General features: G+C 41.5%; 1 long non-coding RNA gene across 1 annotated transcript; it reads right to left on the bottom strand.

Annotated features, from left to right (window-relative positions):
• Nucleotides 1–17905: 17905 nt before the first annotated feature.
• LOC118016862 lies at nucleotides 17906–52649 on the bottom strand. The gene is made up of 3 exons (XR_004680948.1): nucleotides 52234–52649; nucleotides 30779–30896; nucleotides 17906–18371 (listed from the first exon to the last, which is right to left on the bottom strand). It is a non-coding gene; the product is annotated as an uncharacterized LOC118016862 (long non-coding RNA).
• Nucleotides 52650–72089: the final 19440 nt, after the last annotated feature.

The following is a 72089-nucleotide window of genomic DNA, read 5'->3' as shown; positions in this document are numbered from 1 at the left end:
GGGAAATGTAAGGGGTGGGTGGCTGAGCAAAGGAGGGGGTGGTGTACTGGTAGCCTGGACCATTGGAATTGGTCAGGGCAAATGATGGTGGGGTGTTTCTCATGGATCAGATAGAGTTCAATAGGAGAGCACGTTTGTGTAGGGTCATCACAAGATTTGTTTAAGAGAACTACCTTGATGGGTCAAAGAACCCAACAGGAGTAAACTGTCAGATATCCAGAAAGTGAGGAAGGAGGAACTCAATGACCAGTTGGACTGGCATTACTCCAGGGAACTCCAAGTGGGAAATCTGGTAGTGAGGGAGGGCTGCACAAAACCACAAATGTGCCTTTGAGAGACGGTCAGTCTTTAACCCCTGTCGCTAGTTAGGCAAGACGTTTCTTGCCACTATAGCTCTTCTCCCCTCTTTTGGCCCTTGGAAGGCATGGGTCAGAAACCACAGCTAGCTAGCAAGATAGGGGAGGCAGAATAAGGGGCGAGTTTGGGAAGGGGGAAGAAGGTTAGACTTCTCTTCCCCACCACCCTAAAAGCTGCTAACCTGTATCAGGCCTGCTTAGGGAAAAGAAAACCGTGGTTAATGAAGTTTCAATTTCAGCTGATGCACTGGACTGGAGGTGCGTATTACTGATAGCAGGAACTTACGCCCAGGAGCCCTGCTTGTCTGATGTAATTGTGATGTGACATAATATGGCAGGCACTATACCGTAGAGGCTAGATACTGGCCTGGAAGCTAGACTGCTGAATTTTAGCTTTGTCATTCAGCAGATGTCCAACCTTTCTCTTGCAGTTTTCTCCTTTGTAAAGCATGTAATTGTATGGTTACGAGCATTAAATAAGTTAATATATTCAGAAGTGCCTAAAGCAGTGTCTGCCCTTTACTAAGTGCATAACATTTACTGTAAGCAGGCAGTAAATGTTAGCGAACATGAATACAATAGCTTTATTTATAATTAGTTGTAAAAGTCCTCTGCTAACACATGCAGTCAAGTTCATGTTTGAGAGACACAATACACTTACAAAAGGTATTTGATAATTTGTGAGCAGTTTTAAAAAATGTAACCAGTTATTTTCAGTGTAACGGTTTACCTGCCTGGCAGCAGATTTCAAAATATTTTTCAAAGATGAGAACACATTTTCCCCTCTCTAAAAATGAACACTCAGCCCTTCCATGGAGATGGTGCTGAAAGCAAACGCGGAAGGCTGGCCGTGCAATGCCCCTGCTCCTCCCAAAGCCGAAGCCAAAGCAAAGGCTTTGAAGGCCCAGAAGCCAGCACTGGAAGGGGTCCGCAGCAACACCACCAACAGAAGTCCACATGTCACTCACCTTCTGGCAGGCCAAGGCACTGCTGCCCAAAGATCCCTGAAAGAACGCTCTAGGGAGAAACAGGCTCGATTACTAAGACCAGAGATTCCCCTTGACCCTAGAGTGGCCACAGAGACAGAAGGCAGTACCCTTGTGTTCACTGTGGCTGTCCAAGCTAAGGAGCACCCAGTCATGCAGCCTGTCAAGAGGTTCTAGGACACTGACATGGCCAAGGTCAACACTCTGAATGGGCCTGACAGAGAGAAGAAGGCATATGTTCCACTGGTTCCTGACTAGGATGCTTCCTATGTAGCCAACAAAACTGGGATCATGTCAGTCCAGCTGGCTAATTTTAAATATAATAAATTTTTCACCATAGAAAACAAAGGCTGATTATACCTTTAGCTGAATACCACTAACATTATTGAAAGATTCACAAAAGCAGGCAGGGTAGGCTCTACAAAAACTCATGTTCAGATGCTGTAGCTTTGCTATTTAGCAAAACTTTTTTTAATTCCCTGCCTCTTATCAAGTGTCTACTGACTTCCTGTACAACTATTCCCAAACTCTCTGTTCTACTCAAATCCTAGTTGTTCCATCAAATCCCCATCTTAATCTCAAGACTTTCCACTAACAACCCAGAGAAGATCGTCTGGTAAGTGGTGCTCCCAATTCCCTGACAGTTCCCCCAACCCTTTTCCTATTCCTTTGGTCCCATTTCCATAGTAATATAGTGTCCTTTCTTCTTTCCAAATTGAACTTCCCATTCCAAGCACTAATTTTTACCTACTACTCCCTGCTCCATTAACTATCCTCTTTCAATTTCATCTTCAAATTTTCCTCTTAAATTTTTTTACCCCCATAGTATCAGAATTCCCACACTAAAGGAAGATGAAGAAAAAAAATATTAGCTGAAATCCCTAACAATGAACAAAATTCCCCCAGTTAAATAATAATTCCTTTTAACCAATAAGAGGGGCTAGGCGCAGGAGGTGAGAGGAAGAGGTAAAGTTGGTCGAGAGACATGTAACTTATGCAAAATAAACACACTGTGAATTTTTTAAAGATTTTATTTATTTATTTGAGACAGAGAGAATGAGACAGAGAGCACGAGAGGGGAGAGGGTCAGAAGCAGACCCCCCTGCTGAGCAGGGAGCCCGACGTGGGACTCGATCCCGGGACTCCAGGATCATGACCTGAGCCGAAGGCAGTCGCTTAACCAACTGAGCCACCCAGGCACCCCACACTGTGATTTTTTTCAAAATCTTTTATGTCAGTTAACCATGTAGTGTCTCCTTAATCAACTCAGGTAGAGTTGGGGTATCTTGGCCAACCTTGTCTCCTTTGCATTCTTCCATACGCTCTCCAGTTTTGTGTTTTTACGCATCTATTGAGCTATACTTAAAATGCAATAAACAGCACCTATGTCACAATACATAACTTGCAAAGTTTTGCTATGCATGTCCACCTGTGAAATCACACCACAACGAAGTTAATCAATTGTCTCCTTGTGCTCCCACACAAATGATTAGCTTGGTCACTTGTGATCACTTTTGTCTGGCTTCTTTCCATCCACGCAATGATGTTGAGATTCCTATACGTTATTGCACTGTATCAACAGCTCATTCTTTTTACTGCCAAGTGGTGTTCCATTGCATGGACATACCACAATATGCTTATCCATTCACCTGTGAATGGAAATACGGGTCTTTGAGGTGTTTATAATCCTAGATAAAGCTGCTATAAACAGTCTTGTGTGAGTTTTTGTATGGACATACACTTTGATTTCTCTTGGATAAACACGTAGGAAAAGAATGGCTGAGTTAGCATGGTTGGTGTACATTCAAGTTTTTAAGGAACCGACACATGGTTTTCCCAAGTGGTGTCCCACTCTGAACATTTAAAAATCTCAAACACTTTTTAAAAAAAAAATTATGTGACTGCAAAAAACAGTGGGTTAAATGCTGTGAATAAGGTTAAGAAAAATGATGTTCGCTAGTTAGGTCTTTGGTCAAGTCCTAGGAATATAATCCTCCTCGTCTGCTTTGCTAAACAAGACAGTTCGAGTATTCAACAACGTGAGGACACATGCCAAACAGAATGCATTCACCGACCAAATAACAGCTGTCCTCGGAGGGCTGCTGATTAACCAGCAGGGCTTTGATAGCACTGCAGCCTAAGCAAGGTGGCCCCGTGCCAGGAGCATAACTATCTCATTCATTTTAATGGTTTTGGCAACATGCAACTACTCATGTCATCTTGTTTTGATGAAGCTTCCAATTTTCATTACTCCTTTGGGAAATCAATTTCAAATAAGCTGCTGATGGCACTGTGTGTGTGTATGTGAATATACATGTCTATATACACACACATATATTTGCACACAGTTACATATATAAACCTAGATATCTTCTCTTGCTCTATTAAGACTGAGGTCATAGTTGTGATTCAATCTGTGTTACAACAATCTGAGAAATTTCTCACTTTTAAATTACCAAACCTCATGAGAAACCTGTGGCATTGACTCAGCAAGCTTCCAGAGCTAGGACAAGGACAAGCAGGTCAGTGTGGATTGGTGGGAGGAGCCAGGTACCTTTGGCCTCAAGTAGACGGGTAAGGGTGGGGGGTGGGGACAGATCCTGACGAAGCAAAAAGGTGCCAGGGAGGCAGCTGCATGGAGAAGGTTCTTTCCTGGGCACTTCTGCTGAATATTCTGGTAACTTTCTGCAGCTATCACCACTCATCCAAACTAAAAAGAAATTCTCCTTAAAGGAGACGGCACTTTTGGGGAGTCACTGACTTCCTCCATTTTATTCCGCTGCATTCCTGTCCAAGATACTGTTTAATAAGTTGGAGCACGTCACATCAAATTATGATAGAACACTTCAGGGCATCCAAGCTACAAAGACATTTGTTAAGCTGTAGTTTAGCACCATTTCAACTACTAACTGTTTTTGTTTGTTTCTTTGTTTTTGTCCAAAACCTCCCTATTTTCCTTCCCTCCGGAGCCTGGTTCTTTCTCTAGACTTGACTTCTAAGACTCAATTTTCAACCCAAACCAACGCAGGGATCCAACTTAGGGGATCACAGTCTTTTTTCCTCTGGCTCTTTGAGCTCCATTTACTTTCAGGGTGAAAATGTCTCCCTGCACTGACTTCAACCCAATCCCTGAAACCAAAGGGCAGCTTTGCTGACTTTCCCCTTGTCCTTTCTGGGCACCCAAGGGCATCGTACCACCTTGAGTGACTATTCACAGGTAACAACTGTCATTTTTCCCCAACCCCAGTTCTTTTTAAATTCCATACCTACCTCCTTTGGAGAAATCCTTAATTCCCATTCACTTATGCACGTCTCCCCTTTCAGGAAGCCGCCTCCAGGCTGTGCCTCCTCAAAGAGCATCATCATCATGATTTCAGGGGCTGTATGCAAACCTGGCATGCTTCATTTGGATGAGTGCTGCCCTCAACTTATGTTCCGCAAAGGACCTTGGCTTTAATTAAGTTCAGGAGGCTGAATTCATTTACTAAATGGCTAACTTTGGCCAAGTTACCTTGAACCACAGTTTCCTTATCTGCAACATGGGGTAACAACAACTACCTTTTGGGGTTGTATATGAAGATCAGGTGGGACCATGTGTGCAAAATTACTCTAAGACAGAAATTCCTTTTAATACATGTGGTCGGGGAGGAGCACTGGTCACAGAAGTGTCAGGCTTGACTTAAATCCGGACTCTGGTAAGAGTCATGACCCTGAGCCACTTGCTTCATTCTTAGACTTTCAGTTTCTTCATCTGTATAATTAGGATGGTATACAAGTCCTGTAAGGAATAAATGACACTGTGCATATGTAAATGCCTAGAGCCTAGTGGGCTTGCATAGAAATAACATATGCTCAAAGATTAGTGTAATCAGAGCATCTGAAATATCAAGATTTTCTAGAATCCTCACTCTGTAAGCAGAGAATCTAGTTCTTTCTGTCTTACCTTTCTGGTACTTTTCAGATCCAGACTCCAGGAAAAACAATCTGGACAAAGGCTACTTTCTAACTAATCCTGAACTAGCAACATTGAACAGGAATGTGAAAATGACTCTTATCTTCGAATTCAAAACAGCCACTGAAGAAAATGCTAGATGTTGTCTGACATGAACTTGAAGGGGCCAGTGGCCCTAAAGCCTGACTTTTCTGTGACTCATGCCTGAGTGGCTCCCTTTCCAATTGGAAGGGACCTTCATCCCTTCTTCTATTTCCACACTTGGAACCTTGCTACCCTATCACTGGAAAGAACAGAGATCATCTAGCAGGAGCCCCTCCAGTTCCCTACCTTCCTCCTTGTCTTGTCCATCCGCACCCATCCCGCCTTCCTTCCTTTTGTCTGTATATGGCTGGCTTCTCCAACTGTGGGCCCACCATCAGTCTCATCCTTTCATATATGACTTCCTACTAAGTTCTCTTCAATCTTAAATTCCTTTCTACTACTGACCCCTCCTCCCTTCTTCCCCCACGCACAGCCATTGTCTGATTTCTCTCCACTGACACCACATCTCCTTCAAACTGCACCTTCCCTGTCATGGCTTCCTTGAATCTGCTCTACACACCAGCTCTACTTCTTGATCTCCTCCTCACCCTTGGGCTCCATCTGGCCTCTGCAGTACCATTTCCCACTTTCTGACCCCTCAAAAGACAAAGTTCTCATTTGGGTTTTCAGCTGCCTGGAGCCTTTTACAACTGGTGACGCTGCAGATCTGGCCTTCACTCTGGGAACTCCTCTCCCCTCCTCCAGCACATACCTCCCCAGTGGCTTCCTTCCTACTTTTCTCATCATCCTTTCACTGTCCTCTTCATGGCCAACTCTACTTCTGCCAACACTTCCAGGTCGGGTTTGTCTGACTCTGTCCCTTGCCCTACTGTTATTCCTAGTTTATTCACATCTTTTAGCGAGCTCATCTACTCGGGGCTAGCTAACTACATAATGTGTGAGGCCTAGCATATCCTGAGAATGCAGGGTTCTTTGCTCAACAGTTATTCAAGACAGCAAGAGCAGAGCATGAAGGCAAGTGTGGACCCTTTGCAACTGCACAAATCACAAGTCAACTCCAGAACTTCCAAGTGCATAGTATTTCCCAAAACTATTTTTTTCCAGCTAAGACCCCTTTTCTCAGCTTTAGGCTTCAACAGTATTCTCCATGGACACCACTCCCTCCTGCACCAGGTCCATTTTGTTTCAATCCTGGTGCTTTTACGTACCAGCTGTGTAATTCTGGTAAAGACATTCTCTCTGAGCTTCAGTGTCTCAATGTAAAATCTGCAAGGTTATGCGAAAGCGAGTGCAGCTATCAAGCTAATTCAATAATAGAGGTTAATAATATATCTTATAAACAGCTATAAATTGTCCACATTCATAAAATGTAGAAAGCCCCGAAGCAGGAAAATTGCTGGCTGTTTATCCAGTTGTTGGAAATTGTGTGAATTAGGACAAACAGGTAGTAGCCCTGCAAAGAGCTTGGGAATAATTTTGTTTTTTGTTTTTTTTTTTTTTTAATAAGAACAATCCCGTAGCATTTATTTTCATCTGGTAATAACATAAAGGTAACCAAAACAATATGAACAAGTGTTTCAGAACTATACTCCCAACAAAGGACACCTAAAAAAACAAACTATATTGCCTTCTCAAGAATTTCTCACTTTATTGATCGTTTTGAGTTGGAGACCCCTTGGAGCAGAGTCATATCTCCTTTTAGCATGATTTCACCCAGTTATTTTATTGACTTTTACAATCAATCCCTTCTATATCATCTACTAGGTTTATACACTCATCGAAATGAGTAATACAGCCCTTTAGCCACCTATTCACTTGCTCATAAAGCCACACCTGAATCCGAGATCTATTTCTCAACCATCTGAATAGGACACCCTTCTGCCCTTACTGGCCCTGGCCACAGTGCACCATAGCAGCAGCTGACAAAGACCCCATGAACATGCACACTACCTTAGAAAGCAAACTGAGCTTGGGAAGAATTTTTGCCCAAAAGGATTATTTTAAAAACAAATGCAATATTGTCAATCAATGATAGCACAGGACTCTGAGAATGAGTTCATCTAGTGAAGATCTACTCAGTCTGGTTCTAGGAACTTGACATCATGTTCTCTGAGCTGATGGCCAGGCTCCAACCTCATAAGCAAAGAACACAGACCTACACAGAAACTAGAACAGGTCAGCCTTGAGGAGCAGACACCCACAGTGAGATTGTTTGTTTAGTGAGTGATGCATTTCTTACTTACTGCTGGTCATCACAACCAAGAAGTTTGGTTGGAATTTAAAATTCAATATGCCCCATACAGAACTCAACAATCTCTTTCCCTCTCAATGCTGTTTTTTCTCAAACCTATATGTCAGTTACTGGTACCACTGACCACCAAGTTGCTGCAGCTGAAAATCCTGACCAAGTTTTGCTCTGCTTTCTCTCCTTCATCCCAGCTACCACTCCCCACAGACATCCAGAAACAATATGAACAGTAAGTGCAATGGACCTCACAGAGATGATGATGGTCAGATTTGACTAGATGAAAACAGACAACAGCTCTATATGACAATAGGCATATAAATAAACAGACCAAATAAAATATTGTTTACAAAAGTGATTTCATATTGAGAACCCCAATCATACTATTATGTGATTACTGGTTTTCCTCTTACTTTCTCATTATTTTGTAGGTAGACTTACCATCCAGACTATTCTAAATGTCTATAAATCAATAAGAAAAAACACAAGCAGATCAATAGAAGAGTAGAAAAGGACATGAGTAGTCAATTCACAGAAATAACAGAGATAACCAGTACACGTCTCAAAACAATATCTAGTCAAAATTAGGGAAATGCAGATTAAAATAAGATAATTTCCACTCATCAAGATGGTTTTTAAAAAAGGGTAATATTTAGTTTTTATCAGGTGGTGATAAAAGTCTACTGTCTGAGACAAGTAATATTTGAAATGTGCATACCTTTTGACTCATAAATTCTACTTCCAGGTGGCTATCCCTAACAAATTCTTGCATGTATACATAAGAAAGCATACATAAAGCTATTTCACTGACACTTTCTGTGGTAGCCAAAAAAAGGGGGAGGGATAACCTAAATGTAGATCCTTTGGAAAATATTAAGCAAATTATGTCCTACCTATACTAAAATATTCAAGAACAGACGAAAAAAATGAAATGTGCTTATTAATTCTAACTTGGAAATTCTCTACACATTAAGTGGGGGAAAAAACCTAGTTTCTGTCAAATTAAAACAAAGTAAAATTTAGCTGTATCACATTTATGGTTATGTAATTGTATAGAGACAGGTCCTGGAAGGATCTTCACTCTGTAAGTAAGAGTGGTGAATGTCATGGTGGGAAGAGGATGAAGGGGAGAATGGCACTGTTTACATAATTTCCTATTTGAATCTGCTTAAGAATGAATGGCCATATTAATTATATAACTATAATACGGTAGTCATTTAAAAAAAACATGACTGATATATTTTATCATCACTCTTGGATCAAAATACCTGACTGCATCTGACTAGTATGTACATGTTTGTATAATCTAAGGCAGTGCTCCTCAAAGTGAGGTTTATAAGCTACCTCTACCAGGATCCTTTGGGGTGCCTGAAAAAAAGGGGGGGAAATACAGATCATCTGGGCCCCATTCCTATTTAGTTCTATAGATGTGGGATGGTCCCAGGAATTTGCCTTTAACAAACTCATGCTCAGAGTGGGAGAACCACTGGAGCAGAGAATTAACTTCATTTGGGTTTCACTGCCTGTTGAATGGTTTTAGATTCCTGGTTCTCTTTAAAGAGAAGAGAAAATAAGGCCATATTAACATGGGGGTAGGAACAGGAGACTAATTTAGTAGCTAAATTTTCAAAAATGCTGCCCAACCACCTGTGTTACGGATGCAGGTGCTGACCTGTGTCTACCTGAAGGGGTTACTTGCACGCAAATCCACACCTGCCAGATTTGCAGCAACTCAGAGTAGGTAAAAGAATGTGTTTTCTCTTCTCTTCTGTTTCCTATTTCCAGGAATTGGGCTTCTGTTCCTAATTACGAATTTTTTTTTTTTTGTATTCTCCAAGGAGATTTCTCCCTGCTAGCCAATACAGATTCAAGAAAAAACAGCCCCCTGTGCTTTAGCTCTGAAAGCAGTTAAACATTATGGTTTGCTATTTACCTGTGTCTTTCTCAAGACTGTGAGCTACTCAAGAAGAGAGCTAATAAGCATGGTTTCTCCAGCAGTCAGCAGAATTTCTGCTGACCCACATCAGGTGCTATGCTGTTCATATATTCTTTCTACCACAAGATATTTATTCCCCCCCCCCAAATCCAATCTAGAAATTAGTCTGTCAAATGAAAACTCCCTCCACCCTCAATTTCTCTCTCCTACTTTTCATCATTCAAAGCACCTATTTTTGTCTTCTTGATTTGGATAAATGCAATGAATGATTTACTAATACCATGCTTTAGAAATAGGCCTACAAGGGGGCCCCTGAGTGGTGCAGTCAGTTGAAAACTGACTCTTGATTTCAGCTCAGGTGGTGATCTCATGGTCGTTGAGATCGAGCACAGAGTCTGGTTGGGATTCTCTCCCTCTCCCTCTCCCTCTGCCCATCCTACTCATGCTTTCTTTCCCTAAAAAAAAAAAAAAAAATCAATCAAAAAAAGGAAATATGCCTATAAAATCTTCTAGATTACACTAATATCTATTCTTTCAGGATGTTTTACTTTTAATTCTTTTCACATTATTTACATACCTTTAACACCATCTTTTGTTAAAATTATTAAGTATTTAGGTGTCTGTTTCCCTTCCTTGGACCTGTCTGTTCCTTTAGGCCCAGTGCCTCATACCTAGAAGGGGTTCTAAGAATTTTACACAATTTAGGAATTTCTCACTTTTAATTTTTGTGCTTCTTCCTGACATGACAACACCTTAAGAACACACCACAGTTTAAGGTATACAGCATACTTTTTGGGGGAAAAAACTCAGTTGACTTCTTTTATAAAGATGGACTCTCAAAGAAACCCTGAAAATAATCAGTGGAGTAGCTCCAGAAGAACACGTATTTAAGAATTAAGTACTAAATTTATTTCAAATGATGCTTTCACTTCAGCAGATCACTTGTTTCTAGGTCTAGAAAGTAAGCAGGTTAGGTTAAGGGCATTTTAGTTTGCCCACCTGATTCTAAAATTCTGATTTCCCTAACTAAAATTTGGTTTCTTCATCACAATGACTTGAGAAAACTAACTCAGGCTTGTGCTCTTGTTCTTTTCTGTTGTTCTTAACTTTCAATAGATTTTCTCCCTTTTCTCTGGCCCTTTAACATTTGAAGACAGAGGGAAGAGAGGGAAAAAATCGATTGTCCAAATATTGAGCCACTTTACAATGCTAGTGCCACCTGCCTCTTTAGCAGCCTGAAAGCTGATAATCCTTCTCGCCCCCAGCGATTACCGCATTGTCCCGAGCTGAAGGCTAGTGATTACATCGAACGCAGTGCTCGATTTCATAAAAAAGCAGTTCAGTCACCTCACAGGTGAGTCTTCCAGTTAGAACAGCTGACTCCAATTTCAGTTTGTCTTTGGTTCTTGGTTTTGAGTACCAGACGTGCTAAGCATAATACAACATGTTATATTTATTAGTTTCTGAAAGAATTATTTTTAGCTGATACCAAGCTCTCCACAGTTTATAGGGTCTCTCAAGTTTTGCTCTCACCTGCCATTCAGGATTTCATCTATTTTTCATGCCGGTCACTAATAATTTGCCAGACATTCCCTTTTAATGCTGTGAAGAGGGCTACTTCTACCTACCTCTGAAATGCCATTAGTTCAACTAGGACCATGCCACATCAGAAAAATCGTATTTCAGTCCATTATTAGTTGTAACTAACTTCTATCATTTAGGAAAAAAGGTGTGTGTGTGTCTATTTTTTTGTTTGTTTGCTCAAGTGAAGATTACATTTAGGTTGTAGCCTTCAAGAATATTAAAGTGCATTTCAGACCATCTTTGAAAACTCTACCTTGGTCAACTAATTATTCTAGCTTCTCAACCACTACCTTAAATGTTTAGCACATGCACTGAAATATTCAATTGAAATTCAGACAATGAAGTTTTGTAGATTCACACCAAAGTCCCCTGTACTGGTGAATAATTCAGGGGTAAGATAACCTTTGCTTCACTCAGTTATTGTGTCCAGAGACAAAAGGGACTCTGTGGAAAATGCTGTCGTTTCTTTGAGCTCTCATTCATGAGGCTATCAAGTGCACAGGTGAAGCCACTGATTCTCACTGGATTCATCTGGGCACTTAAAATATTGATCCTGAACCCACGTCAGACCTACACATTCAGAATCGTTAGGCGTTATCCACGGATATATTTTTAATCAATCCCAAGGTGATCCCAACCTGATTCATTAGGGAAGAATTAACTCAAGTCAGTGGTTCCTAACTAGTATGCTTAACAGTCACAGAGAGGGCTCATTAAAATGCAGATCCTAGAGCTTCAAGCCTAGTGATTCAAATTCAGTAGGAATGTCTCAAGGACCCAGGAATTTGCACTTTTCACAAGCATCCCAGGTGCAAGTATTGTTGGTAGACCAAAGAAACACACTTGGAGATACCCGGGTATAGCAGTTTACCAGGCTCTTGCATACACTGAGAATTACTGAGCTGGCCATCTGATTAATGCTGGTTATTAGAAGGAATATTTCAGCAGCCAAGTGCAATATTCATAATTATTGGAATAATGCAAAAAGCTATCTTTCTGTAGTGAAATATTAGCTTTAGCTTTCATACTGAAGACAGAGCAAGTGTATAAAGAAATAAGTACAAAAAGGTACAAATTGCTATCTAGCAGGTATCACTTCTATGAATACAAAACCCAGGGAAAACTTGAGAGGCCCTTAGTTTTAACTTTTCTCCCTCCCCCTCTCCCCCAGTCACTGCATGATAACTAGAGAAGTTAAACAAAAAGATACAAGAATTTAGAATCTTTCCTCATCAGATACTACTGTTAATGTTACCCAGATGTAGCCACATCATCTTTTTAAAAAAGATTTACTTATTTTTTTGAGAGAGACAGCGAGAGAGAACATGAGCAGGGGGAAGGGCAGAGGGAGGGGGAGAAAGAGAGAGAGAGAGAGAATCCTCAAGCAGACTACCCCCTGAGGGTGGAGCCCAGTGCAGGGCTCCATCCCAGGACCCCAAGATGACCTGAGCTGAAATCAAGAGATGGTTGCTCAGCCGACTGAGCCACCCAGGTGCCCCTAGCCAGATCTTCTTAAAAGCAATCAGACCAGGTCAACCTCCTTCAAATATTCCCAGTTCTCAGGATCTAGTCCAAACTCCTCAGGACTGCTGAGAATAGGCTCGCAATCTGGTCCCTTCACACGGCTCTACCTGATGCCTCTTGCCCTGGTTTAGCTGTAGGTCAACAAACCCAGCCAGAAAACGGATTATCCCAAAGATACCCCAAATACTCATTTTCAAAACAAGAAAAATGTGTATTCTTTTCAAAAACCATTAAGTTTATGGCAGTTTATATTGGATGGGATTTTAAAATAGCTTCTGATGATTTTTTCATTTGTTTTCAAAGACGCCTTTGAAACACTGAAATCAATTCCACAATTTCCGACGCATCAACTCCTGCCTTTAACACTACGGCACAGTATGGACAGAAGCAACTTTTTTGCAGGTGTGTAGGGTGGCCTGGTGGGGTGGGGTGGTCTGGGAGGACATCCCTAAGTTTCAGATAACAAGAGGGAGCCAGCCGTGAAATGATTTAAGGAAAGAGCCTTCCAAACTCTTTCATAACAAAATATAAGCTTTCTTTAATGTTTATGGCACTTTATAAATTTTACACCAAATCATGTTGCCCTGCCCTAGCTGCCTGCCCTGCTTGGGAATTGGGTAGCTGGTATATTTAGCTTCCCTACTAGGGGGGAGTTTCCACCATGTTAGGGAACCATTACCATTGAAAAAGGATTCAAACCTGGGTTGCCAAAAAGAATGGTAAATGTTATTGGTAGCACTTGGGAGGAATACCGAGAACAAAAAGGTAGAACAATTTAAAACCATATATAAATAAAGTTTTCCTTTACTTTGCAGTTAATCTCACCCAAGTCATTTAACTTCTTTTTTAGTTACCAGCTAAAGTTTTTGTACTTTAGGTACTCTGGATTTATGATTTGGGGAATGAGAAAATTCTTGTGAACTTCAAGTTGCCTTTACTAAAGAAAAAAACCTAAAGGGTGAGAAACACCCTTAAAGGCTGTTGCAACCATTTATGAAAAATGATTTACCATAACATCTGGACACAGTCAAAGTAAGTTTTTGATGAACTAAAAAACGGACCCCTTGGTCATTCACTGAATTGGTAATACTGAGACACAAACTTTGGTAAATCCCGCAAGTTAGTCTCTGTGCCATAGTCCCACTGCTTTTTTTCCCTTTTTTTCCAGTAAAAAACAATCTCTGGCTCCCTCCTGACGTTCGCACGTTGAATTTCTCTCAACCCAACTCTGCAGACCACAGGACTCCCAACTCTGACCCCCTCCCAGGTGTCAAGGTTTTTACAAGGTCACACATTCTCCACCCTGTAGGCCAAGTGCACTCACTTTTCCTCTGCAAAGTGGACAAACCTAATAATCCCCAAACATCTGAGATGAAACAAGAAAATGATTCTGTTTAACTAAAAGGACGGAGGGAGTAAATAGGCATAGCATACGTGCCAAGGAGCAGGGGATCCCATCTTGTGGTGGTCCTAGAGAGGCTGTCCCGTCTCGGCGGCCTGTGGCCTGTCTTCGAAGCCCGACTAAAAAGGTCCTCAGAGGCAGCGGCTCTGAGGCTGTTCCTGCCACCCCCACAGCTCGATTCCCAACCCCCGCTGCCGGCGCTTTTTCCGGCAGATGGTCTCGGTATCCAACCATGTGATACAATGTTCCTCCAATCGCCAGCCTGCAGAGGGCGGGTGGGGAAGTCAGCTATTGGCTAGACACAGGCAGCAGACCGGCTGCCATTGGCTGTCGCCGTTGCTACCCTGGGGAGCCCCCACGGCCCTAGAATTAGGATTTCAGCCTGAGTCTCCTGTAATGCATCCCCCCGCCCCCCCCCCCCCCGTCTCCCTAAACTCTGGTAATTGTCTTTAAATGTTATTTGCGATGCAAAAGCACTATTCCAGAGGGCGCAGAGTTTGTCTTTAAATAGAAAAAGAGAATCCTATAGAGAAGGGGCTTACAGTCATAAATGTGTGTGTGTGTGTGTGTGTATATATATATATATATGTCCATATATACATAGGCAGGTATCCCCCGCTTTCTGAGAAAGTTTGCCATATGCCACTTCCCTTTTACGGAAGACCTACATTAGCCTGATAAAGGCTTTTTTCCTGAAACTGAGAATCCTCTTTGTTTTGGTTAGTGAAAACAGGTACTAATGTAGGTCTGTCATAAAGCTGAGTGGCTTAAGAGCAAACTTTCAGAAAGCAGAGGATACTCTACTTTGTGCCATTTCTGCTTACTAAAAGTTTCATAGGAATGCTCTACTTTTGAATGGGAGGTGAAATCTGTATAAATGTATACTTACATATGTATAATAAAAATATATGTATGATTGTTGTGTATTGGTCTCTGCAGACTATGAGCTCAAGTCACAATTTTTCTTTTTAATCCTCACATATTTAAGGCCTAAGAGTGGGTCTGACACAGTACATGCTCAAAAATATTTCATGAATAAACATATTTACCCCCAAATAACCTCAAGATTTAGTATAAAATTGAAAGTTTGTTCAACTGATGTAGTAGAGCACCACGTTAAAAATCCTATTATTTGTGAGATGCTGCATGTAATCAAATGAAAGTTATGAAACACACACATAGGGGCGCCTGGGTGCCCCAGTTGTTAAGTGTCTGCCTTTGGCTCAGGTCATGATCTCAGAGTCCTGGGATCAAGCCTCGCGTCGGGCTCCCTGCTCCTCGGGAAGCCTCCTTCTCCCTCTCCCACTCCCCCTGCTTGTGTTCCCTCTCTCGCTGTGTCTCTGTCAAAAAATAAATAAACTCTTTAAAAACACACACACACACATAGCCAATAAATTATAAAAAATACTATAAAAATAAATTATATGTATATATGTGTATTAAAGTGTAAGCAGATGTACACTATGATATTGACTTGGATGTTAAACCAAGTCACCTGAAATCCTGCACTTCTGCTTCTCTCATGGTCTGCACTGGTTTAAAATATTAAAAACTGAAATCCTAATAATTTTGCTCATACCTCTATATGCAGTTCCTAAATATCACCTGAAACTCAATAAATATTTGTTGAGAGTATAAAATAGCCCTATTTGATTGCTTAGGCAAATCGAGCACAGCCTGAGGGTGGATGAATTTTGCTTTTAAGAGGTAGAAGAAAAATCTTCTTTTCCATGTGCCTGATCATTATAAATTATTAAGAGATACAAACATCTTTCTACTTTTTTCCTGCATTAGTTTTCTGTTGCTGTATAATGAATAATAAGTTTAGCAGCTTAAAACAATACCCATTAATTATCTCAGAGTTCTGTAGGTCAGCACTCCTTCATAGCATGACTGGATTCTCTGCTCAGGGTATCACAAGACTGAAATCAAGGCATTGTCTGGACTGGGTTCTCACCTGGAGACTCTGGAGGAAAATCCACCTCCAAACTCATTCTTGTTGGCAGAACTCAGTTCCTTGCGTGTATAGGACTCAGATCGCCCCCCCCCCCCCTTTTTTTTTGCTTGTCAGCTAGGGGCTGCTCTCAGGTTCTATAAGCAACCCACATTCCCTGCCTTCAAGCCAGCAATCAAATTACATCAAATCCTTCTGGCACTTCAAATTTCTGGTTTTTCTATCTTTGATCTCTAGACCCCGATTTAAAGGTCTTACGTGGTCAGGTCATGCCCACCTGGATAATCTCCCTCTCTTAAACTCAACTGATTTGGGAACTTAATTACATCTGCCAAATACCTTTTGCCATATTAGTGTAACATAATCATGGAAGTGATGTATCATTACATTCAGATTCTGCCCACACTTGAGGGGAGGAGATTATATAAGGGCAAGTGTCATTGGGGACCATCTTAGAATTCTGCCTATGCTATTTTCTTACCCCGGGGCTTTGGCTTGAGTCCAGGTATTGTCAATCGTGTGTGTGTGTGTGTGTGTGTGTGTGTGTGTGTGTGTGTGTGATGTGAGAGAGAGAACATGTGTGGTGTGTGAGAGGTTGGATCATTCTGATCTCTGAAGTCCATTGGATTGGTCCGTGAAAAAAGGATCATCTGCAATAACATCATTTTAAAAATATGAATATTCTGCTTTGTTGTCTGGTCTCTTGGACACCTTCTGTTCTTTACCCACTACCTTTCCTATCCCACTTTGAAATAGTTGGTGGTCAGCAAGACTTTTCACTTTTCCCTCGGCTTTTGTCTTCACATAGGAAGACGTGCCAGATACTTCTGGGGGAAATAGTTGGATTGAAAGATTGAGGCCCAAGAACATGAGCACAATTTTTCCTCATGGTAATTACTGGAAAGCTGTGGTGCTTAGGGCAAGTCTCTTAATTAGTTTCCAAGGAATTAATGTCAAGTGATTACTCAAGATCTGCCCAGGGGTTCTAATTGCAAATGTTTTCCCCGAGATACTGGATTCCTATCAGCATATTTGGGCAAAAGCTGCCATTAAAGAAAGTGGTGGAAGATCAGTTATCTGGAGGTGGGGAATGCCATGTTATCTAGGAAGAGACTTCAATCCTGTTATTTCTGAGTAGAGGCCTTGTGTTAATGGTGTGGTTTAAAATTTCAAAATAGGAGAACAGAAAGCCTTGTTCCGGCCGAGGGATGCTGCACCTGTGACCCATGGCCCTCCGAGGTTCCCAGGTGGGCTTCACTGAGGGCCAGGGACCTTTTAAAATTGAATGTTAATTATGTATTTGTATGCTTATGTTTCTAGAGAGGGACGGATGATATCATGAGATCCACTCATGAGTCCAGTTCACCGGAACAATTACAAATCATCAGGCTATTTGAAGACTGTCTTTTCATGATCCAAGAAATCAATGTCCAGCAAGGTGAAATGACTTGCCTGCAATCACAGGAGTAGTCTATTTGTTACGTGACTAATATCAGGTTCCTAGGCTCTTGATGCCCATTCTCACCAACCCGCACTGAGAAAGACATTTGAGGTCAAACAAGTGTGACAGTCATATACTTACTACATCAATATTACACTATGCCTTCAGAAGTAGTTCTTTAGATAACGTGGCATTCTTTTAAAAAGAAATGAGCTGAAAGTGGGGAAAAGGTATATTAAGTTGGGACATACAGAGATATCGCTGTGCACCTAATAAAAATTCTATAAATAGCCATTGAATAAATGTGATGTTCTACTCACCAAATGAAGGTACATGAAGGACTTGCTTTTTGACTAATACCCTATTATTTACTAGTCATACTATATGCTGGGATTGCCATAAAAATTACTTTGGGGCAAATACAGGTTTTTTAAGATAAGTTAAAGGCAGGAGAAAAAGCTCAGAGAATAATAATGAAAAAATATGTGAATGATGATAATGAAATTAAGAGTGTTTGAGTGAATTTGATGTACCAAGCATGGCTGTGCTAGATGAATTATCTAAATTATCTCATTTAGTTTAATCCTTGCCAACATTCCATGAGTTAGATGTTACCACCGAATCTACAGATAAGGAAACAGAGGTGCAAAAAGGTTAGCTTGCTGAAGGTCAGAGTTAGCAAGTGGCACAGGAGGATTTCAAGTCCAGGTGGTCTCTTGCTCTAACCTCTAGGCACAAGGTCCACTCCTAGTAAATTGGAATTACACCATGGAATAGGCAAGTTTTTAAGAACCGAACAACAACAACAATATTGTCTTCAAGGCAGAATTAATGAACCACCTCCCCACCCCCTCAAAATGCATCCATACAAAATCTTTAGGACTTACCTCAACATCAGCTGTACATTTTTCTTTTGTTGCTGGTTTTCCTTTGGGTCCCGGATTCGCTGAATTAATGGAAAAGAAATATTTTTATCAAAGCCTATTAATATAAAAAATAACTACAAAGAAAACCCCCTAGAGACACCAGGAAAGTTGAACATAAAAACCTGGGGCCAAAGGCAGTGGAAGTGGCATCTTTTTTAAGGTGAACTAAATGTCTGCTCAAAGTGGTGCAAGAGATCTAGATGCTCCACTTGAATGGCGTGTGGATTTCCATTTGTCTTCAGTGCTTACAGTTCATCCATAGATTAAAAATAAACACTAACTTTTTACTGATATGCAACATACCTGCAATAAAAAACACAACTCATGGGGGTTTTACATTTGATTCTGACAACTTCCAGGGTGACTGAATTTGAGTCCTTGGAAAGATGTCCAACAGACTGTGATGGCAAAGGGGATCCAAGACAGACCTAGTTGTTTGGTGTGGCTTTACACTTGTGTCTCAGTAACAGGAACCAACAGTAGGGCCAACCTGATCCAGACAGTTTATATTCAAATGTATCATGAGGAAAACTTGGGTGAGCCAGCTATTCTAGTGCATTTATTCAACACTACCAGGAGACCTGGTGTCTGTTACTGCTGTGGAAGGCTTTATAATACCAACAACAGCTGCCTGAATGTTCCCAAAATGTTGTGAAAGTAGCTGTGGAAAATGGTTCTCATTTACTGAGGATGACTGAAGATGCCAAACCAAGCCTGGCTCTCGCATAGTGGGAGGGAAGGTCACTGCCCCTGACGTGAATGGGCTCAGTTCTCACCCACCCTCTGCTTGAACAAAACATGTTCTTGGGCAAGGACTTTACCTCCCTCATCTCCTCACTCACAGTCAAAGAGCTGGACAGCATCAGTGATGTCAAAGAAGAGGATTTTCCTCCTCCCTCTCCTCTGCCCCAAGTTATCAGATCCTCTGGATGAGGTGAAAATGATTTATATAAAACAACAGTTGATAGTTCAGTAAGCTTTTGGGCCTAATGGCTTCTTTGAGTCTTTATTTTCTTCTGGAAGACTCCTGTGTACATGTACAAATATTAAAGATAATCTGTGTGCTTTTCTCCTGTTAACCTGCGTTATCAGCTTAATTTTTAGGCCCAGCCACAAAGACAAGGTAGAGAGAAGTTTCCTGCCTGCTACACCTTCCTCTTCTTGAGGTTCTGTAAGACTAGGCCCTCCACACGCTTTCTGGATTTCCCTCTGTGCACTGGTTGAATGGTGTTCCTCCCAAATTCATGCCATGTAGAACCTCAGCAGGGGACCTTATTTGGAAATAGGGTCTTTGCAGATGTAACGAATTAAGAGGAAGTCATACTAGATTAGTGTCGGCCTAGATGAGGACACAGACACAGAGAAACAGGCAGCAAGTCCCCTTGGGATGGAGGCTGAGTTTGGAGCGATGTGGCCACAAACCAAGGAACACAAAGCAGGCAGCAGCCGCCAGAGGCTGGAAGAGGCAAGGAAGGATTCTTCGTTAGAGCCTTGGGAGGGAGTGTGGCCCTGCCAGCACTTTTGGACTCTGAGCCACCAGAGATGTGAGAAAATACATTCACTATTGTAAGCCCCCCCCTGGTTTGTACTACTTTGCTATGACCACTCTAGCAAACATAGATTTTGGTACCAGGAGTAATTCCTTTACAACTTTATGTCCATTATTTCCATTCCTTGCATCTTCCATTTCTCCTCGAGTGCCTTCATTTCCGTCTTTATTCATGTTTACACTATTCTGATATATAAAAAATTTTTTTTTAGTTCTCAATTTTGGCTTGCTTTGATAGCCCCTCAATAAACTGTTTCTGTTTCCCACTGCCAAATACCTTCTTTTCTCTGCACTATTAAGTTCTTAACTATGGTCAGTTAGTAACTCTCACCTAATGTATCAGGTTTTAACTCTTATAGACGGGTGCTCCAGGCCTTTCTTAATTTGGTTTCTCTCAACTCATCAGGCTCTTTCACGTGTTTCCTCCACTCTAAGTAGATGATCCTACCTCTAAGTCTCTGCTCGTGCTGTTCCCCCTTCTTTTGTTTCTGAAATGCCTGGAAGCCCATGTCACACCTTTCCCCCTTTTGCCCATCTCTATAAAGCCTACTCAGCTTTCAAGACCCAACTCAAGGGCTCTCTCCTCTGTAAAGATTCTTCCGCCTTCCTTGTAAGACCTTGTTTCTTCACTTTCTGAACTCTTTTCATAATACCACCACACTTACATGTCTTGTTTTTTTTTTTACCAGTGATTCTGTGTTTTCTTTTAGCCTCTTTAACTCAACGGTAAGCTGTTTAATGCCAAAGACTGTGCCTTCATACCTTTATGTCTTCATATCCTTTCTATCCCCTCATAGGGCTGAGCATCATGACGAGCACACATGAAGATTTAGATACATTCATGTTCATGGATTACAGGGCAGTCATGGGATATTTGCAAACATAGCCAGGGATTTCTGTTAGGAGAGAATGTGCTTAATCTACTAAAATTCTCTGAGAGGGTCAGTAAGCATGTGGAATAATTTCTTTAACCTTTTGAAAAGCCTTGACAAAGCTCCACACCAGAGGTTATTTAAAAATAAAAGTGAGTCACAATGAGATTGTGGGGAATGTTTTGTCATGGTTAGGGAACTGGCTTAAGGACCAGAAACATCCTGAACCAACTCTTCTAGTAACGAATTCCATATGCTTACGAATTTCCACCCAGAGAAAATTGGCCCTTCTCCAAATGGGGAGGTGAAATGGGGGGACCCCAAATTGTGCACCGCTCAGTTTTGTTTAGCATGTTTGGGAAGAGAGTGTTTACAGTGAAATTTTTCTCAGAATTAAAATGCCAAATCAGAAGAAGGACAACCTGAGAAGACCTTAGGAGGATACATGTTGTCAAAGAAGTGACTGATGAGTCAGCATGCTGGCAACCATAAGGGAACGCATTAGGGAAAAAGCAACACAAGTCAGTTTTAGGAGGTGATGAGTTCTGAGCTATCCATTACCACCAAGGAAGGGAACCAAGACACTGGGTTCTCTGGACAGACTAATAACTTGGCACCTCTTTAAACAGTGCTGTTAAAATATCTGATCAACATTTATTTAGAATAAAGGCCAGGAGCTGCCTGGGGGAAGAGCTAAGAAGGTGGCAGCTCTGAACATTTTTTTATTGTTCTGCGAAATTCAGTTGGACCCCAAAGTTGCATATCTGCATCAGGGAAACCAAACAACAATTCAGCAGTTGACCGAACGCACCTTCCCTACTGACTGTCTACTATCACTCTAAAATGAGTCTTGGACTCTCATCTCCTCAGTCCAAGAAGTATTGGCACTCCAAATGTATTCTTATTTGATATGGAGGGAATTTTAATACAAGAACAGTTGCCTTATTGCTGAAAATTAGTCTTAGGAGGAAAGGGGAATGTACACACAACCTGAAAGACATGGATGGTCCGAAAAAGAGGCCTTTATTGCAGGAGTATGACTCCCACCTGAAGAAAAAAATGGTGTCTAGAATCATCATCAGCAGGTGTGCTGAGAGAGGCACAGGGTGCCTGGGACCACCAGACCCTATGCAAACACGGGACATGGACAGCAGGACTGGGTACAGCAGCCTTTGCAGGTGCATAATTTTGCAGCTGCAAATCTCAAGTCTGGAAACTTCTGCAAAAAGTAATCACAGAAAAAGTGAAAATTTCAACCCCCAGGCTTTCATCTTCCTTTAAAAAAGAATTTAAACAGAAAAACCAGTGGGCGAGAAGCTAGTCTTATTTTAGGTGTAAGCCCATCTGCTGGCAAAGCCTAGATTAGAATAGTTCAGAGGAAAATCATGATGTCGATTAGACAGATAACAGTGACTCTGCTCTTTAGCAACCCAAATATATAAAGTAGAAGTTATGCTAGGTTGAGCACCAAACAGTGATATGCGAGAAGTGTCTTGAAAGGGGAAAGCAGGGCTTTTTTTCTCCTGATTTCTCTTCTTTTAATTAAAAAAAAGTCCTGCAAAATGGTCACAGGTATATCTTGTTAGGCATATTAACAAATTATTAGTTTATAAAAAAGAAATGAAGGAAGAAAGAAGCTGAATCTATGGTGATGAGCATAGAAGAATTGGCCCTTGGCTGGGCCTTAGTGATAGAGGGAACCTGAATCAAGGATTCAGGAAAGAGAAGACCAGAGCAAGACACAGATGACAGTGGGGAAGCAGGAATGACTTGACTTTCAGAATGGCATCAGAAAGGACTTCTTTTTTTCTCTCAAGGGTCATGAGCACATCTTTTAGGAAGGGACAAAACATTAGAAAGAATGAGTAATCTTTCTAATGGAAACAGATTACATCAGGAGTCCATAAATTCCTGAAAGCAAGAAGAATGACTTCTTCAATACAAGGACTGTTTTTGTTTTTTTTTTTTTAAAGATTTTATTTATTTATTTGACAGAGAGAGACAGTGAGAGAGGGAACACAAGCAGGGGGAGCGGGAGAGGGAGAAGCAGGCTTCCCGCTGAGCAGGGAGCCCGATGCGGGGCTCGATCCCAGGACCCTGGGATCATGACCTGAGCCGAAGGCAGACGCTTAACGACTGAACCACCCAGGCGCCCCCAATACAAGGACTGTTTAACCTTACAGAGTAACAACACCATGACAGTCAACACTGGGGCCACCCTATTGGACAAGGCTCCACCCAGGCCTTCATGGAACTTACCATGAAACCCCTTTGTTAAGAGGGCAGTACCATGCATATAAACATGTATATGAAGCTCAGCAGGGGCCTCCTCTAGCCTTCTCATCTGCCTCCCTCTCTCTCCTCCTCCAGGGGTAGCTCAGTCAGCCCTCTATTTCAGGAAGTCACACCGTGTTATGGTGGACTGTTTCCCTGGGAGCTTCTTGAAATTTTAGATTATATTTTGTATATAATATAAACGAACTTGTCTAGTTGATTAAATAATTGAAAGAAGTGCCCCAAAGAGATTTGAGACACTATACAGAGATACCTAAGAGTGAAAGTGTAAAAGTAAATAAATGCAGAAACAAATAAGGGGTGGGGCACCTGGGTGGCTCAATGGGCTAAGCATCTGCCTTCAGCTCAGGTCATGATCACAGGGTCCTGGGATTAAGCCCTGCATTGGGCTCCCTGCTCAGAGGGGAGTCTGCTTCTCCTTCTCCCTTTGCCCCTCCCAACCCCCCACACTCGTGCTCTCTCGCACTCTCTCTCTCTCTTAACTAAATAAATAAAATCTTAAAAACAAAACAAAACAAAACAAATATTTAGGGGTGAAATTGGGGCAAAGGGAAAACAGGTTAAGGAAAGTAAGATGTATCTAGGAACAATTAGAAATTCTTAAACTTGGTTTTGAAGGGCGGATGGTGGTTTTCTAGATGCAGAAATGAGGTTAAGAGAATTCTAGAGAGCTCTGGTGGCTGGCATGTTTGGAAAACGCTGGCGCTAGAAGCCAGGTGGGAGAGGTGACGGTGAGGTGGCAAGGCTGAGGGGAGAGTGGGAGCTATATTACGGAGGGCTCTAGGCAACATGCTGTGGGGGAGGTTTTTATCTTGTGTGAAACTTGGGAGCCAGAAAGTGTCATGATCAGATCTATATTTTAGAAAAATCTCTCTAGCAACAGCTTGCAGGAGACGTGAGAGCCTGGTCAGGTCCTCCTTTTATCTAAACTCGCCTCAAAACTCTTATTGTTTTCTCTATGAACCTCAGAAGATGACCTGACCTCTTATTTTCCTATTTCAAAGAGGAAAAATACAGCATTTAGTGGGGACCCTTGAATACTTGCTGTTTTGCCAGTCAGCTAGAACCATGCCACCACCACCCTCGCCTCCGTCCTTGCTAGTTAACGGCAGAGGCGGCTCTGCTCCTGCTTAGTTCTCTCTCCCCTTGCTTTGACAGTTAAGTTGCCATAACTTTTCTACATTCACAGTCAGTATTTTTTCTCTTCTAACTCACTCATCAACCCACTTCATTCTGCATTTGGGATCCCAAATTGCCCTTGCCAAGGTTCCAGTGACCTCCAACTAGCCATCTAAGGAATACTTCCATTCCTATCTCATTTGACATTACCATGGCATCTGAACCAGCTGACTACTCTCTTTTTGAAACTCTGTCTTCTTCATTTCCTCTTTTTCTCTCCATGTAGAAAATATTATTGCTATGTCTCTTGCTTTTTGCAGGCTTCGAATCCTAGGCTTGTCTTTTAAAGTTCAAGTTCCTCAGAAATACGTACCTGGACCCCAGAAAAGAGATGGGTTGCAGGGACATATTTGGCCATCATTAAACATGGATCCACATGAAATTGCCAGAGAGATGATGTACAGCAAGGAAAGAACAAGGACAATGATGGAATCCTAAGGAACATCAATATTTATGAAGTGGGGAGGAGACACCAGAGAAGACAAAGACAGTGCAATCAGAAGAGCAGACTGACAAAAGAGAAAGAAACATTGGAAAAGCCATAGAAGAGGGGCGTCTGTGTGGCTCAGTCCATTAAGCGTCTGACTCTTGATTTCAGCTCAGGTCATGATCTCAGGGTCGTGAGATCAAACACCACATCGGGCTCCGGCACTCAGCGCAGAGTCTGCTTGAGACTCTCTTTCTCCCTCTCCCACTGCCTCTCCCCCTGCTTGCATGCTCTCTCTCTCTAAATTAATTAATTAATTAATAAAATCTTAAAAAAAAAAAAAAAGCAAAGCCATGGAAGAGTTTTATGTCCTCCAGGAAAGCCAGATAGGGTAATAGAGAGCCCACTAGATGGTGTCCAGCCATGACCTTGGAGGGGACAATTTCAATGGAGTAATGAAAACGGAAGCCCACATGTATGGGTTACTGCAGCAAATTGAGACATCAAATTTATACTCCATTTTTCAAGAAGGTGCACTTGAAATGAGGGACGGGAATAATTTGGGAAAGAGTAAGGAGGTCCTTTAGGATGGTAGAGATCTGAACACACTTAGAAGCTCCAGACAATCTCTGAAACTGGTAAGAGTAATTAATGGCAACTTAAGTGGAGGAAGTGCAGATATTTTACGCAGTTTATTGTAAAATATATGATGTGTTGGCTTATTAGAATTTTTTTGAGAGTCAGTTGGCTTTGTGTATGCAAGTTATTGATAGGAGGTGGCATCATAAAATATAAAACAGCTTGGTAAATGCTGATGTAGCAGAAAGGGGCATGAAGTTGGAATCCAGAGATCTGGATCTGTTCCTAACCAACAATTTAACCTCTTCAGGTCTCTGTTTCCTCCTTGCAAGTTGAGGGATTAAGGCAGATGCTTAACGAACGACTGAGCCACCCAGGCGCCCCAAGGGAAAACAATGCTTAAGATAAATCTGTTAACCTCAATTATTTAACTGAAATGTTACTTAAATATCTACATGCCTAAATTCAGGTATAAACTCCTTATATCCATAGCTTTTTTTTTTTTTTTAAAGATTATTTATTTATTTATTAGAGAGTGAGCAGGAGAGAAACAGCATGAGAGGGGAGAGGGTCAGAGGGAGAAGCAGGCTCCCCGCTGAGCCAGGAGCCCAATGTGGGACTCGATCCCAGGACCCTGGGATCATGACCTGAGCTGAAGGCAGTCGCTTAACCAACTGAGCCATCCAGGCGCCCATATCCATAGGTAGGCTCCTTTCTCCTCCAACATCTTCATTGTTTTTCAAACTAAGTTTCTCTATTCTGAAGTCTCTGGTCATACTCTCCTGGGTTGTGAATTCCTAAGGAAAAACTTTAAATTTTATATTTTCATTTTAATGGCAAAAAAAAGCAGCACATTTTTGTTTCTTTGCATGATGACTCTATGTCTGTAGATTTCAGCCACTTAGTTTTGTATTTGCAAATGTATATCTCAGGTGGCTTTTTGATCTCTAAAGGGATTTCAAGGAACTTTTACAATGTTGGAAAACTTCTTTAGCTTTATGGTTTGTTTTACTTTCAAATTGATAAACAAAGTCCTGTGCTAACACTGAATTCGTGTTGAATTATTTCATTTCGTTTAATGACAAAGCTTCATTTTTATGTCAATAATTTACAACTAAAGGACATTTTCATAAAGTAAGACTTTAATTTCTTAAGTGAATTAATGCATTGATAATTTGATGGGACAGTATAGAAATGACATATTGCAGCACTGTAACCCAGAGAGCTGGCAGAGAAGAAGAGAGGTAAGTTGAACCCCTAATTGATGGGTTCTGGCCAAGTGAAGGTCAAAAGACATCACAACATTCTGAAGAAACAAGGCTTTGTAGAAATCAGGATGGAAAAATATGTTGGACAAATGGAATCCTGACATCACAAATAATACTATAGGTGTAGGAAACTTAAAAGAATCTTTGCCATGGCAATTGGTACCCTTTTCACACTGAGCAAGAGGATTTCATTCCAACAATGCAAACTCATTGCCTACATTAAAGTACTTTATTTTAATTTTATGCATTTTTTATTTATGCTGAATTCAAAATTTTATTTTGATTTGATAGTTGTTTAAAAGCTATGGATATGGGCGCCTGGATGGCTCAGTTGGTTAAGCGACTGCCTTCAGCTCAGGTCATGATCCCAGGGTCCTGGGATCGAGTCCTACATCGGGCTCCTGGCTCAGCGGGGAGCCTGCTTCTCCCTCTGACCCTCTCCCCTCTCATGCTGTTTCTCTCCTGCTCACTCTCTAATAAATAAATAAATAATCTTTAAAAAAAAAAAAAAGCTATGGATATAAGGAGTTTATACCTGAATTTAGGCATGTAGATATTTAAGTAACATTTCAGTTAAATAATTGAGGTTAACAGATTTATCTTAAGCATTGTTTTCCCTTGGGGCGCCTGGGTGGCTCAGTCGTTCGTTAAGCATCTGCCTTCGGCTCAGGTCATGATCCCAGGGTCCTGGGATCGAGCCCCGCATTGGGCTCCCTGCTCAGCGGGAAGCCTGCTTCTCCCTCTCCCACTCCCCCTGCTTGTGTTCCCTCTCTCGCTGTGTCTCTCTATGTCAAATAAATCAATAAAATCTTTAAAAAAAAAAAAAAGAATTATTTTCCCTTAAAAGATATCCATACCTAAGGTTTGAGAACCTGGTCTTTATTTTAAAGTTTTCTATATTTCTCTAAATTCCCTTGAGCAAAGTGTGGGGAAGCAGACAATATTGGGAACTAATGGATACCGATGACACAAAGAAAAGCCTGACAATTCTGAGGACTTAATGGGCAGAGTTTCCCCATAGCCAGACTCATTTCCTCCCAGGAGGGAAAAGCCACGGGGAAAGGTAGCATTAGATCTCAAAACCAATTTGCCAGATTGTTGGGAAGAAGCCAATTGAATGGGGGCAGGTTGTGGGAGGGCTACAGAGCAAGGAGAAAATCAACTCCACAAAGGCAATGTTGGTTTTGTATATGTTAAAGGAACTGGGTATCAAAGTTAAGCAGTCAGAAAACCAAAAGTGGTTTTCAAAAGGCCAGTCCAAGGCTGGACCAGAAATATATGAAGCAGTCAGGAGGGTATCTCTACCATATCAATATCGGTAAGACCCTCCAGACAAGACTGTATTCAGTTGGCTGCTCCACGATTCCAGTGAGGAAGGAAAGCAAAGCTAGGAAATGGCACCAAGTAAGACTATGGAAAAGGATTAAAGACACCCAAGTTTTTTAGCTTGGCGAGGGAAATTGAAGGATTCAGAATTTATTTCTATTGACTAATGTGCAAAGGGAGAATATATGAAATTGGGCACCAGCTGCTTTCCGTCTCACATAGGAGAAAAAAGGCAAGTGGGACACGATGCAGACTGTAGGGATTTCGACTGGTCACACTGAAGGGAAATGACCTTAAAGGGAGCTTGGAGAGAACTCAGTGGATTCTCTATAGAAGGTGTAGACACGGTCTCTAGAGCACTTGCAAAGCAATTTACTGAATTTCAGTTCCGCCAGAGTGAACTCGCAACCTGCTGGCCATCTCTGTGAACCTCGGACAAAAAAAGGAGAAGGCAGTGGGTGAGGGATGACCGCATCCCAACAGGAATGTCAGAAGTGGAAAGAAGACAGGACTCGCTTGGGGATGTCGCAGAGGAAGCCAACAGAGCGTGACTCGGCCAGGATGAGTCAGTGAATCCGAGGTTGCCTGCTGCAAGAGGGAGGTCGTGTTTGGAGTTCATGGACTGGAAGGAGCTGTGTAAATAGTAGGCTGTCTTTTTTTTACTGAGGTTCACATACAGCAAATTATGTTCAGTATTTGCTAATAACTTTTTACTCTGAGTGTGAACTCCTCTAGCAGCTTCTTCAAGCTCTTCTCAGTGAAGGACTGGAGAAGTTTCATTTTTCCCTCAAGTTTTTAATCCTTGTTGAAGGTCAAAATGCTTCTATTTCACCAGAGAGTTCCCCAGAAAGAACACTTAAACGATGAACAAACAAAACAAGGACAGGGCAGATGAACTGAAAATCTAGCCTTTTGCAAGGCAGGTTGAGAAATCCTTGCAAGTGTACCTCTTCCAGCTTCAGCTGTTATTTAACCTGGCAAATGTGGACTGGAAAAAAAAAAAAGCACACTTTGATGATGCCTTTAGCTCTTATGCGGCTACTTTAAAAGTTCATACATCGGGCAGAGCTCTTTGAAGAGTTCAGAGAGAAATCCGTTTTAGAGGTTTACTGGTTACTGTGTGAGACATCCTGGGACAACATTGGAAAATGTGACTTTTCTTACGACATTTGATGTCTCTGACTTTACCATGAGGAAAATCTGAGGATCAATGAATTCCTATGAAGTGAAGCCCGATGGCACCCTCAACGTCCTTTCCTGAGAAGTGGGGACCTCTCTCTGGGACGAGGGCTTCTCGCTGCATGTGTTTTACACTTGGAATTGAATTAGGGACATGGAAAGGGAGGATATTGGGGAAAAGCTCTAACAACATTTTTTATTACCACGCCTTCTTGAAATTGGCATGTGACTCACACTGAGGATATTTTTGATAAACTCAGATGTTGAGAAATTGGAACCGAGCAGTTTCTGAGTAAATTAGCTCTGTATACTTTGAACTAAAAATGGAACAAATCCATCTATCAAATTATTGAATGTTAGTCTACATTAATTAGTGTAAGTGCCTATAATCTAAAATGATTTTTGACTTTCTCATGAAGTTTCTAGAGGCTTATCCTCTCCACACCTTTAAATAAATAACCACACAAACTAATGAGCAATTTCCTAGCAGGTGAGGGGGAGAGACCCTCCCTTGTTGTTACTACAAAGCTTGAAGGCAGAGGTGTAGTGGAAAGAGCACTGGACTAGGAATTAGCACATCTGGGCCTTGACTCCTCCCTGACTGGTTCACCTAACCTCCCGGGGCATAAATTTCCCTGTTTGAAAAAAGAGTGCCTCCAGAAAACTACCTGTAACCTCTGCTGATATGCCCTCCATGTAGCTCAGTCTCAACAGAGCCAGTGTTGACCCTATCCCCTTGCGTCTGCAACGTATTCTTCTTCCTGAACCCTCTGACACAGTGAGGGAAGGTTGCCACTGTCCGCCTGACCATCCAGGAACAAATTCCCTGGAGATAACCCACCCTCCTCGAGTCCATCCCTTCCTTTCTACCTTCCCTAATCTGCCTCTCTCTCATTCAGTTTGTAGTATGTGGGAAGAAAGAAGACGTTCCATTTCCAGGCTTGGCCCCTAAACTCGCCTCCCCCCTAGGTTTATAAGGAATGCAAGGTGGTAGAGGGAGTCGGTAAACCCTGGGGGACTGGCTTGCTTTTCTGGGTCCTACCTCATCACAGAATGGTAGCTGTGATGGGGACCAGAGTGTTCAAGGAATATAAGCCCTACTTCTATTGAGATAAGGAGACAGAGTCCCAGGCTGATTAAATGACGTGGCTGTATTTCTCATGCATGGATTCCCAGAGCTGTGGGCCCACAAAAAGTCTGTCTTATCAGAAGAACTGTTGGCTTTCTTCGAAGCCTCAGGTGGTCCGGAGCCAACAGAAGGTAATGATCAACGGCAATGATTAATTCATTATAGGTGCCTTGAACAGAAGTCTTACCTTTTTTTTTTTTTTTTTTGCTGCTCACTGTCTCCTTTATTTCTTTTTTTTTTTAAATTTTTTATTGTTATGTTAATCCCCATACATTACATCATTAGTTTTAGATGTAGTGTTCCATGATTCATTGTTTGTGCATAACACCCAGTGCTCCATGCAGAATGTGCCCTCCTCAATACTCATCACCAGGCTAACCCATCCTCCCACCCCCTCCCCTCTAGAACCCTCAGTTTGTTTTTCAGAGTCCATCGTCTCTCATGGTTCGTCTACCCCTCCGATTCCCCCCCTTCATTCTTCCCCTCCTGCTACCTTCTTCTTTTTTTTTTTTCTTAACATATATTGCATTATTTGTTTCAGAGGTACAGATCTGAGATTCAACAGTCTTGCACAATTCACAGCGCTTACCAGAGCACATACCCTCCCCAGTGCAGAAGTCTTACCTTTTAACTGGTTTTGTATCTGACTTTGTTTCCTTCTCATCTCTTTCTCCTCCTCCTGCTCCCCCTCTTTCTTCTGTCCTTAGTCCTATTTCCTCATGTTTTCATACAGTCAACCATACTGTAAGAAGGTAAATATATGCTAAATATCATTCCCTGGGACCAGCTGCCAGAGTCACTACGTGCACTATGGGCTTTTCTGTGGCCCTTCTGGAGGCTGAGTAGAGCACCTCCCCTCTAAGGAAAGGCACTCAGCCTGCAGGGTGCAGAGGAGGGAGACTTGGCTTTTCCTGGGGGACTGAAAACCTTTGGGGTTGGGGATCCAAGGCAGCTAGTGCTCAGACACCTGTGCTTCCAGATGGTCTCCAAAGTGGTCGTAGCTGAATTTCCTTATAATTGGTGTCTCTCATCTAAGTCGGTTTGGGTCCTATGTATCCCACCTCTCCCAGGCCCTGGGCAGTCCTCGTTGTGGGTCTCAGTCAAGCACTGACGCTCAGGGTCTCTTGCCAGAAGCTGCTGCTTGGGCATGTCCTGTATCCAGGAATGCTGCCTCTCAACATGGCCCTGACCCTCTGCACGCATGAAATGATCCGAGCAGGTGCTACAGTCACTCCTCTGATTTCCTAATGATAATTTGAGAACTGTTTGGGAAGAGTAAATATTTAAAACCATATCAAGGCATCCCTGAGAAAAAAACAGGAAACATTTCCTTTTGTCATTTCTACCACAAGATTTGTTGACCCACATTGGGGTTTGGTTTGTAACAGGAATGTGTAGAAGATCTCAAGTTCAATATGATGGGGGGCGGTGTGTGGTGCGGATGGGAGGCACACGGGGGAGGAATTGGGAGTATCGTGGTTTGATTTGGGGGCTGGTGGGTAAGGTCTGTGAAAGATAAAGGGAGAAGGAACAGGCTTGGGCAGGAAAAACCTCAGGATGGTGCTGCGGCCCTGATGCTTGGAGAAGGAAAGGGAGGAGAAAGCGGGATTGGGGCTCTCTAGAGCAGAAGTGCCTGTGAGAGGGGTTCTCTTGTGGGGGTGGGAGGTGACCAGGTCCTAGTCCCCTCAGTGCTCAGTCATTGGCTGAGGCTGCCCAGGAAGACCATGGTCTCAGAGTGAGGCTAGTAGATCCTGAAGGCACTGTCCCTGGAGGCTGTCACCTAACAGCACTTACTGAAGCGCAGTAGCTCCTGAACCGAGGTCAGAGCAGAGCACCTCCGGGGCGGCCATGGGGGGGGGGGGGGGGGGGGAGATGGGGGAGGCGCCAGGCAGTGGGTGGGTGAACACATACAAAGAGAAGGAATGACAATTTTCAAGCAGTTATTTTAGAAAAATAACCATTAGATATGCAGATACATTTGATTACTGGATACATTTAAATGCATTGATCAAGCAACAGAACCATATTCATTTGGAAGAGCCTAGACAGAAGGGTGTGGGATTGTTTCACATTTCCCCTGGCTCTAGAGTGGAGGTCAGCAAACTATGGCCCACGGATGAGACCCGACCCACTGCCTGTTTTTGTGACTAACGTGTTACTGGAACACAGCCAGGATTCTGTTGTGTACGGCTATGCTCACACTACAATAGCAGAAGGGAGTAGATCCCTCAAAGCAAAGTTACTTTATGGTCCTTTATAGGAAAAGTGTACCGACCCCTGGGTAATGCAATACCACCCTCCGCCCATGCCCTATGTATGACTGGCCCTACTGTCAGCTTGGCAACACTTGCAGACTGAACTGGAAGCCTCTGATTGATTCCCCCTTCCTGTCTCCCCCCATTGTTTTAATGGTGCAGATAGGGTAAGGACAGGGGTAGGGCACTTGGGATTTGATTAGCTATAACAGTCACAGCCTGAAGTTTAGGTTTTAAATCACAAAATGATTGTTTATTATATGTGACTGGTTAACACATTCAACTGCTATTATTCTGTAGGTTTAGTTTATCAGATTAGCTAGCAGCACTAGATTAGGTAAGATTTATGGATGGGATGGGGGCGGGGATGATGAACAAAGGTCTAGGCTGTGTTTGATGCTCTAGGAAAGGGCCCCGGGAGTCCGGGATGGAAGCCTGTTAAGAGTAAAGAGATGAAATAGAGTAATCATTGCCTGACATCAATAACTTATGATGATGGCAAGGTAGTCATTCAGCAAGTGTTTCCTGAGCACCTACTAATGCTGGGTCCTGTTTTCAGTGCCAAAGATACAGCAGTAAACAAAACACACAAAAATCCCAGTCTTCATACAGCTGACATTCCACTGAGTAAGACAGACCATAGCAAAATAAATGAGTGGAATATGTATATCCTGTGTATTATATATAGTGTGTCAAATCGTGCTAATTGCTAGGGAGAAAAAATATAGCAGGGAAGTGGGTTATGATATTATGGGGGTTTGGGGTTTGGGGGAGCACTTGCCATTTTTTTATAGTGTGCCAAGGCAAGACTCCAGAGAGTATGAATAAAGAGAACACAGAGTTTTTTCATGGATCTCCTCGTCAGTCTCATCAACAAAACACTCTGAAAATTAAAGAGGGAGAGAGAGAGAAACATTCCATGTTGACATTCTAAAAGTGTTTCCCATACAACATTCATCATCTGAAATTCTTGACAGATACGTTGTGCAAAAAGGAAATGAATAAAAAATGGAATTGTTGCTAACAACAATCATTTTTTTAACATGTGGCATCTTCAGAAGTAAAATGCAAAGTAATAGTTAAAGAGATTTGTGAATGTCAAACTGATTAATTTCAGACCTACTGCAGCCTAGGCAGAACTTGCCTATAGGTTAAAACAAATTGAGGGTCTGTCCTTCTTCAAGGGTTTCAGGCATGAGTATAGGGTTCCTCGCAGTGTTAAAGCACCACACTATAAAACTCCTGGCTATAAATTTTGCTGTGCTTCCCGGCTAAATGGACACTTTGAGTGGAGACAGACTGGCGGGAGCTGAAGTAGTTATAGCTTTGATTTACCGCCACTCTATCATTCCATCCTACTGAGAGTCTTGAGCAGGGCTGTGAAGGCATGCTGATTGGCTGCTGTTTGGAGACTGAGCCCCAGGGATGTCCAGCCTCTGTCAGTTTGTGGGCAGAACTATCACGACTGACTTCTTGCCGTGCAGTCTTACGGGAGATGAAGGAGTGGGACATTGGCTAATAAATCTGTTGGGAGAGTAGTCCTCTCTGACCCTCATTTGTTTCCAAGAAGTCCTGTAGGAGTGTCACTGATAGGAAATCACTTGTGAAAACTCGCTATTTGAACCCAGTACACTTGTGAAGGCCAATTTATAACATTTGTTTTGAATATCCTGGATTCGGGGCATCCCTACTGATGTGTCTTTTTTTTTTTCTTCCTGGTGCTAAAAATGCTCAAATGAAAGTTGGCCAAAACAACAATGACAACAACAAAAACATTTGATTAAAAAAAATGAACTGCAGATGCTGGAGATGAATTTAGTCAGATACTGTGCAGTTAGACCATATCCAAGGTCTCCACCAGAGCTGTATAGTTATTTGAACTTCAGGTCTCTCCATTTGAAAGGAAGGAGTATATGATTGAAATCAATAAGAGAGTCTATGGCCGTGAGATTTTAAAAAGATTATTATTCATTCTCTTGTTAGTTTTTCATCAGCTTTCATTTGGTATGTTTTTATTTACTTTGATGTTGGTAAATCTCTCCTAATGCTGTAATTATAGGAGTAAGACTGAATATGTTTTGCTTAACATCTGCAAGGAAAATGCAGTGTTTGATTTGTTTCTTTTTTAATTTGCAGTTTGGAAGAGGTTGATTAATCCGTTGGTAGAATCATCTGTTCCATCTTAAGTTACACCCATTAGAGGTTGTTATAAATCCATCTGTGTAGTCAACTGAAATTTTTGGAGATTAAACGTCTGCATGGATCTGTAACTATGTTAAAAATATAGTTTCACTCCTTAATTAATGAGGATGTTTCTAGATAGTGCACATGGATCATATTTTGAATGTTCTTTTGTGAAAAGGAATTTCATTCACTTGTCTCCATCATGAGTTGTCATCATACACTTCACCTTCTGTCATCTTGGCTTGTGGTACCATATTGAGTAAGAATTTTAGTATTCATTTAAAAAAATCCAAATATTTGGTTCTGTTAAATCATATCTAGAAACTTCTTATCCAACTGTCTTTTGAAGGGAAGATGATCAGAGAGGAATGCGTGAGGATAAACGCGTGCTCACTCACACTACCTCCCCGTCTATTGCTGTTATGTAGATGGGGCTTTGTATCAACCTCAGAATGCCAGCCATGTAGGGTAGCAAAGCCAAGCAAAGGGGCAGGAATCTCAGAAAGCCTCAAGGGAAACCTGTCAGTGATATAAGTTTTCTTTCTCTCTCTTTTTTTTAAGATTTTATTTATCTATTTTAGAGAGAGATGGAGAGAGGGCATGAATGGGGGAGGGGCAGAGAGAGACGGAGAGAGAGAATCCAAAGAAGACTTCACTCACTGAGTATGGAGCCTTAAGCGGGGCTTGATTTCACAACCCTGAGATCATGACCTGAGCCAAAATCAAGAATTGGACGCTCAACCAACTGAGCCACCCAGGCACTCCCCGTGATGTTTTCACAGGCAAGTGCCTGATATACTGCTGGATAAAATAAAAATCAGAATTCTAGAACTTCCAACATTTTCCATCTTGACCCACTTCTTACAAAATGTTGAGAAAGAAAAAAAAAAAAGGAACTTGATTCACCACTTCACCATGATCATAAATGAAAATAATTAGTACCTGTGGAGAGTTGAAAAGTAACAACTAGAATGTGGAGACAAGCTGGCTGAGCTACTGAGAGGGAAAGTCAGAGTTCCTGGGAAGAACAGAAGAGCTCTATTGGCTGCTCACCATTGTGTCCATTCCCTTGGCCTCGTGGGGGAACATGCTGGAAGCTGGGTACAGTTTACACCTTTCGTCTCTGTGCATATGTTGGGGTAACCAACTTTTAGTGATATTAAGGGTACTTCTGAATTCTGGGGATGGGAATCCAACAGGTTCCCAATTTTCCAAATAATAACCAGGACACAGATAGTCTGATCACATCCACTCAGACATTTCTAGGTCATAAAAGTTGCTGGATATGAGGAGATTAGATCCTAAGAGTTCTCATCACGAGGAAAAAAACCTTTTTTCTTTTTTTTTTTTTAGTCAGGTCACGATTTGGTGCACCTTAAACTAACATAGTGCTGTATTGTCAATTATATCTCAGCAAAGCTGGAAGAAAGTTGCTGGATTTGGCATCCAGATTTAGCCGGTTCTACTAAAACCATGGTTTAATAAAGGTAACAACCCCTTCTGGTCTAAGATTATTTTAAATCCCTGTTTAAAACTCTTAGGCAAATGTAATCCAACTAGGAATAACATAGACTAATTTTTATAGCACTTATTGTCAACATGATGCTATGTGAAAAAAAAAAGGTGTTTTACACATAACTGTATCTTAACCTGAAATTTGGAGATCTTACCATTTATGTAGATTTACAAAACTGTTAGAATCACACAGGAAAAGAAATGTACAGTTGTGACAATTATACTGTAAATGAGTTCCTTATGTATAGACTATATTCTTTTCTAAGTAGATGAAGCTTTAGATAGTGACAAGTTTTTCCTTTTCCCCGAGAATAGTACTCATCTCATTATGGGTACTGAGAAACAAACTCTGAGTATAAAATACGTCTTGGAGTATGGCATAACCCAATATGCCATTTTTTTGCAGCCTTCTTCAGTGTTTAAATGTTTTTACCTTGTATTAAAAGATAATTCATTTTGGGAATAATTGTATCCTTATCTTCCCTCCTGCAACCATCTGCAGGGGGCAAACACCACACACTATTAAGTATCAACCCCAAGATCCCCATAGGGCTTGAGAGATTGATGTTTGGTTGGCTGGAGAGGAAGAATGAGTGACACAGAAGAAGACTTCAGAAAAGAGCCCCTCCGGGTTGCCCAGCTGATCTCAGGATGCTGCTCAATGGGCATTGTTCATGACCATTTGAAAAAATGTCTTTGCTTGAGTGAACTTGAAGAAATGAGGGGCATGGGAGTTAGTCCAAATTCATATCTTTGTGAAATGAGGGTCAACTCCAGAAGGACAACCAATGTCCTTACTTCAGAGGTCAATGAGTAGCTTCTGAATTTCAATCCAATTAGGTCAACGTAGCTTGTTAGATGGCATTCTGTTGCAGGCCTGGGCCTGCACCCTCACAGGGTCTTCTGCTGTTGTTAACAGCATCAGCTTTAAGGGCTTTGACAAAAGACATTGGAAAATGCATGCAGTGCTTGAGCCAGGGCGCATGATGAAAACTGTGTATATCTTCACTGTTCCTTGCAATACCAAATTTGTGATTAAATTTGTTTCCCAAATTGTGCCTACTGAAAATGATCTTGAGCAATCTTAACCTCTTTCACCACTCCCCAAACTAACAAACTTTTCCTATAAAAATATTTGGTCCCCTTTCTGTTGTCACTGCTGAATTTAATTGAATGCATGTTTTTGCCTGTAGGTCTCACTTTTGGAGTGAAATTGTAGAATTTAACTCTGAAATAGTTGGGTTAGGGGTCTAAGCAACCTAAAATTGTTCTGTAAGATTAAAGTTTTGTATTTGCTCCCCCTACGTTTTGGAGAGAAGGCAGAAGGAAAAGAGATGAGGACATTGAACTCATCATCCAAGGAACGTGTCCAGGTACAGACCTGGATAGCCTCCAGTTGAGTAGGACTGAAAGACATTGGGACATTTTGGTATGCTCTTCAGAAAGACCACCAGCTTCAAGTGCCCAACCATTAAGAGAATTGCTTGAATTTGAGGGTGAAGTGTTACCTGGACCTCCAGAGAAACTTTAAAGGAGCTATTTTTGGTGAACCTGGCATAAAATTTAGTGATTATGGACAGAGCATCTCATGATTTGGTGTCCAGATTGTAAGACGCTGCAGTTATGTTTGTAATTTAAAGCTGTTCAAGTTAAAAAGACAGGGCAGTTTTCACATGCAGAAGAATGAAACTGGACCATTTCCTTACACCACACACAAAAATAGACTCCAAATGGTTGAAAGACCTCAATGTGAGACAGGAGTCCATCAAAATCCTAAAGGAGAACACAGGCAGCAACCTCTTTGACATCAGCCGAAGCAACTTCTTCCTAGAAACATCGCCAAAGGCAAGGGAAGCAAGGGCAAAAATGAACTATTGGGACTTCATCAAGATAAAAAGCTTTTGCAAAGCAAAGGAAACAGTCAACAAAACCAAAAGACAACCGACAGAATGGGAGAAGATATTTGCAAATGACATATCAGATAAAGGGCTAGTATCCAAAATCTATAAAGAACTCATCAAACTCAACACCCAAAGAACAAAGAATCCAATCAAGAAATGGGCAGAAGACATGAACAGACATTTTTCCAAAGAAGACATCCAAATGGCCAACAGACACATGAAAAAGTGCTCAATATCGCTCGGCATCAGGGAAATCCAAATCAAAACCTCAGTGAGATACCACCTCACACCCGTCAGAATGGCTAAAATTAACAAGTCAGGAAATGACAGATGTTGGCGGGGATGCAGGGAAAGGGGAACCCTCCTACACTGTTGGTGGGACTGCAAGCTGGTGCAGCCACTCTGGAAAACTGTATGGAAGTTCCTCAAAAAGTTGAAAATAGAGCTACCATATGATCCAGCAATTGCACTACTGGGTATTTACCCCAAAGATACAAAAGTAGGGATCCGAAGGGGTACGTGCACCCCAATGTTTATAGCAGCAATGTCCACAATAGCCAAACTGTGGAAAGAGCCAAGATGTTCATCAACAGATGAATGGATAAAGAAGATGTGGTATATATATATATATATATATATATATATACACACACACACACACACAATGGAATATTATGCAGCCATCAAAAGGAATGAGATCTTGCCATTTGCAACGACGTGGATGGAACTGGAGGGTATTATGTTGAGTGAAATAAGTCAAACAGAGAAAGACATGTATCATATGATCTCACTGATATGAGGAATTCTTAATTGCAGGAAACAAACTGAGGGTTGCTGGAGTGGGGGGTGGGGTGGGAGGGATGGGGTGACTGGGGGATAGACACTGGGGAGGGTATGTGCTCTGGTAAGCGCTGTGAATTGTGCAAGACTGTTGAATCTCAGATCTGTACCTCTGAAACAAATAATGCAATATATGTTAAGAAAAAAAAAAGAAGAAGAAGGTAGCGGGAGGGGAAGAATGAAGCGGGGGAAATCGGAGGGGTAGACGAACCATGAGAGACGATGGACTCTGAAAAACAAACTGAGGGTTCTAGAGGGGAGGGGGGTGGGAGGATGGGTTAGCCTGGTGATGGGTATTGAGGAGGGCACATTCTGCATGGAGAACTGGGTGTTATGCACAAACAATGAATCATGGAACACTTCATCTAAAACTAATGATGTAATGTATGGGGATTAACATAAGAATAAAAAAAATAAAAAATTTTAGAAAAAACTAATGATGTATTATATGCTGGCTAACTGAACATAATAAAAAAAATAAAAAAATAAAAAATATATACACAAATGGGATCATACCCCCCGCAAAAAAAGACCGCTGAATTTACATACAGCAAATAAAGACAATGAATAAAAGCAAAAAAAAAAAAAAAAAAAGACAGGGCAGTTTAGTAGAAATAGCATGACACAAAAAAGATCTGGCTTCCAATGTCACCCTATTGCTTAGTGAATGTCTGATGCTGGGTAATTCACTTAACATTTTTAGGTCTCATTTTCCTTAGAGATAAAAAATTACCTGTGAAGTCTCCTCTAGCTCTACAATTTCAATTTTTTAAAATATTTCCCTGACTTCCTTCGCACATTACTATTCAAATGAGAAAATGCAGAATGAACTTGAGTAGGTGAGAGAGAGATCCTATCGTTACCCCTACCACTCCCCCTAACTTCCCCTAATAAAACCCATAGTTCCCAAAGCTCCTGCTAACACTTCTGTATTTTCTCATCAGGAAAATCTCCAGGTAAATGATGAAAGATAAGCACGTGTTATTCAGCTGAAAATAAATAGGCCAATAGGTGATTAGAACAAAATTTAGTGGTCTGGGTAAATAAATTATCTACTAGCTAGCATTATTTTTACAGAGTTAAAATATCCCTTCATATTCACGTTATAGGTTTTACAGACAGTACGAGTAACATAGAGCTATGTAATCACTTAAGAATTCACACACAGAATGTCTCTCTTCTCCAACACCCAATCTTATTTCTACACTCCAGAGCCAACCCCTGCTAATGATATGGCATGTGTATCTCGTAGGCCACGTTTAATTAAGTTACATGTATATGTTTATTAAAAATGTACATACACATTTTTCGACACATAAACAGATTATGTTAGATTATGCGCCATCCTTGGAAAGCTCAAAGTGTCTAGCCTTGAACTAATCATGGCAATCATCTTCTCAATATCCCTTGTTTTATAGGAAACTAAGCTTATATGGAAGTTAACTCTATCTTCCAGGAAGACTGGTGAGAATTAATGACTTTTCAGATCTTGGCTTTCTAAAGACTTGTGAAAAGCTCACATTTGATTGGGTGGATTAAATAATATCTGTGGAGATAACAGTGGTAAACGGTGATTCCTGGACCTATCATTATCAATAACTTCAAAGAATGTTGTGAAATTCACAACACATAAAGTGTATTCACCAAAACTCGCTTTTCTAAAAGTCTCTCACTTTTCTAAAAGTCTCTTGACAGGTTGAGGCTTTATGTTGGGGTGGCTGTTGTGCTTTAGGAGCAATGAATGTCACAAACTCCAGTCTACTCCATTACCAGATTCCAAACCTGGATTGGTCTGCTCACCCTCTTACCTCTGTAGCACCCTGGGCATATCTTTTCCATAGCAATCTTCACAGCACAAGATAAGCTGCACCAGAGGGAGAACTGGCATCTGATTGGATCTGCTGTGTTCTAGCACTTAGAACAGTATCTGGTGCATAGTAGGTAATCAATAGGTATTTGTTGCTCAACCGTATTTATTTTACCAAATTCTCTGTTATACTATAAGCTCTTTGTCAGTATCCACCTGCATAGTTCTACTACTGGTTTTAGAATATGAATGCTGCTCAAAATTGCTGACCATTATATAAAGAGAGAAAAATAAGTGAGTAAATAAGGGAGTAAGTAAATGAATGAATAAAATAAGGATAAGCTGTCCACACCAGAGATGGATATCATTGTTGAAAGTGAACTTGTTTGGGCCTCAGTTGGAAGTCTGAACAATAAATGTATCTTGATTTGCTCTTTACTACTCGATTCGCCCTTACTTTTTCCTTAAGTACCTTGACCTGCTATCTTTTCCTTTGCAAAGAAAATCCTGGGTCCTTCCAATTTGATAAGGTGTAACTTAACAGATGTTCTTAAAGTAACTGTTCTTAAGGAATCATCACTTCAGTAATGGGTTATTTCTAAGATTTCCAGTCTGTCCTATATATAGCATACCAAAGGCTCATGTTTCATATCAGGCAAGATATGATCATTTTCATTTCCACATTCTTTAGATTTCCTCTGAAATTTACAGCTTCTGTATGTGCATCTGTGTTTGTGTGTGTGCACAAATTATCATTTTATTCATATAGTTAATACCACTGAGTTTGCTCTTGGATGAGAATAAGAAAGAATTAAGGAAATGCATTCATAACCTCATCAGGATAATGGGAATTCCTTATACCAGGAGGTCATATCAGCCGGAAATAATTCTTATTTCTTATCTGCTCCACAACTTACTCCCAAGAAGTTGCTACTTGAGGGGTGTCCACAATTTCCACCACCAAGCCAGGACTGCTTTCAGGCTATTTCCCTTTGTTACTGCATTTCCATATACGTGGACTCTATCTTTTCACATATTTATCTAACTGCATTTACTGAGAAATGCTTGATTCACATGTACTGTCCACAAAAGACATGTCCAACTCAGATCTAATCAACGTAAGCTAATCATAACCAAAATAAAAGAAACTGACATTTTAGTTATCACAACAAATGGATGACACCCTATTAGGATTTTTTAAATATTGCAAATAGTTTATGTGTCTCTATGACAATCTTTAGGGACCTCTGTGGAGCTAGGGACTAGCTATTTATAGGATTCCCATAAATTTTAAGATCCTGAATGAGGGACCGGAAGGGTTAGGCAAAGAACATGGAAAAGGAACTATGGATATCTATTAAGTGATAGCTGGAGGCCTAGTCCTCTAATATATATATATATCCCATTCTCTATCTGCTAAGGTTTTGTCCTTTCTGGATTGATGCTGTGTGATTTATTTGCACTTAATCAGTCTAAATGCACAAAGCTACATTTGTAATAACCTTAGATGGTCCTATCAAACTGCACGCTAACCATATTTATAATAGGAAGTAAAACAAGCAGGTTTAAGGTGACACTCAGATGTGCTAAGTTTGTCTACTGCCTGGGTCTAATTGATCTTTCTCTCTTCTGAGTTATTGTAATAAGCTATGTTAGCATATATATGTTCTTATGATATACTCAGGGCAGCACAGGGGAGAATTAGAAATTATATTTGGTTCTATGGAGTGGAGGTAGAGTTAGCTTAAGTTACAGAAAATCGTCCTGCATTCTGTCATCTGTTAGTTGTTAAACTAGTTTAGAAAATGTGCTCATGTGTATTTGGTGTTTCTTAGAATTCCATGACTATAGTGACCGTAACATTTAAAGAGGCTGATGATTAACAGATATTGCAAGTATCTTTTTTTTTTTTTTAAGATTTTATTTCTTTGAGAGAGAGAGAGAGAGCATGAGTGGGGGGAGCAGCAGAAGCAGAGGGAGAAGCAGGCTTCCCGCCGAGCAGGGAGCCAGATGCGGGGCTCCATCCCAGGACCCCAGGATCACGACCTGAGCTGAAGGCAGACGCTTAACCAATGGAGCCACCCAGACGCCCTTCTATCTTATGAGCATTATTACAGATCACACCTAGAACAGTTCATTAATCTGACTGGGAAGTCTTAGAAAATCTCTAAGAATAGTTGTCCAACCACAGGTTTGAGCAGCACTTACAAAGGTAATCGGTGACACCAAGAGCATGCTAAGCGGTGTCTACAAACCTCATCTTAACTAACAGTAGTCCAAGCCTACCTTCTTGCTCCCTTTCCCTTCTCTATATGCCAGCCCCAATTTCTCATTTTTCTAAATACTTATTAAATAGTTTTTAAGACGTCTACTTTCTTCTTGTTTTTGTCTGTCTTGGAGTAAAATTAAAATTCAGACAGATGGGAGTAAATGGAGATGTAAAGGATTTAGATTAAAAGAAAAAAAAAAACCTACCAGAATAATCAGTCCACAAAAAAATACAGGTATCTGTATATTGGGTGAACACATGTGTTCCATAGCAGTGACAGAACATGGGTAGATCCCATCAAGTCTAACTCACTGGGGAGGGAGAAGGGGAGGATGAGACAAAGGGGCCGGTGGGGTGCAGGTCAAAGTGGATGTCCCATTGGTCAGCAGACAGAATGTGATTTTTGTCTAAGATCTGTAATGAGCACATATCTCATATGATTGGACACTCCTTCAAACGATGAATGACCCTCAATTTTTAGGTGACGATTCAAGAGCTCAGGGGCTCAACTCAAGGCTGCGCATTCTGGATAAACTCAGAAAGGAATGAACTCAGAAAGGATGGACTCAATCAAAGGATCCCATGTAAGACAGCATTACGGTGAAACTGGCCTTTATTTCATCTTGGTTTTAGGATAATCATCACTGTATGAAATCTTACAGATGACTACCACTGCAGGCTCAAAAGAATGCTCATAATAATAATTCTGACACTGGTAATGCTTAGAACTTTTTTCAAAGTGCTTTCTCATTTATTACTTGCTTTAATCTTCCTAGTACCCCCAGGGCAGTAAGTTTGGGCACTGTTATCCCATTTGATGGGTGAAGAAACTGAGGCTCAGAGCAGTTTTTCACTTGCTCAAGGCCACAGATGCCGGCAGCAGCTCGCTACTCAGTGGGACCCGACACATTCTCTGATTTCTGTTAGAAAGTGCCATCGTGTACAGAACTCTCATCCTGTCCTTTGCTTCCTTTCTATAAATGCCAGGGCGGTTTTTGAGAGGGTAGCACTCAAGCTGACCAACCCTCTGGATTGGCCTTTTTCCTTTCACAGGCCAGCCGGTGGGTGGCTGCTGGAGGAGTTGCTCCTCGCCACCCCTTCATTCCATCCCAAGTATAGACTTCCTGTCTCGATAAGAGGAGCCTGGTTCCAAGAAGCAGGGGTGGGTGTGGAGTTGCTGAAAAGAAAGTTATGTGCCTGTCCTCTGGAGCCACGTCGAATAGTCTCAGTCACAGGTCCTCGTGCAGTTGTTGGCACTTTCCAATGAGTTTTCTGTGGCAAATAACCCCAAATGCTTTACACAGGGAATAGCTTGCAGATGTGGGTATGATAACCTGCAAAGCATGACTTAAATATAGTAATTGTCTCCAGCCTGCTCTTAACTGTGGCGACAGAGTTTCTACTATGTCATTAGGGAAGGAATTTCCAAGTCTTGGAACGCAGTAAGCAAAGCTTCTGGCAGCGACTGTTTTTAACGAAGTTAATTGGCTTCTGACCAAAAAGATGGGGTTAAAGTATGTGGGAACAGGAAAGATAAATGGCAGTCAAAGAGTGTCCAAAAGTTAAAAAAAAAAAAGTTTTTGTTGCTATTGTTATTCAGCTTAGAAATAATCACTTTATCTCTTTGTGCTTAACCCACTGTCTTCTTTGTTCTGATTTTCTGTTATCCTTCCCAGGAAAATTACTGCAATTTAAAGGTGAACGGTTTTGCTTTGCAGACTTTCTTTCCCAGCCCACTTCTCTGGCTCTGCCTAACAGAGCCAAGTAGAAAAGATCCACTGGACTCTAGGGATGGATGAAGGGGAGGTAATCCACTCCAATCTCCCACCTAACAAAGAGATTTCCTCCACTAGTCCTTGGCAGGTAGTCCTCCAGACTCCCTACCTTCTGAGACCTCACTTTTGGATACTTGTTACCGTTAGATTTTTCTTCTCTATCCTGGCTTTTTATTACTCATTGGTTCTGGTTTTACTCTCTACAAGTAGATGGGACCTGTTTAGTCAGTTATTTCATACCACAGGCCTTTACTTCCGGGGGAAAATCATACCTCCCTTATAGCCAAATAACTAGTAAGTCTGGTCTCAGTTTCCAACTCTAGTGGATTGGATCATGGCTGTCTGGAGAGCTAGAGGGTGGGCAAATGCTGTGGGAAAGAGAATCATGATTGATTAATAATATCTGTCATGGACAAAGGATGAGTGAGTGGTGTTACAGGTGTCCATGTTCTTAGACTTTGTCCTTAAATGTAATGTAATCACTGAGCACCATGGTCCTTTCAATTGCTCTTCATATACCATGGTTAGATACGTCACTAGCCTGGCTGATTTTCTCTGAACAATATTCCTCTTGAAAAATAACTCCCAAAGGTGAACACAGTACTCCTAGTGTGGTCTGACTAGATTAGAAAACAACAGGACTACAATATCCATTAAATCATATCCATCAATGTAGTCAACAATTGTATCTTTCGTGTGACTCACACAGAACATGTGGCCTACTACCACCTCTAGGTCATTTTCATATAGCGATCAACAATTCAGTATAATATGAGGGGTACCACAAGTCTCCAACCACCCCAAAGTGTCTTCCCATAGAGTGTCAGATGCTACAATCTCAATCTATGTGATATAGAGTGTCTGACATCCCTCCATTAGAATTACTTTTTTGGATTAGACAACTGTGCCTGTGGGAATGAGTTGAGTCTAGGCAGCTCCTATGAAGATACTAGAAATCATTAACACATTGGCGCAGAATGGCTTTCTCATTGATTCAGTGAATATTGACTGATTGCTTGCCATGTGCTAGGCATTGTTTTAAGCACTGGGGATAAAGCAAAAAGAATAAAAAAGATGAAACTTCCTGTCCTAATGGAGCTTGCACAATAACGTGGGAAGACAGACAATACAACAACAAATAATAAAAACAGATGGTAATAGGCTCTGTGGAGAAAAAATAGAGCAGGGAAGAGGAATGGGAAGTGGTAGAAGGGGAGATGGTTGGGATGTATAATAAAGTGCTCAGGGAGGGCCTCACTTAGAAGAGGAAAGCCCTGAAGGAGATGAGAAAGGAAGCCATGTGGAGATCCAAGGGAAAAACACAAAGGTAGCTGAACAGGAGGTGGGAAGGCTGTGGGAGCATGCTTGTGGGAGAAAGACTGAGGAAAAACAGGAAGACCAGAGTGGCTGGAGAAGTGAATGATGAGAAAAAAAAAAGGAGTAGACAGATAATGGGGACAGATTGTGTAGGCTGTGCAGGCTATTGTGAGGACCATGGTTTTTATCCTAGGTGAGATGTGAGACCACAGGAAGGTTTTGAGCAGAGGGGCAACATCATCTGACTTCCTTTTGAAAAGGACTCCTCTAGCTGCTGTGTTGAGAACAGACTCTAGGTGGGCAAGACAGATGCAAGACAGTTCATTAGTATGTTCTCAGTCTAATCCAGGTGAGAAATATTGGTGGCTTGGACCAGGATGGTAACCAAGGAGGTAGTGGAAAATGCTCTATATTTGGGTATATTTGAAAAATAGAACCTAAAGGATTTTTGGATGTTTAGATACGGGGTATAAGAGAAAGAAGGCAATCAGGGATGACACTGAGGTTTTTGACCCTGAGCATTTGGAAAAGTGGAGTTGCCATTATTGATGCAGGAAAGACTGGGACAAGAAGATAGGGGAGGGAAAACCTGGATTTGTGGACATCTGAGTTGAGGTATGGTGAGGCAGGTAGATCTCTTAGTCTGGAGTATAGGAGAGCAATCCAGTCTGGAGATAGAAATCGCTCAGCACAATAACGGCCATGAAAGCCCCGAGGCTGGATGAGATCACCAAGCCGGTGAGTGCAGCAAGATGAAGACAGGACAAAGGACTGAGTCCTGGAGCACCACAACCAGAAGGACAAGTTGCTGAGGAGATTGGCAAGAGCATCCGAGAAGCGGTGACTGGTGAACAGGCAGTAGGTCATGACAGGGTGGTGTCCTGGCAGTCCAGTGAGGACAGTGTATCCAGGAGGATGGAGCAACCCACACTGTCAGATGTTACTGATGGCTAAAGTAAACTGAGGACTGAAAGTCACCGCTTGTCTTAACAACTTGAGGGTTACTGGTGACCCTGAAAAGAGCAGATTCAGTGGGATGGTTGAGACAAAAGCCAGAGAGAGTAGATTCAAGAGACAAGGTGGGGGTGGGGAGAAATGGAAAATGGCAAGTAGAGACAAAACATTTAATTGGTTTGGCTTTAAAAAAAACTAGAATAAAAATGGGGAGTAGATGGAAATGTAGCTGGAGGGGAAGGTGAGGTCAATAAATTATTATTTTTAAGATGAGAAAATTATAGCATTTCCCCCCTGACAGAAATGACCCAGTAGGGAGAGATTTTCAGTTTAACTCTTTATCATCAAGACCTGAGTAGATAAGACCCAGGCCAGTATTTCTGATGGTAGGAAAAAAGGTCTAATTCTTGGCATCTTCTATGAAATGGGCAGGCTGGGAAACAGCCCTTTGCAGCTGGTTCAGCAGCCTGACAGCATGAACCTACTAGTGTGGGCAGGATGGTGCATGGCGGGGAGTGGGAGATTGGACCCTACAGACACATCTCCCTGCTTCACACCAATGGAGATGCTCCCCAGGAGCACAGAAATGAGGTGCAACCTACCCTAACATGTCTTATATCTACTTTGTATTTCCACCTTTTCTTTTTTTTTTTTTGCTTTAAGTCAGCCATTTAATCCCTCTGTATGTGTTTAATACCCCCTAATCTTAATCTAATTCCCCCTTTTGTCCAACTCACTTTTGTCTTACTTAGTTTTCCAAGTTTTCCAGATATATGACGAAAGGTGGTTTTCTAGTTACAAAGTTCTCTTTATTCCTGCTAGTGTTGGTTTCTCCCCCAACTCCCTGCCTGCTTTTATAACTTTCCTTTCAAATTCAAATCTCAGTGGGACCTAAACAGCACCTTAGCATCTTCCCTGCTACATCTCACTAGAGACTCCCCTAGTTAACCAGAGCTGGGATTCCTCTTACACAGGTGGCTCATTGGGGCCAACCTTATGTTCCCTGTGGGTGAAGAAAGCAGGTAGGTTCATCTACCCATCCATCCATCCAATTAATATTTATCTAGTACCTACTCGGTGCCAGGCATTGTTTCTGGCACTTGGGGATTCAATAGGAAACAACACAGATCTGGCTCCTGCCCTTAGGAATATTCTATTGTAGTGGAGAAGAAAGATAATACACAAGAAAATTGAAATCCAATGGCTGTGATAAGTGCAATGAAGAAAATGCACAGGATGTTGTGACACAGGATAACAGGGAAAGGAAAGGAGGGTATTTTCTTTAGATAGGGTGGTCAGAAAAGGCTTCTGCATTTAGAATCCTTTCACTTCCCCCACCAAAAGTTACACCCCCTTCCTGGTGAGGTGAGTGGGGCCATGGCGTCCATTGTGTTATTTGCCCCCAGATGATCCAGAGCCTCTCTGTGAAGTGAGAGTGAGATCTGATATTCAACTGTGTTTATCTAGTCTGAGGGAAAATTAGGAGAATTTAGCAAGAATATTCATCTAATAGAAATGGATATTGGCAGTTGGGGTATTTTCCCTCTGGTGCCTGGGGCCATCTGGCAACTCATGAGCTTTTTACATGTTTCCTTTGGTCCAGGAACTCTGCCCTAAACATGGGGAAATAAAAGAGCCCTGGACTGGAGGTGGGGGCATTGGGGTTCAACCTGAGGGGAAAAAGTAAACATTTGATTGAATATTTAGAAATCTCTATTGATTATAAACACCGAGTAACAAATCAGAAGGATTTTAATTACAAAGGGGACTATGAGTTAACATAACCTGATGGTGACTTGTCCAAGTGGGCATTAACAAAATTGCCTCCCTCCCCAAAGTTACGTAATAGCAAGAGTGACCTGCCTGACCAATGCCAGCATTCATAATTCAACAGCCATCATATTAAATAATGTCAAGGGGAGAATAATACTTGCATGACAGATAACCAAGTGTCAGTCAAAATGAACATGACGGTCCAAGATAGGTTGAAAATTCAAATCCAGAACAATGAAAGACATTTGCTGCAAGTAGAACAAGAGCCTCATGAAGGGCATGAAGGAAAAGTCCAAGAAAGGAACATTTTGAGAAAGAGCCTCTTCTAGTTGAAGTTACCAAGGCCCCCACAGGTATGGAGAAGAAACAATACTTGTGATTTTTAAGCACTTTCTACTTTTCAGCATATGTAATTAGTGCTTCTGAATGGAGGAGAGTGAAGATGGCCAGTATATCTGTGTAATTTAAAGAGTTAATTTGGGTTCAAGCTGATAAATATTCTGGGCTGACACGGATCTCAGTCCTCTCCCTGAAGTGCCACTTCATGCAGCCAGGGCTTCTCCTAGCCCAGCTGGGTTAGATGACAATGAAGGCAGTACCTTCTAAAAGTTTACAATTCAGTTCAATCCACCCTAATCTAACCATGGGCTCACAGTGGGTAAAATTACTCCTTCCTGCTAAGTGAGGCTTAAATCTCTCCAGTGTATTTCTACTTGGTTCCTTATTTCATGTAACTCGGGTCATGTTAGTCTTCATAATGGTCCTAAACCTTAATCGTTCCCATCTGTTCAATATTACATGGTAATTTGGTCGTGAAAGAGTACTAGGCTAGGAGCCAGTTGGATTCTAGTCCTAGCTTTGTCACTAATTAGCTGTGTGACTCCAACAAGTTTGTTCATCTCAGTCTTGATTTAAAATCTTGTCCTCTCAGATTAGCTTTCTCTAGTCTTCTTTGACTTCCACAATAGGTAGAAGACCTATTCGTCTTCTAGGAAGGAGAGGAGACAGCTCTAGGAAAGGGCTTTGGGACTTCATACCTAAGGAAGTGAAGGCAGAGATGAAGTAAAAGGAAGGAAAAAAGTCCTCCTCTCCTTGACCTAGATATACAAACCGTCCTGCATCTTGATCTGGCTTTTTCTTCCCACCTGATACAATGAAAGATATATCCCTGCTCCTAGAAAAACCCAGATCCTCCATCTGGGCTCTGGATCCATCATCTCCTTTCTCCTCTCAAATATCCTTCTCTGTTACCTCCTCTCTGCCCTCAGCTCTCCCGCTCTTGGATCAGTCCCAAAGTATACAAACAGGTTCTTGTATGTCCTTGAACTCTTCCCTGGCTCCATATGCCCTGTGGTTACTGCTCCATTCTCAGCTCCCCATTGAGCCTGACTTCTTTAAGGAGCTATCTACATAGGTTGTCATGGCAAACCCTTCAACATGATCCCCTGTGGCCCCTTCTTTGCTATATTCTTCCCTTTCTCATTCTCCCATATGCTTACCTCATGACCAAATGTTAAATAGTCATAACATTATGTGTACTTATGTTACATGATTATGCCTAACTGGTCCCCACCTTTGAGTACAGAAGTGTAATTTGAGTATTTTTTTCTTCTATGATTTTTTGTACACCCTAGAATTAATAATTACTTTTTAAAAACATTTACTTAATTTTCCATGCCCTATTACTATTTTTATCCCAGTGACCCAATAGCATTGTAAACCACCCTCTTAATATTTCCCATACTTTGAATCTATTCCATTATTTTTTTCCCCCTGGAGACCTCCTTCTGGAAACCCTCCTCCTTTGGCTTTAATCTGAACCTGTTTTTCCCTAGGCCTGCTACTCAGATGTCATCTGGGGGCCTTCACTTGACTGTCACTTGATGACATAAATATGGTTCAAGGGGCACCTGGCTTGCTCAGTCAGTATAGCATGCGACTCTTAATCTCAGGGTTGTGAGTTCAAGCCCCACAATGGGCGTGGAGCCTACTTGAAAAAAATATGGTTCAAGACATTTTATCTGGCAGCCTTTTGTGGGATATATTGGAGCCAGGAAAGATGGTAGTGGTAAGACTAGTTCAGAGGAATTTTGAACGAGCTCAAGCTTGAGGTAATTAGAACTTCAACTGTATGCTTATGAGTGAGGCATAGTCTCCTTTCTGGTGCAGTGATAGTATGTCAATAATAATAACACTAATAATAATAATTACTATTATTCCTATTTCGGTCAGGGTTCAATCATGCAAGTGGAGTTACTCTGAGTATTACAGAATAAGAGATTTATTTTGTAACTAGACTTTACACAACTGTGGGAGGCTAGCAGAAGTAGAAGATCAGAGGATTCACCAGCTAGTCAAAACTAGAAGCCAAGCAAGTCCAAACACTGAAGTGAAATCATGAAGGGGATGGGAGAAGTCTGGGGGGTCTTCAGCCTCATATGTGGTGATGGCTTGGAACCCTTGTTGGCCAGTAGGGTCAGCAATCTGGAAGAAGAGCTGGGTGGGGGGCAGGCAGAGGAGAGCCAGGATAAGCTGGACCTCACTGGCATCTCCGTATCTCTCTGTCAGTTCTACCAACTACCATGACCTCCAGAGAGCAATGGCTACTCCTTCTCTTCTGTACAAGTACCTCTTTTGACCAATTCTAAACAGGAACCATTTAGATAAGGGGAACAAAGTTCCAGCTTAACCCAACTGACAACCAGTTATAATGGACTGAACTGTGTCTCCCTTCCAAAATGTATATGTCGACATCTCAAGCCCCGGTACCTCAGAATGTGACGTTATTTGGAGATACAGACATTTTGAGGATGTAATTAAGGTTCAATGAGGTCATGAGGGTGGGCTCAATCCAGTATTACTGGTGTCCTTATAAGAAGAGATTAGGATACAGATACAGAGGAAAGACCCTGTGAAAGCACACAGAGAGGACAGCCATACACAAACCCAAAAGAGAGAGCTCAGAAGAAGTCAACACTGCCAACACCGTGATCTCAGACTTCTAGCCTTCAGAACTATAAGGGAAGAAATTCTGTCATGTAAGCCACCCAGTCTGTGGCACTTTGTCATGGTAACCTTAACAAACTGATACATGGATCAATCTAGGACCATGCCTTCAGTTTGTATATTCTTTACACATAGCAAAGCATTTCGGCATAATAATAATAGCAAATACTGATAATTATAGCTGACATCGTATAGAGTTACTGTGTGCTAGGCATTGTTCTAGGCACTTTACCTATATTAACTAACTCACACAATACCCTCGTGAGATAGATACTATTATTTTCATTCCCATTTTACAGATGAGAAAAATAAAGATATTCAGCTATTTGCTTGAAGTCATACAACTGGTGAAGATTAAAACCAAGACTCAAACCCTTGGCTCTGGCCTCCCTGGCCAGACACTTCCTTCCACTTGCATAGTGTCACCTGCTCACACACACAGATCTCAGGCTCAGTCTTCCCTTCTGTGGGTCATGGACCTACCTTCCTTGTCCTCTTGGTGGATTTCTGCTTTTGTTCACAGGGAAAATCATCCAGGAAACCTGTGTATGTTTCCCATGACACACACAGGGTCACAGGCTTCCCTGACCACAGGGCTCTAACCGCAGGTCCAGATTTCCCAGAGAGGAAAGCCTCAGACCCAGAGTGGTGGGGTCATCATGTGATATAGGATTGTTCAAATAGCAAAAAAGCACCAGGTAGTCTACATTGCATTCTGTAATAAAATTTGATCTCTAAACCACTTCTCTTGGCAGTGGTCAAAATAGTTCTCCTGCCTGAGGTCATGTGATTACTCAGCAGATTTCAGTTCCCAAGCAATTCTAGGAATTGTCCACTTCACTCTCAGAAATGACGTATCTCAAAAAAAAGAACAGAAAAAGAAATCATGTATCACTGAAACCTCTCTTGCTTGTACCAAAATGCACTAAAGTCTGTTAAGAACTTTATGTCTTTGTCTATGTCTTATGTCTTTATGTATTGACGATGTCAATGATTTCTATTTGGTTCCAAAATGGCAGATTACACTGTAGCCAGAACAAAGAGGCCGCAGGCGGCCATGTGAAAAGCCTACTGAGGCCACTAAAACAGAGACCTCCCTTCTTCCTGCCAATGAGACTGAGTTATAATTACCCACACCACTTCCCAAAACAGTCGGTCACGTTCTACTTGGGGCTTCTGGGGAAAGTTAAATCCTGGTGTGGCATTAGAAATATTCATTTCCTCCGCATGTTAAAAGACTCACCTAATACTTCTCCCTCTCATGTAACAGGGAGATTTAACCCAACCCCACAGGGAAAAATGCTAGATACCAAGCCCTGTGTAGATTAAAATCTAACAATAACAACAATTACTACTACCATTTAATGAGCACATATTATGTACCAGTCACTGTTCTGAATGCTTTACATGGATCTAACTCTCACAACCCTTACGAGGTAGAGACCATTTTTATCTTCATTTTACTGGTTAGGAAATAGAGGTCCAGAGAGTTTAAAGAGAATTGCAGCATGGGTGAACAGTGGAGCTGGAATTTGAACACAGGCCATCTATCTTCAAAACCCTGTTCATAGCCACTACAAGTTCCTATCCTGAAGAAAAAAAGGTGAAAATGAATGATGAGTTTTAGCTACTGATAATGTTTTCTGATTCTGAATTCTTCTCATGTGTGGTAGTGACCATGATGGAAAGGAGAGGAAGAAGGCGTGTGCAAGTTCAGTAGGATGTGATGGGACAAGTCTCTTCCATCTTAAACCCTCCCTCTCTTTCATCTCTAGTTAAGGATAGCTGCGTCCTGAGTGGCCTGAGCTCCACGCTTGAGAGCCTGGCAGAGGGACGGGACAGGCCTGTTTGCTATAGAACACGGAGCCCAGGACTCTCTCGTGGCCAGAGAAGCAGGTAGCTTCGATGGGATGCTGAACCAGCACAGATGTCCTCAACTCCCTCAGAGGGTGTGACCCTCTTCTAAGCTACTGGGTTTTCTTTTCCTGTCCAGCTTCTTAGATGACCTGTTGTATCAGTCAAGGCATATGGTGATAACCTACAGAAGCCAATTCTGGTGAACGAAAGCAGTAAAGTTACAGACTAGAAGAATTTCAAGGACCTCACAAAATATACAGGAAGGCTAGAGAACAAAGAGGAGAAATGAGCCAGGCTCCAGGAAGCCAGGATCAGAGATGCACTCAAGCCTGTGCAGCTGGGAGAGTGTCACAGGATGCCTTCCTGGCCACACAGGGCTGGGACACTGCTGGTCTCAGGTACGTCATTCTCCTGCATGATCTCTAGCTCTTGCTGCATCTCAGGGCCAGTTTCTTCAGAAGGTAGAAGGGTCTGATTAGCTGAAAGGAGGTCATTTGTCTGTGGAAACTGTAGGGTCCTGATGGACTATAGAGATCAGTATATGAAAGCTTGACTGACTTTTGATAAATTTACATAAAATTCCCTGACCTCAAGGTCAGGGCAAAAAATAAATAACCTAAAGTCTGAGAGCAGGGGCCTAGAGATGAGCAAAACAGAGGAAGGACTGGGAGAATAGGTCTTGTCTCTTCATATACACATGACCTTGTAACTGTTCTTGGCCTTGCAAAGCTTGTGGGGAAGAGGGGATTAAGAGGGATTGCCCCAGAGAAAAATCTGCTCTTTGCTCTGCCACTGGCTTTGTTATCCCTGCTTATCCCAGAAATAATACTTGAATCTAGAAGCGGTGTTGATCTAATGAAGGTCTGCTCAGGCTTACTTTCTTTTTAGTTCTCCTGTGACTTACCTGCCCTCCACCCCCCTGCCATGTTACTGTAGCAGAAGTGACACAAAAAGGAGGAAGATGGTCTGATTTGCTTCTCATTTATCAGTATAACCAGCAAAGAAAGGAAGCAAAATTATCTCCTAGCTGGTCTGGAATCACTAAGCTCTCTTAAATCCTGACTTTGATGGGACAGGAATGTTTAAGTGCTTTAACAGTACAAACCTTTCAAAAGACCTATAAAGTTTCTATTATTTTTATTTTTAAAAGGATGTGAATTAGTAACCTGAACGAGATGTGATATTCTATAGAAAAGATGAGAAAAAGACAACTTCAATATTTTTACTTGGTCTCAAATTTTGGCCTCTCATAAGCCCAGAGTTGCTATTCTGGCCCTTAGGACATATTTTCTAGTTTCACATGGTTGAAAATACCAAACACCTTTTTTTGTTCAAGGAAAAATGCATTAATAGTTGCCAGACTCCAAACAACAAATACGACAATTCTCCTTGAGTCAACTAAGCAATATTGATAGATTAAGTATTATGGCTAGTCGAATAACACTAAAAATTAGAGCAAATTCAAGACAATAATTTACTACAAAGAACAAAGAGGGAGAACATTGTGCCATGTGAAGAAGGATGTTTCATGTGAATAGTTATCCCTTTAAGAGATAACTCCAAACCTCATTTACCTGGATTGATTGATTGATTAATTGATTTTCTTTCCTGTTCTCCTCCTCTCTTTTCACTAATGGATCTGATAAACTTACCTACACTAACAGAGTGGTTAAGATCAAGGGCTCTGAAATCAGATAACCTTGGCTTATATTACCTCTAACCTTGGGTAACCTGACTTCTTTGTTCTTGCTTCAGTTTTTGCATTTGTAAAATCATGACAACAGTAAGTCATTTTGAGGACTAACAGAATTAAATATAAAGTGCTAATAAAATAAGATAAAATAAAATTGCTAAGAACTCTCCCAAACAGTATAGCTACAATGAACATGCAGGTACATATATCTTTTCAAATTAGTGTTTCCATTTACTTTGGATACATACACAAACATAGGGTAGTTCTATTTTTAATTTTTTGAGGAACCTCCATACTGTTTTCCCCAGTGGCTGCACCAGTTTGCATTCCCACCAACAGCACATAAGGGGTCCTTTTTCTCCACATCTTTGCCAACATGTGGTAGTTCTAGTCCTTTTGATAACAGCCATTCCGCCAGGTGTGAGGTGCTATCTCATTGTGGTTTTGGTGTGCATTTCCCTGATTAGTGATGTTGACTGTCTCTTCATGTACCTGTTGGCCATGTGTATTTCTTCTCTGAAAAACTGTCTATTCAGATCCTCTCCCTATTTTTAAAATCAGAATGTTTGTTTTTTGCTGTTGAGTTGTATGGGTTCATTATGTGTTTTGGATATTGGCCTCTTGTCACATATATATGATTTGCAAATATTTTCTCCCATTCAGTAGGTTCCTTTTCATTTTGTTGATGGTTTCCTTTGCTGTGCAGAAGCTTTTCAGATTGATGTAGTCTCATTTGTTTATTTTTGCTTTTGTTGCTTTGCTTTTGGTGTCAGTTTCAAAAAAAAAAAAAAAATCATTGCCAAGACCTGTGTCCAGAAATTTATCACCTGTCTTTTTTTCTAGAGGTTTTATGATTTCATGTCTTAGCTTCAAGTCTTTAATCCATTTTGAGTTAATTTTTGTGTATGGTGTAAGATAGTGGTCCAGTTTCACTCTTTTGCATGGGGCTGTCCAAGTTTCCCAACAATACTGATTGAAAAGACTGTCCTTCTCCAATGTATATTTTTGGCTTCTTTGTCATAAGTTAATTGACTATAAATATCTGGATTTATTTCTAGGCTCTCTATTCTGTTTCACTGATCTATGTGTCTGTTTTCATGCCAATATCATACTGTTTTAATTACTATAGCTTTGTAATACAGTTTGAAATCAGAGCGCATGATGCCTCAAGCTTTGTTCTTCTTTCTCAAAGTTGCTTTGGCTCTTCAGGGTCTTTTTAGGTTCCATAAAAATTTTAGACTGTGTGTTCTATTTCTGTGAAAAACATCATTGTTATTTTGACAGGGATTGCATTGAATCTGTATATTGCTTTGGGTAGCATGGGTATTTCATGGAATTATTTTGTGGCATAACTTCGGTAATGCTTCCCTTTTTTGTTCCAGATTTTGCTTCACAAGTCCTTTGGGAGTGAAAATGAAAATGGAATTTATACTAAGGACTGACATCTAGAGAACATAAAAGCATGGCTGACTTCCTGGTATGTCACCTCGACAGTTGCACAGGACTCCACACTCAGAAAGTCCCTGTGCCTGATTTAAAGAGGTACCTGATTTAATGTTCATTGAAGCATATCATTAAAGACATTCAGTATGTCTTAAAATTCTCAATAATTTTGAAACAAAGGGTGCTGCATTTTTGTTTTGCAGTGGGTTCCACAAATTATGTAGTTAGTCCTGCATAAAAGCTGTACATGTTCAGTGGGGATATCATTCGTGTCTTACAGCAGGTTAGACCAATGGTTGGCAAATTTTTTTTGTAAAGGACCAGAAAGTAAACATTTTAGGTTTTGTGGGCCAGTCTCTTGCCATTAAGTACTCAACTCGGCTACTCTAGCTAGAGAGCGGCTATAGATAATATGTAAGCTAGTGAGTTTTATACACTTTATTTGCAAAAACAGGTAAGCTGAATTTGGCCCATGGGCTGTAATGTGTCCACCCCTGGGCTAGACAAATGGACTTGATCTTAGGTGACTAAGAATACTGTCAAAGAGGAAAATAGGCGGGGTGGGCAATATTCTAGAACTCTTAGTCATACATGGAACACTTTCAAAATTTTTGCCATAACTACTCATATTATTGCTTTCTAACAGTTAATATTATGCCAAAAAGTTTACATGTAATGGTGCATTTTACAATCCCTCAATGGCCTCATGAATTATGAAGTATCATCTTCATTTTGCAAAAGAAACCAAGATTCAGAGGGTAAGCAACTTGACCAAGTTATACAATAAAGGACTGGCAGACACCCAGAGCCTACACACTCACTATGATATCTTCCATCATCTGTTGGGATGTGTGGCAGGCAACTGGCTACTAGGCATACTTGAAAATACTGACATGTGTAAATGATTTATTTATTTTTTAAGTAAAATATGTAACTTAAAAAACAGTAAGTGAGAGCAGATGTCGGCTTTCTTTTATAAACACCATCTTAACTTACCAACATTATGCTTTCTTTTTTTTTTTTTTAAAGATTTTATTTATTTATTTGACAGAGAGAGACACAGCGAGAGAGGGAACACAAGCAGGGGGAGTGGGAGAGGGAGAAGCAGGCTTCCTGCGGAGCAGGGAGCCCGATGCGGGGCTCGATCCCAGACCCTGGTTCATGACCTGAGCTGAAGGCAGACGCTTAACCGACTGAGCCACCCAGGCGCCCCAACATGCCTTCTTGATGGGGGGAGGATTATACCTTAGAATTCACACTTGTATGTGTCCCCTGGGTACCCATGGCAAGGGGTTGTGCAAGCATCATCTGGACTGTGCTGCCATATTGGAAGTGCTGCCAAAGGTGTCAAGAGTAGGATGGTGACAGGATTTGAAGATCGTTGCCAATAAATCTCTTGGTAGACCTGATGCTAATATCTAAAATGCTACTGCTATTCCTTTCTGGAAGGCTGAAGGCTGAACGGTATTTCCCCAGGCAGACACCTTCACAATCCTCCAATACACACACTGAAATTCTCAAAATCTATCCCCTCTTCACAAAGTCAGAGATCCCAAACAAATTCTAGATACATGATTTCTTGTTATAGACATAGCATTACTGACTCCAAAGAGTGATGAAGAAAGAGAAAGATGAATCAGAAAAGCTTCTTCTCCATTGAAAATTTTGTCATTGCCACAAGGAGAGAAACAGGCACACATCACTTTTCTGATCCCCAGTGGAAATCACCATGCATTCCCTGGGGTCAGGAAGAAGGAAAACCTTCTGTCTCAGGAGTGCCTTGGGATTTTTTTGACTTCTAGATAACAGCCTCCATCAGCCCAGGGAGAACAACTTGGTGGTTCTCTCAGATGTCCTTTCAGCTACAAGGCAGCTTAGCAGAGGCTTTTCATGTGTCTGGTGCCAGGCTGTAAAAGGAAGGCTCTGGATAAGAAGTGTGCTGGTGGTATGAAAAGGTAGAAAAAATTGGACAGCAAGTGGTCTTAAAATTAGGGAAGAGAAAATTTACATTGAAAGATTTTTATGTACCTTTTTCCCCATAGCTATCCAACTCTCATGAAAAAGGGACACAAAACCTAATTTATTCCTATAAAATCTTGAGCTCATTAACCATTTATATTATCATTAGGAAATCAGCAATATACATTCAGGACCTAAGATAGGAAGTTAGCATTGGCCTCCTGATGGGGGGGGAGGGGTGGTAGATTGCCATGGAAATTACAGTATGTTATTATTTTTTTTTAACAGTGTTCTTTTGAGTTGAGAGAACAATGATTCCACATTTTAAAAGTCTTTATTTTTTTTCCTATTCAAAAAATGCAGAGACACTGAAGAGTAGGCCACTACCTTTAAAAGGAGCTTGATGACAAAAGTAGAAATGAATATCTATTGTGACCACACTTCGGAGCAGTTTCAACTCTCTGGACTGAATGATGCAATATGCAATATTAAATGGAGGGACAAGCAAACCAGGCATGTGTCTGCCAGTCTTTTATTTGGAAAAGAAGCAACTCAACTCTACCCTTGAGAAACCAAGGTGCTCCAGGGTCAGGGCAAGTGAGTGGCTGTCTGCTCCCTACTCCCCCATTTCTTTCATCTCCTCATTTCATCTCTGTTCCTCCATCACTTTCCCTTCTTTCTCTCTCTTGCTTTTCATTTTCCCCTCATTCCAGCCACCGAAGAGTGCCATGAACTTCAGAGCATCTTCCCAGAGGCAGGGGAACCAAGGCTAAATATGTGAAGATGTTCCTATTGAGCCACTGGAATAGCCTTCTGTCTCTAATATAATTCCAAAGAAGGCTGACTGGGGAAAAGTTTGGTTGTAAGGAGTGGAGATAACAAGGGTAGGGTCAGGTAGCGGTGTTCACTTAAATATGGGTGTGGGAGGGAGCATTTGTTTAGCATCACCAGGATACAGTTCTCCATCATTCACCCAGAACTGATCTGCTTATTACTTTGATGGAACTACCCTTGTCCCAAAAGGTGTTCTTAGACATTGTTTCCCTGTCCTCACCATGACAGCAGGACAGGGTGGTTATGTGAGGAAGACAGGAGATGAATAGGTCCAAGAGGTATTCCTTAAGGACCCTACTGGGTAGCTTTCTGCTCAGAGCTGCCTGGGAGATAGCTATGTTACACTGGTCCATACTCTACATACATAGTCAAACAGATATATAAGCAGTGAAAAGGCCATGAGTCCACTTGGAAGGCCCCAGGCAGGCAGGGGAGGGGAGGTGTCATAACTGCACCACTGAGGATAGGTGCTCTCAGAGATAACATGCTTGTTAAGACAGGATGAGAATTAATTTGGAGGGGTGAGTTTTGAGGTACAGAAGAAAAACATTCTTATAACTCAGTGGACGCATCCCTGTTTAATCCTAACAAATCTGTATCAGTTATCTATTGCTGTGTAACAAAAACCAGGAGGCAGGGATTACCATGGGCCATTTAGCTGCCTGCCATAGATAATCAACTTGATAACCAACTATAGTCTTCATATTTAAGTCCAAATGACTTTTTGTTCTCTTAAAAAAAAAAAAATCCATCCTCAAGAGGTAAAGATGTACCACCACTGAGGATATTAAAAAACAAAACTGTCATGGCCTCTTAAAGTATTAAACATCTGACCAACTGAAGAGTCTACATCAAAGAAGACAACATGGTTTTGGGAATTTAAGATCTGATGACCATGCACCTCATCAGTTCCATTCAAATCATATTTTTCCTTTCATGATCAGGCTTTTTGGATGTTGGCAGTTAGCAAATATAAAAATATATTTTTTTTCCAAAGTGAAACATATTCCTTGTGTGAATCTAGCTCCCATTGATTTGTGGAATCCTTGAAACTGGCAGGAACGAGAGCGACTCCCCAGTAGTGATTTGGTCTGGTCATCTGAGCTCCCAGGCAGGCAGCAGAGATCTGGGCACCCGAGTCCAAATTCTCTGGGCTGCTGCACCTAAACCTACAACAGGCTGGCCACTGCACAGTGTCCCTGTGCTAGCTGGACAGCCGGTGGGAAGGCCACCCAGTACCAAGATGGACAGAACCAAGCTAGGTGTGGCTTTGTTGACACTGCTCTCTTAAAGATTTTATTGCTTTGAAAATTTGATTCTCATGGTTTGGAGGAAGGGAAGTTCATATTTAGAAACTTAAAGATAGTGCGAAACAGGAAAAATTGAATTTTGATTAGCTGGGTGTTCCAGGTCCTGCTGGCTTCTGGCCAAGCTTCAGGTTGCTTACTGGAGCTATTCAAGGAATGCAGGAGAATCCAACTCTCCTAATGGGAGTCAGAGCAGGGCTGATTTCCTACACATAAACCCACCCACGTTGCCCCAGTAGGGGCTCCAGACTTTGGCCTCAGTCAGATTCCCCATTTCATCTAACTTGCTCCTGGTTCTAGTTATTAAGTCAAAGCTTTGTTCTAAACACAAGGTTTTACTGATTGGGTCTTTTTATCTCTGGTTCCAAAGATAAGTTATATATTAGTAAGATTACTAAGGGGTAGGGTTGGGCAGGAAGGCTGAAAGTTTAACTCACTAGTGACTAGAGCAGGCATCCGGAGTCACTACAAGTCCGGAGGAAAGGAGAACCTGGAGAAAGCAGTGGTGTTCTTGCAGGCATTCCTCAAGGAGGAAGGGTGTGCACAGGGCCACAGGAAGAAAGACCCAGGGCAACTGAGCAATGCCTAAGCGCTAGTGTCATTCACAGAGAAAGCCAGAGCCCAAGGCTCTCCTCGGATTTCTGCTCACAGACAGGAGTGCGGAAGAGAGAGGATACAGGGAATTCACTTGTTGGTGGGAGTGCAGAGATGAAATATGGAACCTCAAGAATTTTCTTATGATAAAGTATGTTTTCATATATACTGTGTATGTAGATGTTTTCTTTCAGGTTGTATAGTGTCTGGATGCATGTATGGGATGTTGCATGTGCACAGGCACGCCCTATGGGGAACGGGAAGTTTGCCTTTTACTCATTTCTGCATGTTGAGATCAATATAAGACGTCTGTGTTAGCTGGTTATTTTCCCCCTTGCCATGGAAGCCCATGAAACATGACTTTGTACTTCCTTCCACCTAAACTAAAAGATCATGCAGAACAGAGTGTCCGAATTAGAAAAATCTACTTACAATTGCTCCAATCTTCCCTCCTAATGCTCTTAGCAAGTCAACAGGTCAAGTCAATGCTTGCTCACAAGCCTGCTTTGCATCCGTGTGCACACGGTAGCCGAGGTGTTAGTTTGAAGAACATGGAGGCTCTGAGAAAAGCTAGAATCTGTCATGCGTGTGTTGGGAAAAGAAAAGGGAACAAGAAGGGTGAAGTCTAAGGTTTCATTCTGATAATGAGTTATAAAAAGAGACTTCACTTTTCATTTTCCTTAGCAATGATTACTGCATTTTCATATGTATTATTAAGTGTTAGAGTGCATGATTAAGAGATGACTTTAAGAAAGGCAGAAACCGATTTCAATACCACAACAAACAAAGATTTGCTTTTTGCAGTCAGTATCTGCTTCTCCCTTAATGGGCCACAGCTATTAAGAGGAGGTGAGCAGAGAGAAGGGAAACCAAATCCTGAAAGGAAGGGAAAAGGGAGGAAGTCACATAAAGTATAGGTTGTGTCACATGACTACATTTGCACCTTGACAAACATCCCTTTTATCAACTCTTAGATAAAGGAACATGTGTTCTTAAGTGTGTCTACCTTAACAAAGGTGTTCGGCAAGAGGAGTTAATTATTGTCAGAGCTCTTATTGAGTTTTTGGCTCAATGTCTAGCCTATTTAGCAAAAGTTAGGCTTGCTGTAAATTAACACGCCACAAACTCGATCTACTGTAAGCTGCTGCATGAGGCCGCCATGACATCTGGTTGTCAGCGCAGATGTAAGGAACTTTTGCTTCAGGTGCTAGCTGAGAACACACTCCCCTCCCAGCTAGTGTGATTTGGCTTAGGGGCCTGAAGGTCCTTTTCTGGAACTGGCCACAGAACTTTGGAAACTGAGAGTCCCATTTGGGATTGATAACTCATGCTTTGGGCAAAAGTACTGCAAACATTGAGTCCTCTTAAGAGTATGAAAGTAAAACTCATTTTTCCCCTCCGTCAATAAAGAAAATGAAGTCCAGATATTCAGTGACTAATTCCAACATTCAGCGGAGGATGAAAATTTGGCCTCAACAAATCTTCAAATGTTTCTAGAGTGTTTGCCAAGTACAAGGTATCATTATAGGTGTTATGGGAAATAGAAAAATTGGAAGACATGAGTTCAACCCTTAAAAATCATATATTCTTTTTTTAATCATATATTCTTTTTGGAAGCAGAGGTACACTCTACACTGGGGCACCCTACTGAGATGAAAGGGTGCCTCTGAAATTATATGTGAGAAATTTTGGAGTATTTTTTGAGGTGACAATGTCAAGGGTTTTAAATCAAATATTCAAAGGGACTCATTTTTTTAAAAATGTCTAACAACCTGGCATCTCTTCATTATTTAGTAATAGTACAAATAAGAACCAATGTTTACTTCCATGCATACTACATGTGAGGATTTAAGCTAGGTGCTTTCCTTTTTCATCACTGATTGCTATGAACCCCTGATGGGGCAGGTATTATTATTTTCCCATTTCACAGATAGGAAAACAGACTTAAGGAGGTTGGTAATAGCAAGGGCTCATGATGGATCAGTGGCAGTTTAGGATTTGAACTTCGATCTATCTGACAGCAAAGTCTGTGTTCTCAGTCTCTCTGATACACAATAGTCCAAATAGGAGGTGAAAAGCAATAACGGACAAAAAGAGAAGAGAGGCCAAAGGAAAGAGAACGTGGCGTAGGGGATGGTGGGTGGTGTGGAGGGTTTACAGGCAGGAGAGTTACGTGCTATTTAAGGATATGAGGATTGAATAGGCCTTGTGAACAAGAGAGGGTTTTCTAATTCAGGGCTCAGGACATGAGATTTTGAATTTGGAAATACTTCCCTGCAGTCCTAGTTAGGGAGAGCTGAAATTCCTAGCCTTAGCATCTTAAGCCTTTAAGTGTACTTCTATATCCCACTCAGTAAATAACTTTTTGCACTCCTATGAAGGCAAAGCAAACAGCCAGCTCCAGGGTAATTTACAGAGGGGAATAACGTGAGTCCCTGCTCACAAACCGGTAGAGGGGAAACCTGGGCAGGGAATCCTCATGGGAGGTTGCTGACTGCAGAAAGATAACAGAAGGCAGATTTAACTTGGCTTAAAGAAAAGGATGATATTGAGTTAGCCTGTGGGAGTGACGTTGCAGAATTTGCTTTCAACAGGTAATAAGACTAGGACCAGGACCCACACACTGGACTGGCATGACCCCCACGTTGCCATGAACCTTTGGGGACATTGTTTACTTCGCTAGTCCTCGCTTTTCTCACCTATAAACTGGGTGCATGCTGGTTAGGGTTCCCTCCTGGACTGATCATCTCTGAAATTACAGATACCATTTTCATCTGTAAATATGTAAATTATAAAAGCATACATACCTTCACTGAGGCCAGTGGTCCTGCCAGGGCAACAGGCTGCCCTTTCTTAAAGAGGCTCTGTAGTGGACTCTCACTGGCTCACGATGCACACACACAAACACACACGCATGCGTGTGCATGCCTCCCATTTGAGGCTCTCATAAAGGAATGAGCTGTTTAGTCTTCTTTTTAGGAAACCCCATCATTTGAGTGGGAAAGGTCTAATGTCTGAGACATCTGGGTCATTATTAGGAAGAAAACTGAACTGACCCCTTCCCCCAATAATAAATACTTTTCTCTAACACTTGCTTTCTTCTCTTTAATGTGCCCCTGCCTACAGCATCCTGGTCAGAGAGCCGACAGCACGGCAGACCTGAGAGGCATGTGCGCTCCCAGCCAAAGCTGCAGCTGCCTGGGTCTGGTAGCAAGTCTGTTACGTTTGACCAATGATGGCTCACTAGGCATCGGTGGCCATGCGGAGGGCAAAGGCAAATATTCACCATCTGTCTGTCACCCTGCCAGGGCCGTAGAGGGCAAGGTGGGTGCTCTCAGCAGATCAGACTTCCCCACGGACTTTAAGTGGCACTGGACACACTTTCTTGGGGTACAATGAAAGCTTTATAATACTCTAGTTCAGTGTGGGTGGACCAAGGAATCTGCTTTTTCAACAAGTTGGATTCTTATGAAAATTAACTTTTTTTCCTTGGCATTTACCACTGGCCAACCTCATATTATGTAGTCATCTGATTATGGTCTTCTACCCTCCACATGCCACTCTCCTGCATTGGAATGCCTCATGACTATAGAAAATGTGTCTTTTGGTTTACTGCTATAAATATATTCCCAGAATCTGGCACATAATATATGTTTAATAATTACTCATTAAATGAATTGAAGTCTGAAAAGCAGTGCTCTCTTGAGATGTTTCCAAACACTGAAGACCTGTGCATTTCTTTTAAGAAAATTTCCTTCTGATCTGTTGTGACAACATACTTGTGAGTATGGCTGAACCCAAGGTGATGGATGGAAGGAAAGACTGGTGTCAGCCACCACACTGCCCCACGACTCATGATATGGGTTTGAGCCAAAGAAGTGTGGTAACGCGATTTTAAACTAGATCATTGGCACAATGAGCCTGTATTTTCAAAAATATTTTTAAAAATGTAATTTCTATTAAAATTAGACTTCCATGCTGGGCGCCTGGGTGGCTCAGTTGGTTAAGCGACTGCCTTCAGCTCAGGTCATGATCCCGGAGTCCCGGGATCGAGTCCTGCATCGGGCTCCCTGCTCAGCAGGGAGCCTGCTTCTCCCTCTGACCCTCCCCCCTCTCATGTGCTCTCTGTCTCTCTCATTCTCTCTGTCTCAAATAAATAAATAAAATCTTTAAAAAAAAATATTAGACTTCCATGCTAAACCAATTGAATAGGTAGTTTAGAGTAGAATAATGTGCTGTTAAGATCTGACTGTAAATCCACCTCCGGATAAAGAAAGCTGTTGCCCACACATCATAGTGTCATGACAGTGAAACACAAACATGCTGTAAATACATTCTATTTGCTGGTTTTCCAGGCTGGGCAAAGCTCAACTGTTGACATAACCACTGTATATGTTATTGAAGTCTCAAATGAAAACTACATTCTTTAGCTTTTAAGATCCCAATGAAGGAAAATATAAGAGATATCTCATCTACAGACCATGCAGAAATATGAGAGTGGGCTGCCAAGCTCAAAGTAGAACAAGATTCAGCCAAGTTCAGCTGTCATAACTTTAAATATGTGTTCCTTTCACTTGAGAATGGCTTACTTCCGTCACTTAAAGGAAGGGCTGACTCTTTCACTGCAGACATACACCAGCCTTGGAAAAAAGCTATAAAGTAAAGTGCCCACAAGGTGTTTACTAGCCTACAAAATGTTAACCAACCTTAACATCTTTCCAGCATGCCTCACGATGAGGCTAAACGGATGAAATTGTGTAGCTATAACCAAACTCCATCTCCAAGCTTACCTGTAAAAAGTAACTCTCAAGCAAAGGGGTCAGAAAAAAATACTGGAGAAGAGAGGAAAAATGAACTCATGCTGCTTTGATGAGAATCATCTAAATGCAGAAGGAAGAGAAAAGAGAGGCACCAGGAAAGAACAGATAATTATCACTATGCTCTTTCAACCATCCTGGTAATAGTGTTTTTGGCATATTAACTCTATGGTTTGTCTATCGAAGTATTCTTCGAGTAGAGGTCATATAGTCAGGTCACCATGTATTTAGGGAATAAGACTAGTTAGAGAGGAGACCATGCATGTTATCAAATGTAACACGTCTCTCAATTATGTGTGTGGGGTGAGAAAGGCATTTATAACTAGCAACCAGGACTGAGCTGGGGTCTTGAAGTCCAGTGAAAATTCTCTTAAGCCTCGATAGGAATGAAGCCAAGGCCACTTGAGCACCAACTCTTTGTAACAAAAAGCAAGATAGGATCTGTCATGTGACAACAGGCCAGAATCTGGGAAGCGAGGAGCCTTGAAAAGATGTATAAGCATCTTGCATCAATATTGCCTAGTAGAAAAATTATCTCTCATAGCTCTATGCTGGGTTAACAGTTTCTCACATCTTTGATTTTTTTCTCTATTATTTTATTATAGAAATAAAAAAAGAAGGATGAAGCGAAGGAACATTTATCATTTGCTATGTGTCCGGAATATCACATAGGCATTCATAAAGTTCCCAAATTCTCCTGATTTGGGGGCTTCCCTTGAGTGCTCAGCAAATGTGACCTGAGGCTCCATCCCACACAATCTCATCTTTGTGCGTTTCTCCTCTCTTGATAAGTCTGAGACTTGCCAAAAAATACACCCACGGTCCTCTACTCTGACCTTCATCATCTCTTACTGGACTTCACCTCTAAGCATTTCTCCCCACTCCTCTTGCCTTCTACCAACTTCTTGCTGTCTTCTCTTTACCCTGAGGCACCCCAGAGTGTGCAACAGCTTTTCTCTTTTTCCCAGAAAGCACAAATACCACCTAGTTTTAATGTATGATAAAAGTTTACAAATGGCTTGAGAATAATATAGGGTAATTACAATGCCAAGATGGAAAATTCAGACCACACACCACATGTTTCCACTCCTGGCAATGAACTAAGCTTCGTCACAGGAACCAGCTACTGGCTGTTTCCTTCTGAGGCCCCAGTCTGCGACCCTGCTACTAATTGATTTGCTCATTATCTATCTTCCCTTCTTAGAATGTAGGTTCCACCAGGGCATGATTTGGGTTAGTGTGTATGTCACTGTTTATCTAAATCAGTGTCTTACACCTAATAGGCACTCAGTATATATTTGTCAAGAGAATAAATCTTATTTATCCCTCAGTATAAATCTACAAGATGGGCATTATTAATTTCATTTTCCAGAAGAGGAAAAAGAGGCTAAAAGAATGTAAGTGGCTTTTTCAGGGTCCCACAGATAGGAAGTTATAGAACACTTTTTTTTTTCTTCTTGAGAGAGTGCGTGCACACACACATGTGAGCTGGGGCAGGGAAGGACAAAGGGAGAGGGAGAGAGAATCTTAAGCAGGCTCCACGCTCAGGGGGGAGCCCGATGTGGGGCTCAACCTCACGACCCTGAGATCATGACCTGAGCCAAAATCAAGAGACACTTAACCTACTGAACCATCCAGGCACCCCAGTTATAGAACACTTTTGATGAGTCTCACACACAATATTATTTCTGCTACATATACTTATTTCTTACTGTTCCGCAAAAGGGTTTGGCAACTCTTGCCCTGTCTCAGTTTTGTTAAGGGTTTTAACAGAGCTTAACCAAACGTTTAAAGGGGACCTCCTCTCAGGACAATAATATAATGTGTTGGTGAGAGAGCCCCAAGGGAAAGGAGAAATCTGAAGAGAATTGAGTCAGGACCACATAATGCAAGGGTATGATCCTTAGAATTCGTCCTTACTAGATTCAATCCTCATCTTTGCTAAAAAGAAAATAAAACCAAAACCCTAGTGTCTAGTAAACTTTTCGTGGTTTTTCAGCATGGATTTGTTCCAGACTTGAGAGTTCTTTGTTCTCTCTCCTTGGTCCAAAGCCTAGTCTTGAAGAGCTCATTGCATTTTGGTGCACGGCAAACTTGGATCACTGACAGTGAAACAAATCTACAACTCTGAAACCCTGGGGCACACTGTGCTAAGCCTGGATCCTCACAGGCCACCCTGAGCTTAAAAAGAGCAGAATCAAGAGTAAAAAAAGAAAAGAAAGCCTTAGAGAAAGATCACTGCGGTCCCCAAGTCATTTTGCTCTGCTACGTAGTATGGTGTCTGACTCATAGTAGGTATGTAATTAGTATCCGATGGTTGACTGAATGGGGGAATTCCTCTCATATTGCCCAGTCTCCTTGCTTTGGAATCTGCGCCCACCCTATGTCGGTTTGTTCTTGAGGATCTCCAGGAGCTTCTGAAGGACCGCAGAGCTGGTAGCTTCATGGTGTCACAACTAACGATGTCAGATCGCCTGACTTCAGATGCCTAGGTTCAGGGAAGATGTAGAAAAGAGCTAAACTAGACAACAGAGGACAAAAGGAGAGAACAGGCTGCACAACTAAAGCTCCACAGTATGCATGTTTATACTACCTTTTGTTTTTTAGGAAACATTGCATTCACCTGCTCTAGACAAGTGGCCTGGGTATTAGGGGCCATCTTGTTAGATACCTCCATCTTCCTGGTGCTTTCAGTTGGTTGGGAGTTGTACTGAGTAGGACAGTCACACACCTCCTTTTTTTTTTTAATTGAAAATATGTAGGGAAGATTCTACTCCTCTCTGATTGTGAAGTTATTAGGGACTAGGACTGAACACAGAGCTGGCAATGGCTAGATTCCCACCACCTGGAGAAAACAGCTAAGCATATGCTGCTGGCATTATTCATAACAGCCAAAAAAGTGGAAACAACCCAAATGTCTGTCAACTGATGAATGGGTAAATAAAGTGTGGTGTCTCCATAAATGGAATATTGTTCAGCCATAAAAAGAAATGAAGTTCTGATACAGGCTATAACAAGGGTGACCCTTGACAACATCCTAAGTGAAAGAAGTTAGTCGCAAAGGACCACATATTGTATGAATCCATTTATATGAAATATCCAGAAAAGACACATCGATCAAGACCGAAGGTAGATTCGTAGTTTTTTAGTGCTGGGGGGTGATGGGGAGGTTAGGAGGAGGGTGATGGCTAAGAGGTACAAGGTCTCTTTTTGAGATAATAAACATATTCTAAAATGTATTATGAAGATGGATGTACCACTCTGTGAACACACTAAGAGTCATTGAATCGTACACTTTAAATGGATCACTTCCATGCCATGTGACTGATATCTCAATACAGCAGTTAGGAGAGAGAGCAGCTGAGGGAGGGAAGGAGAAGGACAGAGAGAGCACCAGAGAGAGGGTAACAAAAACAGAAGCAGAGACAAGAGATGCACACGGAGTTTCCAGATGGTGTTTGAGTCACTGCTTCTAGACTCTGCATATTCCATACTTGCTCTTTCCAAAGTTTGGATGGATATGCCAATAAAATCCCAAAGCTTTCCTCTCCCTCCTTTCCTTTCCTTTTTTCTTGCTTAAGCTAATTCAGGTTGGCTGTCACTTGCCATACAGCCCTCCTGTCAGAAGGAATTCTATTTGGAGAGAGGTGGGGATATGCCACCCCATCAGAAGACTGAGATCTTCATGTCGTGTAGAATATGTCCATAGGGTATTATATATGATGGATGTTCAATGAACATTTATTAAACTTAAAGAAACATTTCCAACTTAAACGATGGAGCCTTCCCATGGGAACTTGAGTCCAAAGATCCTGTCCTTTTAGCTCAAGTTGGTTTGCTTCGATGGCATTCTGTCAAGTTATTTCTAAAACCCTATCTGGGAGATTTTTTCTGGCATTCATAATTCCCCGAGAGAAAATTTCAACTTTCACCTGCTCCCTTAAATTTAACTGAGCTGTACTGAAGGACTTGGAGGCTTATTTTTGGGTGTTCTCACACTAAGTGGTGGGCAGAGCTTGGAAAATTAAAGAAATATTCAAACCAAGCAAATGAAATAATTGTAGGTTAGAGTCAACAGTAGCATGTCCAGAGGCAGACAGCTGTGGCCTCATTGGCCCAATACAGGTCAGGCTTCTGCATGCAAATGCACACACATACCCCCTCACATCCGTGTCTCTCTGCAGAGAGAGAGATTGTGTTGCCAGATATTCCTTTACTATTTCTGGCTTATCAGGAAAGTAAAAAAAATGCTAATGAATTTTCTATCATACTTACTGAAATATGTGAAAAATACATTTGCATGATGCAGTACAATGGTTATGTTTTAACTCTTTGTGGAAGAATCCTCATTTATAGAGTGGTTCTCACACTTGCACCTGCATCATCATCACCTGGGAGGCTTGTGAAAACACAGGTTTGTGGACCCTATTCCCAGAGCCTCCAATTCAGTACCTCTAGGGCAGGCCTGGAAATGTGCATTTCTGCTAAGTCCTCAGGGGATGCTGATGCTGTTGGGCTGGGGACCCCACTTGGAGAGCCACTGAGTATATGGTTAGGTGCTTCATTTTTAAAAACTGATATTTAACTTAGGGCTATATGTCTTATGGGTTAGAACTGTAATATGACCCTGGGACCTGAATGTGAATGTTTCATAGCTCATTTCTGGTTCTTGAAACCCCAGTTTTAAACTAAATGTCATTACTTTAGTTTGTGACTGTTCCATTACAAACATGAATTTTTGTCCAATTGTACGGTTGCCCTTTCCACATGGGTTCATTCCCAACATCATCATAATTCTTCTGGGACAGTTGAGAATGTAAATTCCCAACCGAATAGGGTCTGGCAGAGAAAGAGGAGGAGGTGGGTGGATAGGCTGTTCTAAACTATCAACTGCACAGCTATCTAAAAATAAGCCTGCTAAGTCAAGAAGACTGGCTTCAAGATGAAAATAGGATGATTAAGAACATTTTGCAGAATTGCATCTGAGGTATAGAAGTCTTCATGTGATATTTCCTTTTTTTCCTCCACTGGGAGAAGAGAAATGTGCTGAAATGTCTAAATGCCAAACTTTGTGTGACTTCAAATAAAATTATGAGAAAGGGCAAGTCAGCACAAGGGACACAAGGAATTTCAGTGCTCAGCTTCAGAATGCTTTTACTAAGCTTACTAAACGCTCTGTAAAGCAGTGTTCTATGCACCAGTAGTATGTAGGGACACATATCAACATTCTTTTTTTAAATATTTATTTATTTGAGAGAAAGAGAGAGCATGGGCCGGGGGAAGAGCAGAGGGAGATGTAGAGAGAATCTCAAGTAGAACCCCTGCTGAGCATGGAGCCAGACCCGGGGCTTGATCCTAGGACCCAGAGATCATGACTTGAACCAAAATCAAGAGTTGGACACTGAACCGACTGAGCTACCCAGATGCCCCACATATCAACACTTTCACATGCATGTATCTGTGTCTTTTATTAGACCTCTGGGTTTTCCAGAAATTTTTAATGTAATACATACAGAGAATTGCACATATAAATGTACATCTTGAATTTTCAGAAATGGAACACACTTATGTAGTCAGTATCCTGACAAAGGAGTAAGTCCTCAGAGTCCCCATCATGTTATCTCAAGCTACCTCTCCCTTCTAGCGAAACCACAATCCAGTCTTCTGACAGCATATAGATTTTTGCTTTTTTCCCTCTTTAATGTAAATGGAATCACACATTATATTCTTCTATGTCTAGCTTCTTTCATGTTTCTGAGAAAAATCAAGCCCTAACACAATCTTTTTAGTCTTTATTATTTTCTAAGATTTTATTTATTTATTTTAGAGAGAGAG

The sequence above is a fragment of the Mirounga leonina genome, unplaced genomic scaffold (genome assembly GCF_011800145.1).
Source record: "Mirounga leonina isolate KUSES-001 unplaced genomic scaffold, KU_Mleo_1.0 Mir_168, whole genome shotgun sequence".
Lineage (NCBI taxonomy): Eukaryota > Metazoa > Chordata > Mammalia > Carnivora > Phocidae > Mirounga > Mirounga leonina.
The sequence above is the reverse complement of the archived record's forward strand: the minus strand, read 5'-3'. Positions and strand labels throughout refer to the sequence as shown.